This window comes from Monodelphis domestica, chromosome 3, assembly GCF_027887165.1.
Source record: "Monodelphis domestica isolate mMonDom1 chromosome 3, mMonDom1.pri, whole genome shotgun sequence".
NCBI lineage: Eukaryota > Metazoa > Chordata > Mammalia > Didelphimorphia > Didelphidae > Monodelphis > Monodelphis domestica.
This window is the reverse complement of record NC_077229.1, coordinates 451,448,335-451,512,509: the sequence shown is the minus strand read 5'-3', so window position 1 is coordinate 451,512,509 and position 64,175 is coordinate 451,448,335. Positions and strand designations below refer to the sequence as shown.

Genomic DNA, 64,175 nt, shown 5'->3' with positions numbered 1-64,175 from the left:
TATTTTCCCTTTTCTAATTACCACCCATTTTTTCTTATGCTACTCTCCTTCCAGGCTAAAGAGAAGCATTAATCCTTCATTTACGTGACATCTTTTCAAATACTCAAATGTAATTCTACTTGCCCCCTAGATTTCCCTTTCTGTTTTTCCTTATTCCCAGAACAATGCTTATCATTGCAGATGTCAGAAAGGACACTGTCCCATGATAGGGCCCTCCCCCCACCACATCCTTGATTATGTAGCCTATCACTGGTCTATATCTGGTTATCTTTTTTCTTTTAATTGCTATAAGAGCTCTCTGGGTCCATGGTCTCCCCTAGGTGCCGATTACCTTAAGGAGTTCTTATTTCACCCCTCCTGAGATAGGGTGAGTAGTCCTACCAAACATCAAATTCCCTGGGCTACACCCTGCAGAAAGGACTTATATCCCCTCATTGACCATTTCTCTTTACTTAAAGGGAGATTTCATTTGTGAAACATTCTTCTACCACTAAACCAAGATCTTTTCACCAATTTTTCAGTCTTTCCCTCTTCCTCATTCACTCCCCTGTGGCCTCCTTTGTTTCTTAGGCTGCAGAGGTCCTTTCCCTCTTTTTATAGCTTTTGATTTGACCCCAGCACATCACACACTCCTGTCTTGTCTCTGTTCCCCATCCCCTTTTCATCATGTACCCATAAAAAAACCTAAAACACTAATTCATTTGTAGGCAGAGTGTCTTAGCTAGGCTCTATCTATAATGCTCCCTATTTGCCTCTTCACTGTGGCCTCCAAATTTCTGCCTTCACGAGTCTCCTTGTGTACATTTGAAAAGTTTCTTCTTATTCTCTGCTTGCTGTTGGTGTCTTTGGCTGCTTCATTTATTCTTTCCACTTTAGTTTCTGTTCTTTAGGGTGGTCAAGAAGCAAACAACTTCTTTAGTTCTGGTTTTCTTTCTCAAAATGTTTTAAATTTTCATTATTAAATGTCCATCTTTTTTTTTCATCTATCTTTAAGCTCAGATTTGCAGGGTACATCACCCTGTACATCCTGACCTCCCTTGCTCTTCAGGACACATTATTTCATTCCCGTTACATTTTCTACTGGATACAGAATATTGCATTATTTGAATGACCTTTCCTTTGTATTCTAAGATCTTTTCTGATCTCTTGCAGGACTTGTTTCTGGATTGAATTGTTCAATTTAACCACTGTAATTCAAAGCATTGATTTTTGTTTTTTTTTCTCTAAAGGTAATCTGTGAAATCTTTATATTGATTTTTCATTTTCTATATTCAGTAGTTCTGGTCATTTCTGGTTTTTTCACATTATGGCGTTATATTTTTTGGTCCTTTCATGTTGTTCTGTTCTTCTCTTATCCTTAAGATTGTCTATCAATCCTATCTTTGAGATCAATATGTTGTGTTTGCATTGTGAGCATATTTTATTGTTTTTGGTTTTTGCTTCTCTGTGTATTTGCATTTCTAACCTATAATTCTCTCTTGTTTCTTTGTTGAAGTTTGTCATTGTGATTCCAATTTTTTCTTATTCTGCCCATTATTTTTGTTGTGCAGGTCATAAATTTATCTCTCAGAATTCTCATCTTTCCTTTAAATCACTCAGGAATAGTAAGTTCACATTGAGCTATATAATAACAGTGATATTCTGAAATTCCACAGGATCCTCTGCCTCAACAAATCAACATCATTTTACTTTGTTTTCATTCAGTTGCTTGAACTCATTTACTAGATTTAGAAGCCATATTCATTTCTGTAGTTAATGTTCTTCCTGTTGATATATCTGTTTATGTTCAAGATCGTTGAGTTTTCTTCCTGAGATCTTTGGTTATTTCTGCCTTTTCCCCCATATCTTCTCTTTTAGCTCACTTTCTAATTCTCTTCCCCTGATTGTGGTTTCCATGGGGATTGGACCTGTCTCAGCCTCCTCCTGTGTTGGATAATTCACTAGCTTAGTTCCCCATCATCCCAAATGATTTATGGGTGGTCAGAACCAGCCCCAGCGGGATGCTATTCCCTTTGAGTCCCTCTTATAGGCTTATAAAGTCCCTCTTATAGGCTTATAAAGTGCTTCACTATACATATCCTGTCAGTCCACCCCCCTCCCCAACACAATATTGTGCTGTCCTAGAACCCTATCTGGCACCCCCTGTTCTTTGGCTCAGCACTGACAATTCAGAGATTTATTGTACTAATGCTACTAGGTTATAGGGTTTTGCTTTTGAAGGACTGGAACTGTGCATGCCAGCTGGCTGTCACAACCACGGCAAATTTCTACAGCCAGGAAATGCAGTTTTCAGAGTCCTGGAAAGAGGGAGGCTCAGTACATATAGGCTTTATTGTAAACCTGTGTCATATCTTTAGATCTACTAAAGCAGCCTCCTTGCTGGTATGGTAGAGGTGGGAGAGAGGTGCAGCTCGGCATAAATAAGCATTATTTCATGGATTTTGAGTTTTTTTTTTTTAACCTTTTAGATTCTAGATAGCTTAGACCTGTGTTGGTGAAGGTGTAGCATGAATGCTCTGGTATGCCAGAGGGGGCTGCTCCCCTCTCCCTCTCTACCATGCCTGTTGGACATTTCTTTGAATGCCTAACCCCTCTGTCCAGCCACCCAATGCTAGCACTTCTGCTGTTTGGGCTAATGTGGGGTGGGGGGTGGGAAGTGGGAAGTGGGAGGTGGCGGGCTGGTCAGGCAGATTGAAAGTGCAGTTTGGGCATGTGATCTCTATTAAGGTTTGCCAACACTGCCCTAGACCATGGAGATACCTTTATCTTTGCTACATAATTTCTAAGAGATTTGAGAAGTCATAGGGATCAGAGAAAATGTCTAAACTTCTATCTTGTTCGCATGACCAGCATGACCAGGAAATCTATTTTTTTAATGTGTTTCAAAGTCTTTAAGTATTTTGATCCTAACTCCATTTTTCTCTATGAGCTTTGTGATTTTATATTACATGATTTTTCATAGCAGGGTGGTTTTTAGTAGCACATACCAGAACTAACTTTAAATATACCTTTTACTACAATCACTTGTTTTGCATGATTTTGGATTAAGTTTATAATACTTTGACACTTTTTAAAAATTCCTGATCATGAAATCTTATTTCTAAGTATAGGCAGAATTAGATCACACCAGTTTTTCAATTAGGATTTAAATTACATGAATTCCCTACACCGTTTGAAGCATATTTACCTCCATCTTTTAGGTAAACCTTTTGTAATGAGTTGACATGGCCCAAGTTCATTTTGCAGCATTCCAACTTCGTTAAGAAATTTATGTAATTCAGCCACTCAGTATATATCAATATACTTACCAGAGTTCATAATTTCCTCAATGGGAACAAGACTTTCAGAATCACTAGAAGTTTATTCCCAAATATTTGTTGGCTATATATTTTAATTTGAAGATTCCTAGAAATTACAGGCTCACTCAAAACTACTTGTGACGGTGATTTTAATATGACCTTGAATGAAAAAGTAAGTTTGAGTTTCATCAGTAACAATTACTTTTTTCTCTCTACAGAATTCTAGCCTCTGGATCATTTTGGCCATGACAAATTATTTTTTCTTTCTATGAGTGGTCATTTCTACTCCCCCCCCATCTTCTTGCCTCTCCAACTCCAAGAAACCTTTGTCCACTATAGAGGAATCATTAACAACACCTCAAACTGTCAAATCTCTCTGGAGGTCTTTGCTTGTGTTCCAATGGTTAATTAGGCTATTTCACAATTATTTATCCATTTTTGGCATATGATTGCATCCAAATAATGCACTTATATTACACAATGAACTAAAAGCAGGGAAACAAAACCTCAATCCAGTTTTCATCTCATCCAGGTCAGGAATTATAATTCAGCCTAGTGGCAGAAGTATACATGCATTACCATTATAAAATTCAACAAAATTCATCACAAAATTAAAATATTTTACTACCTGTCTCAAGTAATTTGAATGTGACCACAATACTTAATAATTCCTTTAATCATTTAAAAATCCACTTTCTAATTTAGGGCCCAATTTTAACTTTAGAAGGCTTTTCTCTTCACTTACTTGCAAGAACTGCCATTTCTATATTTTAAGCTTTGTTCCAGAATTCTAAAATTTACTTTCAGTCACTGTTTTTTTTAAATACAATTTTCTTTTCAGTAAATTTTTTTTCTCTTCGTCCCTTGCCTTCAAAAAGCAGCAGAAAGTAAAACACCATCTCTATCCTTCATTTTCTTGCACAAGATAGTTATTTGTTTTCCAAGTTTCATGACTTGGTAGTAGTCAGCAGTTTTGAAAATCCTTGGTAAGTTTTCCGTTAAAGCTTAGCTACTTAGACCTGGGAAGAGAAGTTTTCTAATGTTATTTAAAAGAAAAAAAATTTTTTAATGACTCCTTCACTATCTTTCACTAGGGGAATGACCCTTACCACTATTCCCATTCTCTGAAGCTTTTTGAATGATCCATTATTTCATAGCTTCAAAGACCTGCTTCTTTCACAGAGCAGTCAGTTCCCTCTTCTTTAGGAAGAGCTTCAGAAAGAATTTTTTAATTGAAGGGAGCAATGGTTTTCCTTTCCTGTGTGACAGTTTCATGTTTTAATAACCTAACAAAGGTCAAATATTCCTTCTACTTTAGTTTTTTTTTAAATACATATCAAAACTCCACTCCATTTTTTTTAACTTTAAGGGGCACTTTGTTGTCCTTGATAACCGAAAGTCAAATCTCCTGGGCAAGTCATTTTAACCCCTGTTGCCTAGCCTTTACCATTCTTTTGCCTTGCAACTAATACACAGTATTGATTCTAAGACAGAAGATAAGGGTTTAAAAAGAAAAAAACAAAGAAAGCACTGAATAAACTGTCAACACTGCATAAATATTAGTTCTTTTTCTTAATGTTTCCAGAACCCAAAATAATGCCTGGTACCTAAATGTTTGTGAATTTATTCAAATGTTTCTTATATAGATGGATTGAAGAGACCACTAAAAATTTTTGATAACTTACATTTAGAAATTCAAAAAGTGTTTCAATTGTTCTTTGTTTACATCAGAATCAATATCCCCATTTTATAGATTTTTTTACACCATTTTATAGTATTCTGGCTATCCACCTGTTATCACTTATTACAGACCCAACTCACACACATTTTTCCTGTCACACATTTCTTTGATTTTTTTACATGCAATTTTTCATTAACTAGCTTTTTTATACGCACCATATGGCTCTTATTACCTTGTCCTTTGGGTGAAAGTTTTGATTCCTTTGAAATTCTATTCCTTGATTCACTATCACATATCATTGTATAACTATTGATATTCAAAAGACGAGTTTTTTATTTAGAAGAGAATCTGGAGTTTATTCAATTTCTCAATTGCAGTCTGTCACATCATTAATTCAGTGCTGGGTCCAGTTCATCATACATCTGTATCCTCTGTCCCAAAGTTTCCAGTATTACCACAAACAACTTACCTCTGCCCTCTTTATTAGTGAGGCTTTTATGTGTTCCTGTAAATCTAACCCCAGTAGCTGTCCATGCAGCTTGCATATCATTTTCAGGACAATGGTTATCCATCCATTTTAATGTTTCCTGTCTGGATAGACCAATCCTACAGCTCTAAATTTGAAGTCCAGATCTGACCTCAAAATAGAAGTTAAATAAAAACCCAGGTCTACTGTTTTACATTTCAAATGAGCTGTCTTAGGCCTTTTCCACTATATCTTAGCAGCTAATTTAATTTATACAGGTCTTGATAATAGCCAGGTTAGGCGATTTCCTCATTTTCTCAATGTAATCTTAACAAGAAATTGAAGTTTTATAATATTAGCAAAAACTTTTTCTATTAATTTCCTTGCACCTGTCCTACTGATTATTGATTTAATGCATTGTTTAATTTTGGGGAGCTAAATGGCACAGCGGAAAGTGACCTAGGTTGGAGTAAAGGAGTTCAAGTGTGGCTTAAAATACTAGCTGTGTGACTCTGGGCAAATCACTTAACCCTGTTTGCCTCAGTTTCCTCATTCATTAGATGAGCTGGAGAAGGAAATGGCAAACCACTCCAGTATCTTTGCCACGAAAACTCCAAAATGGGGTCACAAAATCAGAAACGACGGAACAAATTATTTTACCTCAAACTTCCTTTGATGCTGTTTCCAGTGAAGAGAAGAAAAAGAGAAGCCTGCATTTTGTATTTAATCAGGAAAAGAAAGTCCAAATAGGGTATAATTAGAACATTACTTACATTAAATAGTTCCTAGAGGAGAAATGCACTATTTTGAAGTGAACTTACTGAATTTATTAAAGTTATAAGGTTTCCTTCCGTGGGATAGCCGTGTACTCCTACGCATGAACACTACAACATTTGTTGTGATCGGCTAGAGCTGCTTGCAGTTAATTATCAGGGGCTCCCAGGTGAAGGTAAAGGAAGGGCCCGGCGCGAGGAAGCTGCATAAAATTGGGTTTAGGGAGAGGAGGACGCCGGGCCCCTAAATGTTCCCGGCGCTCACCTCTCTTCCTGCTCGCCATCAAATGGCCCCTCCCGCGGGATGTTTTCCCACCCCTTGTTCGAGTTAGCCAATGAGCACCTTGTCTCCGAGGGGGAGGCGGGACTTCCTTATTTCAACCCCGGGACCGTTGAATCGTTTTGAAGAAGCTCGGAGTATCTTGTGGGGTCTGGGCTTATCGTTCTCTTCCCCTACGGGTTATATCTTCCTCCGATTTCTGGTACTCTCTGTTTATGCCAGCGTACAAAACGCTTTCGCGGGAGTTTCCTCGATGACCGCGTACGGTAGGCAGGGCAGCCATTGTCTTTTTGCTGGGGAGGAATCCGAGGCTCAGGGTGGTCACGTGGTCACTCCCATCACCTACCTCCTCGACTAACCGAACCCGGATCCTCGGGGGCGGGCTCTGTTGCTGCAGTTATTTCCTCTTTTTGGCAATTACTTGTCTGTATTTCCAAATTTGGAGGAGCTGACGGGAGGGCGAGGCTTCATTTACCTATGTGAAGTAATCTGGTAGCAAAAATTACCACAAAAGTCGAATTCACGGACCCGGGAATACGGGCGCCGACTTGGAGAACACTAGGGGTGTTCCGCGGACCTGAGCGGAAATGACTGTTGGCGGGGAGATGGGAAGTGGAGGAGGCATTTGTAGGGGGCCCGGACCTTGACTGGACTCCGGAAAGAATTGCAAGGAAGAGGGAAGCGGGAGAAGTAACGCGTTGGTTTATTGCTTTAGAGTTATATCCTCTTTCCCACAATAACCTAGCTCCGAAGTTATTATCTAAGGGCTCACGTGGTGCTGAGGCTCCCAGAGTCTCAGGGGTGGTAAGGGTGAGGATAGGGTTTGAACCCAGGATATTTCTAAATTGTGTGTCTTATTTACTGCACTGAGGCACGAGAAAAGGAAACCATGGAAAACTGTAGAAAGGTAAATTAGAGTTTGTGGTGAAGGTCGGTGGATACCAGGATAAGGAGTGACTGTAATTGGAGTAGGACTAATTAGAAAATGATTAAAATCCTTCAGGCAGGAGTTAAAGAGCTTAAACTCTACCTGAGGGAGTAGTGTTGACATTTGTGTAAAAGATGATTCGGTAGAAGTAACCACCAGAACTTGATGCCTGAGAAGAAAGAGGCAAAGATAACTCCCAGGTTTTTACTCCATAAGGCTAGAAACACGGTGATGCAATTGACAAAAATGAGATTATCAGAAGGAAATGCAAGTGGCAGTGGTGGAGGAGTTGGGCATACATTTTGAGTTGTTCAGTAAATATTTGTAAATGGGTCAAACGTGCATAGGTATTAGTTGAAAACAGGTGACTATGTATGGTCATAAAATAAGTGTAGAGAGAAAAAGTGGCTTGAGAAATTCATTTACTTCTCATGAGAACTCCTTGGATGAAATATGGTGTTTTATAATTTACAGATGATGGAAATGCAACCCAGAAAGGTTAACCAATTTTGCCAAATGTAACATAGATATTACTGAACAGACATGACATGATACACTAATTCAGCCTGCTTTTTCCATGTGATCTGTTAATTGATTTTGATGGAAGGTCTTAAGGTTTATCTCAACACTTAATTTTTAATCATATTTTTATTTTGCTTTGCTTTGTCACTTCCATTGCAAAATATACTTCTTCTTCCAAGCCAAGCAAGCCATTCTTTTTGTAACCAAGCTAAACCAACACAAACTGTGTATAGGACTTTTGTACTATTCAAAAGTTAAATCCTTGTACAATGATGACATCAGCTACATAGGAGGGCGAGTAGGTCAGCATTCACTCCTTTCCCCCACTCAGAGGCCTCCCTTTGTACTCTGTGGTTTTATACACTGACTCTAAAAGAATTGTGTTATATAGACCTAATAAATAAAATAAAATAAATCCAAATAAAAAACTATCAAATGTGTTTGAGGGAGCAGTTGGGTAGCTCAGTGAATTGAGAGCCAGGCCTAAAGACAGGAGGTTCGAGGTTCAAATCTGGCCTCAGACACTTCCCAGCTGTGTGACCCTGGGCAAGTTCCTTGACCCCCATTGCCTAGCCCTTACCACTATTCTGCCTTGGAAACAATACACAGCATTGATTCCAAATGGAAGGTAAGGGTTCAAAAAAAAAAAAGACTACTGCCAGGGTAGAGTAAGCAATAACGTTTTTCTCCCAGTGAAAGAGTCTCATTTAAGAGATCTTTGACCCTAATGAAAAAGCAGATGGAACAGTGATACGTTTTAAGTCCCAACAAACACCCAAATTAAATTTTATTTACCTTTTTTATCGTTCTATTCATGCCTTTTACTTTGGCATAATTATTTCAACTTACCCTCTAAATTGAATCTTACCTGTGTCAAAAAAAAAAATCCAGTTGTAACCTTTTCAACAATGTACGACATTCCATTCTAATAGTCCTCTGTCCCCCTATTTAAATGGAGAAAATGTTTCCTTCTCTGTTCCCCATGGCTTTCATTTAAAAAAAAAATTCAATTTGAATTCGCTTGTGATATTTTTTTACATTGCTGTGTATCTTTGATTCTGTCTTTTTTCTACTGTATCATGCCTTCCATGTTTCTTCCAATTCATTATTTTTTATTGGGTAATAAAATTCCATTACAGTTCTTATTCCATGGCTTTTTCTAACCCAAGCATTAGGCCTCCACTTTGTTTCCAGGCTAGTATATATTGAATTTTGTTTCTGACTGATTTCCTTGGAGTAAATACCCAGGAGTGAGATTGTCTTGGGATAACATACTTAGCTGCCTTTGTATGAAATATGTTACATGTCCTATAAGTGTCTTTCTGATCAGTATTTCTCTTGATGGTTGAATTTTCAAAAGATTTTGTTCTAATCTAAACAGACATTCTGTATAATAGTTCAGGGTGTGTTTTTAGACAATTGTTTGTTTTTTTTAAGCCACAAAGGGAAAAGTATATACTTTGTGGAATAAATTCAAGTCAGTTAATTCAAAATGATAGTTACTTTCAAAAAGCTTTTCTTCAGGGTTTCAAGAATAAACCACTTGAGTGCATATGATCATGAGAGAAAATAGCTTATATCATTTAACATAAATGTATCCATCAATTCTGTGAAAAAGTATACAGAATTTCAGAAAACATATTTTTGATAATAGTGTTTGAGGGAGGATAAAAATGATGTTCTGAAAATGTTAATGTGATTTTTTAAAATTGCCTGTCATACTGAGAAATTAATGAGTTTTAAATTTAGAAATAAAACGAGCACAAAAAACCCGATAATAACAATGTAAACATACATGCTAATAAGGATTCACTCCTTTCTTTTTGTCCCTAACACTTAGCACTGGGCAGGAGATATTGTAGGCACAGTTTATTGACCAGCTGACTAGAGACTTCCTCCTCGCTGCATTTCTGTGTTAAAAACTGAGTGATTAAATAATTCCATGGAAAATTTTAATCCCTAATTTGAACATAGCACCTGTAATATAGTAGAACATAGTACTGAATTTGGAGTCGAAATACCTAGTTTCTCTCTGGTTCTGCCAATTTATTACTTTGGTGTCCCACAGGCAAGTCTCTTAACTTCTCCGACTTTGGTTTCCTAATCTGTAAACTGAGGGTGCTGGACTAAATAACCTCAGGTCCCAAACAGCTCTAAATTTGTAAAACTGATCTGTTCTTTTATTTTAACAGGACTAACATGCTTTGAGAAAACTATTCCATGTTATGGCCTATTTAGTATAGGGTTGTCTTTGGAAAACGCTTACATTCATTAGCAATGGAAACTGAAGTTCGCATGGTGCTTTATGAAGATGATTCAGTGGAAGTACATTATATTGATGGCTCCAAATTACAACTTTCTCCATGTGGTTCTGAATACCTATTTGAAAAGGCACCTCCTATTTCAGCACATCCTTTGCAGCAACCAGAAAGAATTCGTCAAAGGACCCAATTTGTTATTAGTAATTACAGAGTACGTGAGTGTGTGATATTCTAATTATTTTTTATAATACTAAAAGTTCATTGAGGGAGGTTAGTGAAGATGAAAAATAATTAGTGCTCTGGATAAGTGTCATTCTCTCTTGATTAAAAAATAATTGAAATTAATGATTTTGCTTTGTTTTTCTTTCTCATAGGAACAATTACTGCGGGCTCTAGATTTTAGAAATTGCTTTTCTAGTCGCCCTTTTTTACCTGAAAGCATCATACCTTCTGAAAGAAAACAGGTAGTTTTTGTTTTGTGTCTAATTTTCTTAAATGTAATCTGAAAAAGTCAACTATGTATCATAACTTTGGATCTGATTGCTTTAGCTTGTTATTATGACACCTGGAAATAGAATCACATATATGGTAATCTACAGATTCCATGTGATAACTTTGAATGTATTTAGAAGGACTAGATAAAATTTTTTTTTAATAAAACCCTTATCTTCCGTCTTGGAATCAATACTGCATATTGGTTCCAAGGCAGAAGAGTGGTAAGAGCTAGGCAATGGGGGGTTAAGTGACTTGCCCAGGGTCACACAGCTAGGAAGTGTCTGAGGCCAGATTTGAACCCAGGACCTCCCACCTCTAGGCCTGGCTCTCAATCCACTGAGCTACCCAGCTGCCCCCAAGGACTAGATAATTTATTGCTTTATTTACAGACCAAATCTTAACTTTTCATAATAGAAGACTTTTTTTAGTTCTTAAAATCTATGCAAATTGTAAAGTCTTGACATTTAACCATTATGTATGTTTTTAAATGCCATTTATAATGTAATAATTTTTGTTCTTTATGTAATACTTTTAGCAGTGATGTTTTCCTAGAAAGTATTAATTTTACAAATTTAATTCAACCACCATAAAGCAATGAATATTTTCAAGGCACTGAGCTCAGTCCTGAGGTCAACAAATGAGATACAATCTGTTTTCTCAAGAAACTTACAGTTTATCAGGGTAAATAATATGCTGATACAAATAAATGTAGTATAAATTAAAATCTGATGAAAGTATGAAAAATTCAAAGTACCATGAGAGTTCAGAGAAATGGTAAGGGAAAGTTTCATCAAGAAGGAGTCATGTAAGCATTAAGTAGATTTCTACAAGTGCTGGTGGGGAAAAGTTTGTTACAAACATCAGAAATGAACTAAAGACATATAGTAGAGTTTATAATTAGCTTAAAAAAGATTGAATGGTTCATCTTATGTCTGAAGCAAAAAATATGGGAAGAGAGTAGTCTGGGATAAATATAGGAACATGATGTCCTAGAATTGAGAGCTAGAAAAAATTCTAAATCTAGATCTAAAAAGACCCTTATAGAAATTTTTGTACTCTAAACCTCTTATTTTACAACTGAGTAAACTGAGCCTCAAAGATATCTATTGACTTGACTAAGGTCCCAGAGGAACAGTACCTAATAGAACCAGGACTGAAACTCAGGTCTTCTGAATCCAAGTCCATGTGAGAACCACTCTGGAAGCCTTGGGATGTTAGGTTAAGGAAAGAAAGGTAACTAACATTTTAATATTAGGTGACTGGGAGTATGAGTAAATAAATAGATCAGGAGAAAAGATAGATTTGGGGGCCAAACTGAGTTCAGTTTGAAGTTTGGGACTTTGAAATCGAATGTGGACCATAGGCAGTGTACTGTGAAATGTAAAAGGGCCTGCCAAAAGAAAAGTGTAGGGTAGGGTTAGGGTGGTTTTTAAAAAATATATTTTCTGGAAGGCCATTGTGACATTTGAACTTAAAAGGCAGCATTTCAGGGATATTATTTCTAGAGTAACTATTGCTATGTATTGTAGTTGGCTTATTAGGTAACAGTGATTGACCAATTAGTACCTGAGAAAGAATAAATTTTATCTTCATTATTTCTTATGTCCCCCATCCATGCAATCTACATTCCAGCTCAAGTGACCAGCTCTGTGTCCTAAACATGCCTTGCATTTTCCTTGTCTTGCTTATGCTGTTATTCCTTATGTTGACAAGAATTGTTGAAAAGCCTCTTTGGACATTTCCTATAGTCATATCTGTAATTAGGTTGGAGAGGCCAAGGTTCTCTCATATTGCAGTTTCCCAAGGGCACAAGCTCCACACCCCAATCCCACTGTCCCCCAGTACTTCTTGACTTTTTAGGATTCTCAAATCCAGAATCCTCACCAAGTCATCCATCTCCTAGAGGATCCTGTTCCTCTCCCATCCCAGTGCTGTACAACCCTTCTGCCCCTTGTAGCAGTTGCCTAGTGTGACTAAGTTGGGCTGTTCTCTGCAGGCTTCTCTTTTTCCTCCTCCTCTTTGCTTTCTCCCCTGTATGGCTTTTTGAAACTGAACCTTGAAGGTCCTGCTCCTCTGCTGGCAAGTCTACCCCACTGTACTGACCCAGTTGTTCTTCCTTTTCTTTTCTACCTCTCTTTCGCCACATTGTTGGCCAGTGTGACTGAACCTAACTCTGGTCTTAAGCAATTATATTAGATTGGTTCGAAGAGGAGAAGGTATAGGGTGTGATAAAAAATGAAGTCAAGAATGATACTGAGATTTCTGGATAAAGTGTCTAGAAGAATGATGGTACCTTTAACAGAAATTTAATTGTAAGGGAATGAGTAGATTTTAAGGGAAAGGTGAGCTCAGTTTCAGTCATTTAGTTTGCAGTGTTGAGATGTAGAGGCAGGTATATCTAAGTATATCAGGCAGTTGGAAATTCAAAACTAGTGCTCAGAGGAAGGGCCGGACAGTAGGAATCAATTTTGGAATGAACTCTTATCAAGTTAATTGAAACCGAGCAGGCAAGATTGGAAAGCAGAGAACAAAAGAGGGGCTAAACAGAGAACCACAGGAAGAGAAAGACTAATCAGATAAAAGACATTGAAAAGGCAATTTGTAGGGGGGAAAAGGAGCTAGAGACAGCAAATTCATGGAATCCAAGGGAGGAGAGAATGAAGAACAGATTTGTCTGTAGTATTCTTTTCTTTAACCCTTACCTTTCATCTCAGAATCAATACTAAGTATCGGTTCCAAGGCAGAAGAGCCTTTTTTATTTTTCTTTCATTTTCTAATTTTTATTTTAATAAATTTCCACAGGGATTTTCCAAAATTATATCATCCAAATGTTTTCCTTCTTTTTTCCCTCTCCCCTCCCAGAGCTGGCAAGCAGCTCAGTCTGGGTTATACGTGTATTGTCACCAAAAAAAAAAAAGTTTCCATATTACTCATATTTGTGAGTGAATAATCTTATAAAACCCAAACCCTAAAACAGATACCCAAATAAACGAGTGATAAATCATATGTTTCCATCTGTATTCTTACTCCAACAGTTCTTTCTCTGGAATAGATAGCATTCTTTCTTTATATGTTCCTCAGAATTGTCCTGGATCATTGTATTGCTGTTAGCAGAGAAGTCTATCACATTTCATTGTTCTACAACATTTCAGTTACTGTGTACAGTGTTTTCCTGGTTCTGCTTATTTCACTCTGCATCAGTTCGTGTAGGTCTTTCCAGCTCTTTCTGAAATCATACTTTTCATCATTTCTTATAGCACAATAGTATTCCATAACCATCACATACCATAATTTGTTCAGCCATTCCCCAATTGAGGGATATCCCTTTAGTTTCCAATTTTTTTGCCACCACAAAAAGAGCAGCTATAAATATTTTTGTGCAAACACATCTTTTCCCTCTATTTTTTAATCTCTTTGGGATACAGACCAGATAATAGCATTACTGGATTAAATACATTCATTTATAGCCTTTTGGACATAATTCCAAATAGCCCTCCAGAATGGTTGGATCATTTCACAGCTCCACCAGCATTGCTTTAGTTCCTAATTTTGCCACATTTCCTCGAACATTTATCATTTTCCTTTACTATCATGTTAGCCAATCTAAGAGGTGTGAGGTGGTACTTCAGAGTTGTTTTAATTTGCATTTATCTAATCAAGAGTGATTTAGAGCTTTTTTCATATGATTATTGATAGCTGAAAACTAGCTATTTGTGTCCTTTGACCATTATCAATTGAAAAATGCCTTGGATTCTTATAAATTTGACTTAGTCCTTTATATATTTGAGAAATGAGACCTTTTAAGAGAAATTTGTTATGAAAATTTTTTCCCCAAGTGATTCCCTTCTAATCTTGGTTGCACTGGTTTTGTTTGTACAAAAAGTTTTAATCAGTAATCAAAATTATTCATTTTATATCTTGTAATGTTCTCTATCTCTGATTTGGTCATATTCTTCCCTTCTCGATAAATCTGACAGGTAAACTATTCTATTTTCCCCTAATTTATTTTTAATATTACTCTTTATGTTTATATCATATCCATTTTTACCATATCTTGGTATAGGCTAGATTTGAACCTAGGACCTTCTGTCTCTAGGTTTGGCTTTCTATTCCCTCAGTTACCTAGGTACCCCTCTAGAATGTTTTCTTAAAAGAATGATGGTTTGTGTGAGCATTTATCAAAGAATGTAGTCATCCCAAAGAGCCAACATACTTTATCAAAAACAGTTCTCACTTGCCTCATTTCCTTTTATGACTAGAGCTACTAGATTGCTAAATTAGAGATAAGATTCGATAAATTTAGTTAGATTACTTATATTTTAGCACAGCATTTGATAAAAATTTCTAGGGCTATTCTTGTGGAAAAGATGAAGAGCTGTGGGCTAGACAGTTAGGTGCATTTGGGATTAATTAATAACAAGACCCACATAGCAGTCATAAATGGTTCAATACCAGCTTGGAGAGAAGCCTCTACTCCAGATTTTTGATTAACATTTTGATTAATGACTTCCATAAAGGCCTAAATAGCATACTTATTAAATCTACAAAAGGTACAAAAGCTAGGTTGGATAGATGAAGTAGATGACTGAGTCAGGAGAAAGCTACAATGCTATAATGTATTTAATGACAGAATTTAATAGGGACAAATGTGAAGCAATACATTTGGGTTCAAAAAACATCTTAAGTACAAGATGAGAAAGACTTGTCTAGATAATTCATCTAGAAAAGATCTGAAAGGTTTTGTTGTTTTTTTTTTAACCTTTCCCTTCCCTCTTAGAATCAAAACTGAATTGGTTCCAAGGCAGAAGAGCAATAAGGATTAGGTGATGGGAGTCAAATGATTTGCTCAGGGTCATCCACCTAGTAGGTGTCTGAAGCCAGATTTCAAACCAGGACCTTCTGTCACCAGGCTTGGCTCTATATCCATTGAGCAAACTAGCTGACTTATAAATAAGTCTTTTAAAAAATTACTGTGGGGAGCAGCTGGGTAGCTCAGTGGATTGAAAGCCAGGCCTAGAGTTGGGAGGTCCTAGGTTCAAATTTGACCTCAGACACCTCCCAGCTGTGTGACCCTGTGCAAGTCACTTAACTCCCATTGCCTAGCCCTTATCACTCTACTGCCTTGGAACCAATACTCAGTATTGATTCCAAAATGGAAGGTAAGGGTTTTAAAAAAAATTTACTGTGAATAGCTCAGGAATCCTACTTACCAATTCTTTCTGTATCTTTGGGTATAGTTCATCTGGACCTGGCAATTTTAACTTGTTTAGGTTAGCTAAGGTCTTCTCTCAATATCTCATTAACTATCTTGAGTTTCAATTTCCCATTAGGAATTTTTGTTGTTTCATTTCTAGTCTGAGAATTATGATCTTTGGAAGAGAAAATAGGGGCAAAATAAAGTTATTCTGCTTCTTTTCAGTGCCTGTTATAACATCCATCACAATTTCTACCATCCCTTCTTTGATCCTTCTTTTTCTTAATGAGGCTTGAAAAAACCCAATACACCTTTTTGTTCTTTGCATTCATCATTAACTTCTCTTTTCATGTTTTAAGATACTAGATGTTCTTATAGAACCATTCTACTCTTTTATATTCCCCTCTCTTTGTCTTTTAAAAATCTATATTATTCAGTGATTTTATGCATTCATATCATACCTTTTTTGTATATCCTCATCTTCTTCCTCACTGAAATTTCCATTTATTCTCAACTTTCATTCCTGAGAACTTTTTACTCTTCCTACGTTGATTTCCCCCTGTTGCATCTTATACCTTGGAGTCTTAACTGTCTTTTTGGTGTACCTTTTGAAGTCCATTCTCCTATAATGTAGGGTACATGTCAGACATGAATTTTGTTTCCTTTTCTATCATGAATTCTAAGATTGTGCGATCATTTTCCCCTTCATCCCCAATTATCCTTATTGTTTCTGTTTCATCAACAAGTTTTTCCTTGTTGATCTGAGAATAGCAGTTCAGGCAGGTCAAGAATAATTCAAATCTAGCCTTAGACATTAACTGTGTGGCCCTGGTCAAGTTATTTAACCTCTGCCTCCTTTTCTTCAACTATAAAATGAGAATAATAATAACACCTTATCCCCAGGGTTTTTTTGAGGATCAAATGACATAGTATATGTAATAATAGATGTATAAAGTAGTGGGTATACAAAGTTATTGAATAATGTAGATATATAGTATGTAAATTCCTTACCACAGGGGCTGGCATATAATAGGTGCTTAATAAATGTTTGTTTCTTTTCCCCATTTCCTCAGTTATTTGAAGGAAATTAGTTAATTGCCTTTTGTTTAGGGAGTATCTTAGCAAATGTTCAGATAAGACATGGAAGCAGACTCTTTTTTTCCTGCAGTGACCAGCCAAGAGGAAGGTGACTGAGGTAGCCATGTTGAGACCACTCATTTGGCTAAAATGGAACAGGCTTTTCTCTCTAACTCTCTGCCTTTACGTATCCAAGTAAATTCTAATGAAATTTATGAAAAATAAGGACCATAGTCCCAACTTTATTTCTTATAAGAGAAAAGAGGAAGGAATGGGATCATACCTCTAGTGGCTAAGCTGCCTGGGAGTGGAAGAAAAGGAATTGGTTATGCAGTAGGAGGCAATACAGAGTTTGAGGAATTTAAGAACGGGGAAGAGCATATTATTGAAATAGCCATTCAGGATTCTGAAGAGAAAGAAGAGAAGCTGAGTAGGTGTGTTGGACTGAGGAGGATAAGAAATAAGAGAAGATGCCTTCATGATTGATGTCAAGTACAGATTCAGAATTGAGGCTGCAAACTAGTTAGACAGAAAATGATGCTCTGAAAGGGCAATTTCATAGTTAAAAGTCTTGGCAGTGTGCAGTTTGAGTGATGATGAATTCTAGGGTATACCTTAAACATGCTGGGTAGCAGAAGTAGAGTGAATAGGGATGATAGCAGTTGGGGAAGTTAAGGCTAGAGTATTAGAAGTGAGAATATTAGTTATTGAAAAAAATAGGATGCAGAAAGACAAGAAGACTGTAAACTAAGTGATTATTGAAAAATGTGGGAGAGAGTAGTCTAGAGAGCAGATGATGACAGGAACAAAGTTTGGGGAAAGGGTTGTAGAATCAGTAGTGTGGATAGCCTGTGTGATGCAGTGATGGTGAAGTTGGAGTCATAATACCCAGGTTAAAATCCCAGATCTACCACTTACTACTTGTTACTACCTTCAACAAGTTACTTTCAGGGGCCCTCAGCTTTCTGTCTGGTTATTTGATGTAAGGAAAAGTTGTTGCATTATGGTGGTAGGATAATGTTCTAGAAGTGAGAGTGAATAATGTGCTAGCACTTACTCTTAGCTCCTTTATCTATCAGCAATGGCAGGAAAGTCTTGAGAGAAATAGAGAAATTTCCTGAAAATCATAATTTTAGTCACTGTAAGAAAATGGGAGGAAGAGGTCAAAGGTGAAAGAATGTGCTGGCATTGAGGCAGGGGATCCAAAAGAAATAAAGTGAGAAGAGGGACAGTAACAGTAAGGTTTGGGAATAATACTGTGATCAATGAATGAAAGTATAGGAAAGGATTTTATAGCCTTAAGCAATGGAGAATACAGAGTTAGAAGAGCTTTATATAAAGCCCTGAGGTTTTAGGTAGCTTCTAGTGGCCTGTATTTAACCAGTGACAGTGATTCGGGCTCCAGACAGGAAGCTGAATTAGTACCGGTGCTTCCTTTATAAGCATCTCTCAGATAATCTGTTGTTGCTGAGGCAAGACCTTTAGTCTCCCAACCTTTGATTCTAATATTATTTAAATGACCACCTCTAAATGAACAAAAAATTTGACTTGTTTTCAGAAAATGTTTAGTATAATCCTTATTTTATTTTTCAAACAGTCTGTCTTCACCGATATCTCAGAAGTCAGATGGCCCAGTCCTGATACTCACAATGCAGTGATATGTCTGGATGATGGCATGGTGAAGATTTCATCTTTAGATGGTTATGCTTCTCTTTGCCTACCAAAAGAGCAGCATGAATTTACTATACGGTTTTTATGCAAGATCAGCCAAAGATCTCACTCACTATCAGAAAAGAAGAGTAATAACTTAAAGAAAGTGGATAAACACTGTGGAAAAGCAAGCAAAAACTGTATGTTTAGAGCATCTTCTGATGGACCAAGTTTGAAGAATAAGGAAAATGATTCATATTGCCATTTCACCAAATCCAAGGAAGTATTAGGGGCAAATAATTTTATAAATGGATCTGAAGGGAAAGAGCTGGCACCTTTGTATCACAAGAAATACACATTTGTGTACATTTGGGTGAAGCAGTGCTGGTCTGTGGACTCCTGTCCAGAAGAATGGAAATACCCTTTATCTCTGGCATTTAACTTTCTTCATAAACTTAATAACACATTGAAAGCTGATCAGACTGCTAGCCAGATTACAGTCCTAGCATCTTGTATTTCAAAGGAGGGTGACAAGGTTTCTGTTCTTCCAAGAGCTCTTCCCCTCAGCTGTCATAATCCACATTTGCACAGGTAATGAAAGATTTATTTTTTAGAAAAGGTGTACTGTCAAAATTAAATATATTTTCAAAAATTCTAAGTTTCAAATCTTAAAATGGGTATAATAGAATTTATTTTTTTATAGAAATTTTGGGATATACCTCTATTTCTTAGTTTATTCATTTTTAGTCAAGCTGGTTGTATAGTTATTTAAATCATAGACCTAGATTCAATCCAGTTAAGTTCAGTTAGTTTTGTGTGCACACACACACAAAACATCCCAAAACCAGCCAGCTATCCCATACCATTCATTCTTAGCCTCAGACCTTAACTCAATTTCATGTCAAATAAAAATAACAATGAAGTTAAAGCATCATACATATCCTATTCAATCCTTATCACAGCTATTTGAAATAGTGTATGCATTAGTACTGTAAAAAGTAAAATTAATCTCAATAGAATGTATTTTAAGGGATTTATTAATGATCATTAGAAGGAATAAAAAGGTAACAATTTAAAAAAAATGTGCCCATGGCTAAACAGTCTGTTCAAAACCCCTGCGCTTACTACCAATCATGCTTTCAACAGGAAGCCCAAGAGGCCGAGACCCTCCACCTCACCGCCTAAAATCCCCTGTCTATGGGAAGTACGTAACAACAGGAAGTCAGTGGGCTCCCGGGAAATGTAGTTTTTAGGGTAACAGATTTTCAATTATATATTCCCCCTGAGATCCATGGAAGACTGTTCTCTCTAATGGATCTTGTAAACATAACCAACTTTTAAAATTACAATAATTTGGAGATAAATGGAAAAGAGAACAAAACCAATGATTGCTAGGTGCATTGACAAAAAGCCAGTTGGGGGTAGTCCCTTTCGGTATAAGAGTATACTTAAAAAACAAATGCATTTCGACCCCACACAGTTCAAATCACCACATCCCAAAGTTCACTCTGGATCTTCTGGTGCAGTGTGTGGTCTGTGGAGGCATCTTTATGGTGTCTTCTCCAAACAGTTCACTTTCTGGATTTGAAGAGTTAGCATGTTTCTTATCCTAAAATTACTCTCAAAAGAATTTAAACTTTGCATTTTAGAATAATACAGTACCCCCATTTTATAGATGAGGCAACTTGAATCTCAGTCTCATTTTTCCAAGGTTATTCTAAATTCAGTTCTTTTTTTTTTTTAAACCCTTACCTTCCGTCTTGGAGTCAATACTGTGTATTGGCTCCAAGGCAGAAGAGTGGTAAGGGCTAGGCAATGGGGGTCAAGTGACTTGCCCAGGGTCACACAGCTGGGAAGTGTCTGAGGCCAGATTTGAACTGAGGACCTCCTGTCTCTAGGCCTAGCTCTCAATCCACTGAGCTACCCAGCTGCTCCCTCAGTTCTTTTTAACAAGGAAAGATGTCTAGATAGTTGAATTGTTTAGCCATCATCAGCATTAAAAGATATGAGTCATAATGATGGTAGATCTGAAGAAATTTCATCATTACAGAAAATATACAGACAAAACTTAATGCCCCTAAATGTTGGTAAGTGTTTATAACAATAATGGACCAAAAATTTTGAGATTCTCAGAATAAAAGAATTAATTTTAAAAAAACCTTATAATAATTTAATAATCTGGACTGTTTTTTTAAGTTATTGATAGTTTTAGTTTTTACATGACCTATATTTCCCAGTATCCCTCTACCCCTGCCCAGAGAGTCAGAATACAAAAGATAGAAGAAAGTTCCATTTTGAACCACTGTTGATCAAGTCTGACACTATATTCCAAATCTGTAGTCCACTCACCTCTACAAAAGAGGGACGGTGGTGCATTCTTAGATCTCTTTTTGGTGCCAACTTTAGTCATTAGAATTCCAAACCAGGCTGAATCAGCTTCTCTGAATAATATTTTTAGGATATATTATGACAGTATTGCAAAAAGCTATCAAAGAAGTCGATCAGTTTAGATAAATGTTTTTCCATTGGAATTGTGAAAATTTAGTTTCATTTTTCATGCTCTAAATTTGGGGCTGGGGGTAAGAATCATTACATGATTATAGTATTTTGTTGCTTTTTTTTTTTCAGGTAAATATCAAAGAACCACTATAAATACCATATTTGCTTTTATTTTGTAAACAGGTGGAATTTCTCTGATTCATCTTTACAGGAACAAGAATACATCTATCCTGAACTAATAAAAGTAGTGTGGTACAAAGGTACTGTATTTAGGTAAGAAACTCATGTAACATAGTTTATTTTTTTAAAGAACATTACCCACATTTGAACATCCTCTTTGAATCAAAATTTCATTCTTACTAATTGAGTAAAAGATGCAATTTTTTTTTTAACCTTTACCTTCCACCTTAGAATCAATACTATATATTGGTTCTAAGGCAGAAGAGTGGTAAGGACTAGGCAGTGAGAGTTAAGTGACTTGCCCAGGGTCATACAGCTAGAAAGTGTCTGAGGCTAGATTTGAACCTAGAACTTACTATCTCTAGGTCTGGCTCTCAATTCATGGCACTATCCAGCTGTCCTCTGCATGGTTTTCTTTAGGCATATTCATATATATAGCAAAAAAAAAAAATATATATATATATATATATATATCTCAATTTGAACTTAACATTGCTCTTTCTAGACTGACTCATGAAACTGTCAACTCAATAGAAATTTTTCCTGGTGATGGATCTATTCTCAAATCAGAAGGAACTTTTTGGGGGAACTATTTCACATTGTCTTCAGTATACAAAGGATCAGAACAAGTAGGTCTATAATAATAATAATTTCCATCCAACAATACTATTGTTTGAATAGATGTTTTTGGTGCTTCTAGTTTTGTTTGGTCTTCCAAATTGCAAGGATATGCTTCATGAAATAAATTGTTTTGAAATACAGTTGTCATAATATATTGCCCAGTCATGACATAGACCGCATTATCATCCAATTTGAAAAGTTTCATTATAATGGATTTGATAATAGTGTATTTTCACCCCACTGTCCTCAATTTGCCTATGCAATCTTGGTTTAAAATATAATTAGATCCTGGGTACATATCTGTCCTCAGAGACTTCCTAGCTGTGTGACCATGAGCAAATCACTTAACCCTCATTGCTTCACCCTTACTGCTCTTTGGCCTTGGAACCACTACAGAGTATTCATTCTAAGATGGAAGCTATTGTTTATTTTTTAATAAAATAAAATATAGATAGTCTATATTTCTTCCAGTATATTACTGATAAAAGTTTTTTGACAAAAAAAGTTGAAGCCAATAGCATTCAAGCACTTTGAGCACATACTATTTCTGTTGTTCACTTGCTCAAAGTGTAAATATCATGTTTTTCTTAATAACTAAATTGGTTATAATTTTTTAGACATCAATAAATGTTACTCTTTTGAGTTTAAATTTTCTGGCCAAATGGATGCATGAAGAATGCTATGAATCATGCTTAGTGCTGATGGAAGATTAAGTGCTTTGGCTTACTAGACATAATTTGATGAAGTATGTTTAAATAATGGGCTTTAAATTTACTTTGGGGGACTGGTACTTGACCTCTGTCCTTTAAGAAACATCATAATAGTATCCCTCTTTTCTTCGCAGGATGGATGGTACTAAACAGATTTTTCCTCCTATCTATAACAGAATGAAAAATGGGATAATTGCTTAATTAAGCCAAGGGGCAAGCAAGATAGTTGAAAATTGTCGGTCTTAACATGTAGTATGTAAGCATGGAAGAAAAAATATTAGGACATATAATAGCAATTAGCTATATTCTTATTCATATACTCTTTTATGTTTGCAAAGCACTTTACATATATTATTTATATTTTATAGATGGGGAAACTGAAGCAAACATAGAGATTAATTGACTTGCCCAGAGTCACACAGCTAGGATGTTTCTGAGGCAGGATTTGAACTTTCTGATTCAAGTTCAGCACTCTATCCACTGTACCACCTACCTGCCACAGATAGAAACACTATTCTTGTCTGTAGTAATGTCTCCCCCTTTATGCAAAACTCAAACTAACAAAGCAGTTTTGCTACCTTGGTCAAATTTTTTCCCTATACATTAAATTCACTTTTGTGTTTAAATAGGATGAGTTGAGGAGAAAACAATACTGTGGCATAATAACTGGGTTTACATATGCAGCGTTTAAAATTATTCAAGAACATAGATGCAAAGTGATTAGATACTAGATAGTTTGGGAGGATACTAGAAATTGGGGGCGATCAAGAAAAGCTTAATGTAATTGACATTTGAACTACTACTTGAAGGAAAAGAGTGACTTAGATAAGATGAGGAGAGTTCATTCCGTGAATGTGGGGATGGCTGATGCAAAGACATGGAGACAGGAAGTAGAGGACATTTTATGTGACAAGCAGAGGGAAGGCTGTTTTGACTCTACTGCATAATGCAGGGTGGGGAATGGTATCTGACAGACCAGAAAGATAGGTTGGACACAGCTTTGAAAGGTTTTCAAAGCCAAATCAAGGAGTTTATATCTCATCCTAAAGACAAAAGGGTGTGACAGAAGTTGGTTTTACTAGGGAAGTAACATGGTCAAACTTACCGAGATCACTTCAGTAATGGTGTCTTAGATGAACTAAAGTGGAGAGCAGCTTGAGACAGGAAGACCAGTTAGGCTATGTGAGAAGTAGCAGAAACAGCTATAATTGGCAACCGATTGGATTTGAAGGAAGAGGAAGAGTTAAGAACCAACTGGAAGAGTGATGGGACTTTCCATAGAAGTAGCGAACTTTGGAAGAGGGATTAGCAGAATTTTTTAGCAGAGAAGATTTTTTTTTTTAGCAGAAAAGATAAGTTACATTTTGGACTTGTTGAATTTGAGATGTCCAGTTGAGTAACTTGGAAGAAATTGAATCTATAGATGTAAGTCATTTGCATAAAGATGATAATTAAACCCAAATTGGAAATAGTGAGGTTGCCAAGAGAAGTGTAGTGAGAGAAGAAGGTCTCAGTAGAATGGTTTGTTAGCTCCGGGAGGAGGGAAGAGGGGAGATAGAGAACACAAATCATGTAACCATGGAAAAATATTTTTAAATAAATTAATATTTTTTAAAACTGAGAGAAAGAAGAGGGTCTAGGTCTAGGACAAAACCTTGGGAGAATATCTATTTTTGATTATTTCAAAATTTTAAACAAAAAAAAGATAAGATAAAAAGTCTTTTTAAAATGTTGACTGAATTTATTTCAGTTGAAATAAAATAAGCCATGATTAGCGATAAATCCAGGGATATGCTGGAACAAGTTCTCACCAGCTTATAAAAGCCAATTTTTAAATTTTCAATGTGAGCATTTACTCCTCTTAAATCAACCAGCACTACAAATCAGGGCTTGATTTTTTGTTTTGTTTACTGTCTAAACTAAAAGTAAAGGAAATGGTAATAATGAAGATTTAATTTACAGTGAATTCTTTGAGAGGCAGTTGTTAAACATTTACCAGCACACACCCACTAGACATAGCTACTATTTTATAGATTAAGTAGCAGCTATTGCCTTTGTCTTTATATAATAAGAAGATAAGTTCTTCATTTCTTCTAAAATACAGTGAGGGCAGTGATGACCTGATAATTTTTTTTTAAGTTATTAGTTTTACCAATTTAGAACTAATTTCTAACTACATTTTCAGAAAGAAGAGAAAATGTATTCGATACAAAATCTTCCTCCAGATCGACCAGGTAGTCCATATTCTGTGTGTTCCCTTATTATACAGGCCAGCAGGTGAGCTATACACTTTCAGCTTTATGAAATACTGTGTGTGTGTAAAAATACTGGAAAATTTCTTTTACTTAGGGAATAAGATGAGCTGGGAGGCACTCTGAAATTGTGTAAACTTAGGTGAGCAACTTTGTCTCTCAATTTTTGCTATAGATAAAGATCTGGAGTCACGATTTCTGCTCTCTTGAGTTCTAACATTCTGTGACTGGGTATATTTTCGAATACATTTGAATACAGAAAATACTTTCTTTTTGGCATGCTAGTAGAAAAATATTCATGTGCTAGGGTTGTAGATGCTTCCAGTATCTTTTTTCTATCTTTGTTGCTGGTGATTACAGCTTTTTGCTGATTTGTGAAATCATAGTGAGAATAAAATTTCACCCTGAATACTTTTTAACTGTCATCTTTACATTTTATTCAACTAGGAAGAGACCCAATACCTAAGGCAGGTTTCAGACACCTATTTCTTTATGTTTCACATTGATATTTTTCTCCTCTTAGTTAATAAACTATAGCATAGGGAAGGCTAGAGGTGCTTTGAGAACACTTTTGCAGCTGTTTCTGGGCATTGTTAAACTTCAGCTGCTACTGCTTTTCTTCCTCTATGTGGCTCTTCCTTAAAGAGATAGATGTCTGATTGTCTAGACCTAGGGATTTGAGAGGTAGCATGGCATAGGACATAGAGAGGCAGCTTTGAACTCGGAAAGACCTGACTCAAAGGTTGTTAAACTATTGGTATCTATAGACAAGCTGCTTAACCTCTCAGTATCCCAGGTAACTGTTCAAGTCTATAACTATAGAGGAGTAGGCCATTCCCCGTTGTTGGAGAGAGTTTCTATGCTGGCAACTTCTCATACTAAAGAAATCACAGGCCCTGATACATTTTTTTTTTAATAAAAGAAATCAAAGAGAAATACCTCCAACAGATATTAGATGAAAGGGTGGGAACAAGGGCTCCCTCACAGGGTCTTAAGTATCAGTCACTGGGAAAAGAAAGATTATGGTAAACCCCAATGCAAGTAAATATTGCTTTTGATTTAAAATGTTTCATGGTCCTGTGATTGAAGCTATTATTAAGAGCTAGAATATGCCTCTTCAATTGCTAGTATTTAACTTAGTTTTTTTCACATTTGCAGAATTCTTCGACATTGTGTCAAAACTAGACTTTCTTTAAGCCATAACTATAATATATGCTGCTGGAAAATGGTATGTACTTAGCTGAGCAGAACAAAATATTGCCTTAGTAGTCTTTCTCAAGCAAAGTGGCTTCTACCACCTCTGACCCTTTCTATTCTTTTAGAATCTCTCAGTACCCTTAAAACTGTTTTGCTCTCTGATTTAGATTCCTTCTATGTGTATTTAGTCAGGTCTAACCACTAGTTTTTTTATCTTCTGAAGTGCTATTATAATTTTCTTATCTAGTACATCAAATACTAAGAGGTAGAGTTTGTACAGAATAGCTTCTAGTCCTCCTGGTGATTATCATTTCCATTACCAAAAAGAAGAGAATACTGTAGAAATGCTTGGTGGAAAAGTTTTATGTTGCATTATTTTTTCTTCTAGTTTCATACACAATCATCTCAGGATAATCTTGATTTAGCTAGATTTTTATATAGTTGTCTTCAGGGTCATTCATTTTCAGGTGCTTTTTTATAAAGGTGATAAAATTTTCAGTCCTTCTCCTCCATAATGTTTTGCAAATAAACTTGGGCTCCAAATGTGTATTGCTTTTGGCGTCTACATCTCTCCACTAGACAGAGCAAATATTAGACAATGCTTGGGATCTTTTACCCTTATTATGAGAACTTGTAGTAATGTCTTTACTTTTGAATATTTTCCGTTTTTCAATGTTTGCAGCTTGTTTGAATAGATTGAATAGGAATTACTGTTATTGAATTTTTTCAAAACTTTTCATTTATTTCCTAATTTAGATGAGATTTTGACCTTAACTCAAACCAGTTGATGATCTTGTCTTCACACAGATAGCTCATTTGGAAATGCTTCCCGAATTAATATCCGATCAGTTTGTTTCTGTCAAGATATAGAACATTTTTGTGATAATGTTTACTGCTTGCCATATTTAGTACCTTCTGACTTTTATACATAATTAACCATATGAAAACATGCTCCAAATTATAAATATGCAAATTAAAGGAATGTTGAGCTTCTACCTTGAACCCATCATATTGGGTGAAGTTGAAGAAAAAGGAAAATGATAAATGTTGGAGGGGCTACAGCAAAAGAGATACATTAATGCCCTTAGTGGAGTTGCCAATTGCTCTAGTCATTCTGGAAAGCAATTTCTCACCATGCCCCAGGCAATACTTCTATGAGGCCCATTCCCTAAAGAGATCAAAGAAAGAAGAAAAGGACCAATATGTACAAAAATATTCAGAGGAATTTGGGGGATTTTTTGATAGTAACAAAGAACCGGAAACTAAGATTCCATCAAATGGAGGATAGCTGAACAAATTATGGTATATGAATGTGATGGAATACTGTTGTACTATAAAAAATGATGAAAGAATGGTTTCAGTGAAGCTTTAGAAAGCTTGCATAACCTACAACTCATGCTCTAAACTACTTTACCATTATATTTACTGATTAGTGCCACAGAAATACAAAGTCAAATTTAACACTAATAAATGCACAGTCATGGCAAACCTTTTGGAGATGGAATGCCATGCCCCTCCCTAACCCTAAGTGCCAGGCATGCACCCTATGGGTGGAGTGGCTCCCCTTCCAGAGGGAAGGGGAGGGGGACACACCTGTGTCCACAGAGAGTGTTCTTTGTACTATCTTTGACACCTGTGCCATAGGTTCACCATCACTGGCCTAAGAAACTAAATGGGAATTTGTGGGGATTTTCACAGAAGCCACAGATGACATGCAAAGGCCAGCAAACATAGAAAAAGTATAGAAACTCAGAAATGCATAAAATATATGTATAGTATAGTATTGTGTAATATCAATATATTTTATCTTTTATGCCACAAAAAAATACACACAGTTTCTTTTTTAAAGTTAAAATAAGTAAAAAGTTGAAGTGTGTGAAAAGAGCTTGAAAGCCAGCAGATGACAACAAAGGCTAGAAATAGATGTCTTTAAAAGTTTAGTAACTCATAAATGCATGTGAGGTTCTGTAACCACCCATTAAAAAAAGGGAAAATTCAGACTTCTGGTACAAATGGAGGGCCTAGTAAAACTAATCCCCACATTTGTTACTTCTAAAAATATATGTTTCATCCTGCATCTTGAACCCCATTGCTTTCATCGGTTCTCTGGAATCACAGTTGTCTATTATGATCAGAGTCCTCAAGTCTTTCTAAGTTATTTATCTTTACAATATTGTAATCGCATAAATTCTCCTGCTTTTGCCATCTTCCTTCTCAGTTCATATAAGACTTCCTAGGTTTCTTTGAAACTATCCCTTTCATATTTCTTATTGCACAATATATATTGTTCTTTTGCATTCATATAGCATAATTTGTTTAGCTGTTCTCCAATTGAAGGGTAGTCTTTTGTGCCTACAAAAAAGATCTACTATAAGCATTTTTGTGCATTTCAGTTAAGCCTCTCTATCTTAAGTGGGATTGGTCTTCAGATAGAATATAGTTTTTCACCCAGTCCATATGGGAAAATTTTCCATCATTAGAATTAGCCAAAGCTTGTGCTTTAGAGGAATAACCTCCAAGAAAGCTAGACTCACAAAAATACTAAAAAGAGTCCAATGAATGCTTTGAGAAAGTTAAAAAGTTCTTCTTTCAAGACTGTGATATAATTTGAACAATAATTAGAGCAGATAAAAAGGCATGAAGAGGTAGCAATCTGCATTAATGAAGAGTACCCACAAATAATGAGATTTATGGATCCATCGAAGTATAAAAAGTTAAGTTCAAGACACTGACAAAAATGCTTTACTGTTGATTATTTAAACCTCGTTAATGAATAACTTCTCCCCCCCCCCCCCCCCCAATGTACTTGGTTTTAGGTTTCTGGATCAAATGAAGGGAACATACCAGTACTTTTGAGTGAAACTCTTATTCCTATGATAGGAAGGTTTTTTGTATACTCTGATGATAAAGTATATGCTATCTTTTTGGATGGCATTTCCCTAACCCTAATTTGGAACTTCGGAAAGAGACAGGTAAATATATTTCAGAGCAGTCTGCCTTTTTTATTCTGGATTTTCAATATTGTGTGTATACAAATATAGAGCATCTTTCCCCAGCATTATCTCAATGGAAACCTCTAATTGAAACTGAATAGAAACTTATCAAAAACCTCTAACCTCTGCCTTTGTAGTCAGCCTCAGGAAATACCATTGAAATCAGTTTTCTCATTCTCTTGTTATTACCACATTGGAAAGGAGGGGAAAGCCCCTTAAAAAAAGAAGGGAGAGAGGAGTAGCTAAGTGACTCAGTGGATATAGAGTGAGGCCTGAAGATGGGAAGTCGTGGGTTCAAATATGGCTTTAGACATGTTTTAGCTATGTGACTGTGGACAACTCACTTAATTCCAATTGCCCAGCCCTGACTACTCTTTAAGACATAAGTTAAGGATTAAAAAAAGAAGAAGAAGAAGAATCAATTCTGCCTTCTAAATGGGGTGAAAGGGAAAAGAGAATTTTGGTGTTCTATTTTGTTTTTTTGTTTTTTTTAATTGAGACAGTAGAAGAGAAAATGTTCATGACATTCCAAGTTCTAAGTAATAACTGGGGATTATTTTTCCCATATGAGAAAGTATAGTAACCCTAAATTCATCAGGTTAAATAATCTTCTGTAAATCTATTGAAAACCTAAACATTTTTTATAACTTATTTCTATGACAAATTGTTTTCAGTATTTAATTCCCACATGTTTCAAACATCCTTTTATTAGACCTGGATTCAGATATGATTTCAGACACTTATTAGCAGTCTAATCCTAAGCAAGTCATTTAATTGCTACCTGCCTCTGTTTCCTCATCTGTAAAATGGGGATACTAACAGCACCTACTGTTGAGGGCTCTTGTAAGAATCAAGAGAGATATTTGTTTCAAAGTGCTCTCTATGTAAGTCCCAACCTTGTTGTTATAAATTGGGATTATGTATATTCTTGTTTGAAATGTGCATTGGTAGTGTTCATTCTTCTACAGAATACAAAAAAATGAAGAAAATTGTGGTATTGACTCAACTTCCTTTATAAAGTATAGAGGCCATGGAAGGGATTATGCTTTTTTGATTTTGAAAGAAATAACATTGAATGATACATATTAACTTCATTGTAAGTTCCTTTGTTAATTTATCTCAATGCAAGTATAATTTGTCAAAATGCTATCTACATTCTGAGGTAGAAACATTAATTGCATTTAAATTATCTGCTAATTCTTTGCTGATTCAATTATTGAATATTTCTGTATTACAGGAAGTAGAAGAATATTTTTTTCACCTTTAGATTTATAAGGCTTTTTTATCATTCTCCTCTCCTTTTCCTAAGGCAAATCAGGGAGTCACCTTAGGTTGGTGTAAATTAACGCTTCCAGATGGACAAGATCAGTTAATTCAAATTGAACATCCTGGACAATTTGAAAGGTACTAGAGCAAAACTGATCTTTTCCCCCATATGTTGGTGTCAGGAAATGAAATATAAGTAATTATTTTACTTTTCTGTCAAAAGCAAAAGTTTATCATTCAGTTGTTAACATAACAGCTTTCCAAACTAGATATTGGTAAAAGGAAGCATTTCATTAAGTAGCAAAGCTTTTTCTCATGTTAGCAAAGAAAATAACTGATCAGTCTTGCCAAAAGCAAATCTATGAATCTAACTAGATTGCCCATAACAGAAAGAAATGGCCTGCATCAACCTATTAGGTATAAATAATCCATGCTTTGATATCAGTTGAACATTTTGAAATAATGAGCTTATTAGAATTTCTAAAAAAATAAAACTTTACATAATTCAGCTTGCCTATTTTTGTAGAAAAAAATGGGAAAAGTAGATATTGGAAGGAATGGACTAAAGTTTCTTCCAGCTAAATTGACCAGTGAGGTGTTATTTTTCTATTAGTCACAATGGACAAAGATTCTTAAAGTCTTCTTTCTAAAATTGTGCCTTGTCTCATTTTATTCTACATAATACCATTGGACACGACAACATTTTTCTATTTCAAAAAAATATACATTTTAAGTAATCACAAAATAATGTTCATCTATTTTTTCTACTGACTTTAATTTTAGCATTTGTTGATGTTCAAGGTTGTTGCTTTCAGATACCATTACTTTTTTTTTTTAATTGAAACCTTGTCCAAACAGTATCTCAGGACATATCTCCGCATTTATTCAATAAATTCAATGTGTCTTGTGTTACTGATATTTATGTGCACTGGTTAAAAATTAGTTTATTTTCAAATTTCACAAAATAAGCCTTTATTTAGTTTTTTATATTAAACTCTCACAAAAATAAAAAGTAAATTGAAATTCATTTTGTTTGGGAGAGATGACCTTATAAATGAAATTGGATTTTCTGTTTCAAAGAATACAGGTACCAACGTTGTTTTCCTAAACTAAATTTGTTAGACATTTTGAGTTAATTTTTTTTACTGATGAAAGAGGATCTTCTTTTATTATTTAGGCATAAAAATAAGACTTTAAATTTAGATTTATGTACAGTTAAAAATTTTAGAACTTTAACCACTTCACACTTTATCTGCTTTTTCATTACCAGTCTTTTCCCAAATGGTCTGCAAGAATAGTTTTCCCTTCTCTGAAATAGATGATTTCATGATTTCCTTTCCTAATCATCTGTATTTCACTTAGGTATGTGGCTGCAGTAGTAGATTGGTGTAGGAGTCTGACTCGGGCTAATCCACAGAAGATGTTAACATATCCTTCATCATCATCCATTACTGAAGAAAAATGGTATTCATGTTAATTTTCTATTTTATTTGTCAGAGTATGTGGGCACTAATGAAAGCTTGAAAATCTGAATTCGTGAACTCTAGAGGGTTTTTTTTTCCTTTTCCTGAGTAAATTATCTTTTCATCTTAATTTAAGTCTGGTTGTCTTAATCATTTTTCACTGGTCATTGAGCCTTAAAAAATGTAACTAGTTTTAAACAATACTAATACTATCATTTAATATAACTTTGCAATGGAATCCTCACACTAAAATGTTGGGTAGCATAAAGCTATGTGACACACTATGTTGTGATTTTTTTATATCAAAAGTTAAGAGATTATGAAAACACAATCTGTAAACTAAGAGCTGTAGACCAGAAGTATACAGTTCCTTTCAGATCTACATCCTATGATCATGACTACACACATTTAATTTTTTTTCTTATGAGAATCATTCAGATCATTAACTATGACTTCTGTATCATTATACTTGTGCCAATATTTTTACTGTTACTATAGTTTGTGCTCATGTGTGGGGTTGGGTGTGAATGGCTTATGCCACTGCCTGAAAATGCGACCCCTAAACAGCTGAGCACAAACTATGTTGACAGTAAAGAGATTCCCTTTTCATGTTCCACCTTCAGCTTTAATGCAAGTGAGATAGAATATTAGATACCACCTGACAAAAAGGTTCCTCTGGTGCAAGAGTAGTGATACGGGAATCATTTATATCACATAGCTTTCTGGAAGGTGAGCAAAATCATTTGGGAGAAGTCTGCATAAACCCATATAATATATCAGTTAAGCAGAAAGGCAACTATAATATTATATATACCTTGTTAGAGCATATACACTATTCATTTTTACGAGGAAGCAGCATATAACTTGAATAGTAAGTTGAAATTAAGATTTTTGTTAAGAAAGCAAATTCCAGTAGATACTGGTGCCAGTATGCATTCAGTCAGTATCTCCCACTTTGCAACAATATTGCATCACAGTAGTTGGTCCTTTATAACCCTGAGAAGCTCAAGAAAAAAAAATCTTTCATAGATTCTGTTTAATAAAAAAAGAAAGATTTCCATCAAAAAAGGTTCTTAAAGTTAAATTTAACTGTTCAAAGCAGTGCATTTCCTGAGGGTCCCGGATATTAAGCATTTTATTGTTCATACAAACCCTTCCATGAGTCATTCCTAAAGATACAAGGGCACATAAAACATGACCTTACAGAACTCATAGGCCACTTGGGAAGATGAAAAATAAACTTAGAAAAGTTTAATAATAATGTGCTTGAAACTTCATATAAATAAAATTGGGAGAAAACGCATTATTGATCGAACTATATCACCTTTCAGTTGCAAACTTGAAGGGGAAGGGAAAAAGATTTATTTATTACTCTGTTAAGAACTTATACAAATATTATTCCTCCTGATCTTAATTTATTCTTTTTTCTCCTTTATTGCAGGTCCATTATTTCTGAACTTGAAAAAATACAGAAATTTAACTGTATCCTTTCGAAATATATTCTTATTGTCCATCTCTACTACCTTTTAAAACTAGACTGAATTAACTCTTTATGAATCTGACTCTAAAATTAATGCTTTCTTGTTAATATATTATTGGATTTTTTCCCATTTGATGAAGAATGTACCTTTTCATCAGTTAAAAAACAGCTCACTAATCTGAAATTTTGGTGTTTTGTTTTGTTTTGTTTTTTTACAGAAAAAAGAGCATCTATACAAATTGTGGACAGAATCCAAAGCTTTCTTTTCAGCCTCTTTCAGTTACCTGAAATTTCTATATCATATAACATTGAACAAAGCCTTAAGTTTCCATTGCCCTCAGAATTTCATTATCAGTTTGATTTATCTTATGTAAGGTGCCACCTTCAAACTCACTATATACATATAAGAATTCCTGAGGACTTCATTTTGACTTAGAAAATCACATATTAACATTATGTGTGCTCTATTGTATTTTTATTTATTTTGTTAAATATTTCCCAATTTTACTTTAATCTGCTTCTGGCTAGAAGTGTGTGTGTGTGGGGATTTGATACGTTGCTCTAACATCTCCTATAAGGCCTTCACTCCCTATTTCAGAGGCAGTTTGCTAGTGAGAAAACGTAAAAATTAAACTTTTACTGAAGAAAAAGTTCCTTAATTAAATAACTAAGTTTTATTGGAGAATGACAGCATCCTAAATCAGATTTCTACTAAGAAAACTGAGCAATCATCTTCTGATGTTTCCAGATCAAGATCTTCAGAACCCTATAGCTGTTTTGAAGAAGTTAATAAAAAGAGTGTATCCATAGCATTGAAAAAAACCTCTGAAATTCTTCAGGATATTGAATCTCTATTAGCCTGTTCCAAAAAATAAAAAAAAATATATATGTTTTCAAAGTAAAGGTTTTTGAACTGTGTCAGACTCTTAAGGTTTATATTTTAACTCTTAAGGTTATTTATTTTTATAGGTTTATATTTATACAATTGACTATCCACAAGAGAATTATCTGTATACGTTATTATCATTAAAATCAAATGAGAAAATTTGTTCCTCTTGAGCTGGCTGCTCAGACATAGTGTGAAAATTTTTTCTAGTTTGTCAATTTATTTCATACTACTTGTACAAATTTTTGTATGATAGTACTACTTAACATAAGTTAAAATTTGGAAATGTATTTTTTAAAGTAATCATGAATATCATATTGCTTCAAGAAATAAAAAAAAACTCTGAGAAATCTGAATAATTTAATTTCTTTTAATTTGCCAGCCAGTATTCATTCATATAATAGGTGTTTGTTAAGAATATCCTGTGTGTAACTTAGTTTACTAAATGCTGAAGGATGAAGATGAATTTTATAGTTCCTGTTTGTTCAGAAGTGGAATTTAACATAATAAAGAACCAGGGGCGATTAGGTGGCTCAATGGAAAGAGCATCAAGCCCTGCGACTGAAGGTCAATCCTGGGTTCAAATATAGCCTCAGATACTTCTTAGATGGGCGACTGTGGCAAGTCACTTAACCCCAGTTGCCTAACCATTACTGCTTTTCAGTCTTAGAAGCAACTTAGTATCAATTCTAAATAGAATGTATATGGCTTTTTTTTTTTTCAATGTATTCTAGCCAAAACTAGATACCTGGATTTGATACTTGATGGCTAGTCGTTTTCGGTCATGTCTGACTCTGAGAACCCATTTGGGGTTTTTCTTGACAGAGATATTGGAGTGGTTTACCATTCATTTCCTTCTCCAGCCCATTTTACAAATGAAGAAACTGAAGCAAGCAGGATTAAGTGACTTGTGTAGGATCAGACACAACTAGTGTGTAAAACCAGATTTGAACTCAGGAAAACATCTTCCTTATTTCAGTCGTGGCACTGCACCACCTGGCTGCCTATATTTTCTTTCTGTTGTTTATACATAAATTCATTGTTGCTTCTTCTCCAAATTCTTGTTTACCTTGAAGACTAAGCCAAGGCAGGTATGCCCCTTCCTGAAGCTTCCACTCCCACCAGTTTTAAGTACTCTTTCCATCCTCGAATTACCTTATATAACACTTAACTTGGGTACGTGTTGCATTCTCCAATGAAATGTCAGCACCTCTAGGTTTTTTGACTTTGTGTCTCTAGTGTCTTGCACGTACTAATTGCTGCTTAGTATTTGTTGATGCATTATACCATACTCAGGCAAAGATGATTTCATTTGTGTTATTTCTAATGCCTTTCAATAAGATGTTTCCAAAAAGACTTTTTTTTGGTCACAGTAACAGAGTCTTTTAACTATTAGATTGTCATTTTTGGCAAAATTAGATTTTTGGCACATACATCCCATTTTACTAAATCGGGTTGTTTTTATCCATATCTAAAACTTTAGAAATAACAACCCTAACAAAATACATGGGGAAATTCTTATTTAATAAACAGATTGTTGACTTCTGGATTTAGGAAAGCAATTTCAAGGTGAATTTGGAGAAATCAAAGCCACAAAACAATAACAATAATGAAACAGATCAGAAATTGGCCTTATGCAAAGTAGACTCAAGAAATACCTCTGGATTGAGTATACATAGACACAAAACAGATTTCTAGGGAGCCTTGTAAAGGTCAATTTTGCAGAAACATTTTAGGGAGCCTTGTAAAAAGTCAATTTCACAGTTTTTCTTGCGAAAACAGTATTCATAAATTAGGCTTGATTTTTTTATTTTTTAATAGCATCAGCACACCTAGTAAAGTAATCTGAATTTTAGGCCTAGTAGGTCCAAAATGAGTAACCAGAGATACCAGCTTCTCCGTGCCTACACCCTTGAAAAGGACTCTGTTCTTGCTGCTATTCTGGTGAATTGGGCTTGCTTCCTAATGCTAAAATGTCCTTGTAGTTACTGTCACTGCAGTAGAAATTTCCCAAAGTTATTATCAGGGCAGACTCTTCAGGATGTAAAGAACCCATGAGTGATAACTATAGCTATTATGACGGGAACAGAGGTAACTAGGTGATGAAGGAAGACACCAAAGGGCACACGTGGGCCAGACAAGCTCAACATCTAGGTACATTATATATGTGCCCTGAAGTCCCATAATGGACTGGCTCCATTCTGGACTTGAAGACACCCAAGCTGAATTGGGATTTCCTAGTTTCAGACTCTTTACCCTTACAATTATGACATAGATTTTGCCAAGTTGCTATTAGGCCAATGACAAATTGATTACTGAAATAAAATGTTTTCCAACAAATTAGCTCTTCTATGCTTATCCCTAACATGTCATGGACTTGTACATACTCTGGTTTAATAAATTCCACATTGGCATTTGGTCCAGTATCTTTTTCATCTTTGCTAGTTGAGTTAAACTATACTGGACTTTCTTTCCAAAATAAATTAATCTGTTGATGAAGGACCAAGGATTTGACAGTAAATGAAAATTTCATGGCTGAAAGGGAAACGGCCAAATGAGGAGAGCTTATAAATCAATATCGACTAAATAATAATATAGCTCTCCAATGCCCCTTTCATCTCTTAAAATTCTGATTCTAATGCCAGTCACTCCATCTGCCTCCACTTTCTGAATTTGTTGTTGACATTGAACCTCTGAATCAGTTTATTCACATGCCTGTAGAAATTCTTTGTCCTTTAGAAAGAAAGGACATTAGCACATTCAAGACAAATATGAGTAGAAGTCACCTTTTTTCCAGTTGCCCTTGGGATTTGTTTATTGATCAACTGGTATTTATTGAGTATCTACTATGTGTTAGGTGCTAAGCACTCCGAGATAAAGAGAAGTAAGGCAAAAGCCCCTGACCTTGCAGAGTTCACAATCTAGCTGGGGAGAGGACTAGGGTAATTACCAAACATTACAGTACACTTCCTAGTTCTCGTGATAGGGTCTGCAAACTAAGTGCTACAGGAGTGCTGGTAAGGGAAAATAAAGGAGATCTCCCCCTCCCTATACCCTAGTCAATGCACATAATTCTCTTCCAGACAAATATAAATCTCCTACCTGGTCTTTCTGCCTCTCTCCAATCTAACCTTCAAAGCCTTGCTAAAATAATCTTTCTAAACACAGATCTGATCATGTCATTCTACCACCCAAAAGCAGCCAATGGCTAACCTTTGCATATAACATACTTTTTTAGCCTGGTATTTAAGGCTTTCCATAGACTGGTTCCAACCTAGCTTTTCAGCCTTTTTCAAAATATTACCCTTCTACATTCCAGGAAAACTAGACTATTAACTATTTCTTGATATCGTTCTATATTTTCCCACCACTTTAGATTTATGCAGGCTGTATTCCATATGTAAAACACATTCTCAACCCATCTCTTCTTGAAATAGTTCTCCACTTTAGACCCAGTACAGGTGTCATTCCTGCATGAAAGCCTTCCCTAATCCCACCCCCACCCCCTAGTATAAATCAACTTTCCAGCAAATTTTTCTAAAGCATTTAGTACATTAAAGGATGAACTCATTACCGGCATTACCACTTTTTTAAAATCTAGCATAATTCCTTGAACATAGGAACATGATAAATACTTGGTGAATTGAGTGATGGAATAGAAAGAGAAGGCTTCCTAAAGGAGGTGTGATTTGGGCTGGCCTTAGTAAGTTAGCTGGGATTTGGTTGAGCAGAGGAAAAAGGACATCCTACTTCATCAAGGAACATAATATGAGCAAAGGTTGTGGTTGGCCTATTCATGACAACGAAGAAATTCACCTGGTTGAAGAACATACTGAAAATTAAACTCTCTTTGATCATAAAGTCATAGAGGAGGAGCTGAAAGGGGAGCTTTTTAGCTATCATCCAGTTCAGACCAGAGAGGATGAAAGAACCAAGACTTGAGCCCAGGTCCTCTAACTTCACTGCACCATGTATGATTGGATAATAGGGCAGGACCAAATTAAGGAGAGTCCTCTCTGCAGGCCAAAATAGAGAAATGCAGATTTGTGTAAAGAACATGTTTTAGAAGTCAGTAGTGACCTGATAAAAGTTATATCTATGGAAGACTGGTATGGCAGGGTTCTTTGGGGAGATTGAAAGTAAAGGGAATCACTCTTGGAATGGGGTGGACTGAGAGTGGGGTAGTTTCTAGCTAGCAATAAAATGGCCCATGCACAGGGTAGATACCTAGATGAAAATTCACATATACACCCTAGACACAAGGCCTAGGGGTTTAGGCTGAGGATCTTCTATAAGAAATCACCTTGTCTCTGTACCCAAGATATCCTGAAGCTTCCCTGAATTTCTTAGGGCAAATTTTGGACTGGTCAGTAAAGAAGTTCACCTTAGTCATGAACCAAAATGAATCTAGCCTTGGAGAATAAGAAGCCTTCACTTGTATATGTTATTCTATTGAATTATTTCAAGAAATTCTTTCCTTCCCCAGAGAAGATGTTCATTTCTTTTAGTTGTGTTCAGCACTTTGTGACTTCATTTGGGGGTTTCCTTGTCAAATAACTGGAGTAGTTTGCTATTTTCTTCTCTAGCTCATTTTCCAGATGAGGAAACTGAGTCAGAGTTAAATCACTTGTATGGGGTCACAAAGCAAGTATGTATCTGAGGTCAAATTTGAAGTCTGGTCTTCCTGAATCCAGACCTGGCACCCTTTCTACTTCACTACCTAACTACCCATCACTAGAGAAATAAGCTATATCTAGGTAATTGATGAAAGGTGATTCCTCTTCTTCCTGATAGGAATGAGTTATATACCAGCTTCTATTCTTTTTTAAAGTTAATTAGTTAATTTAGACTATTTTCCCATGGTTACATGATTCACATTCTCTCCCTCCCCCTTCTTTCTCCACTCCTGGAGCTCACAAGCAATCCCCCTGGGTTGTACATGTATTATTGCTCAAAACCCATTTCCATATTATTCATATTTGTAATAGTCTTTTAAAACTAAAATCCCCAATCATATACCCATCAAACCAAGTGATGAATCATGTTTTTCTTCTGTGTTTCTACTCCCACAGTTCTTTCTCTGGATATTGTCCCAGATCATTGCATTGCTACTAGTAGCAAAGTCTATCACATTTGATGGTCCCACAATGTTTCAGTTACTATGTATAATGTTCTCCTGATTCTGCTTATTTCACTCCACATCAGTTCATGTAGATCTTTCCAGTTCATATAGAAATCAAGCAGTTCATCATTCCTTACAGCAACAAGAGTTTTCCATCACCATCAAATACCACAATTTGTTCAGCCATTCCCCAATTGAGGGGCACCCCCTCATTTTCCAATTTTTTGCCAGCACAAAAAGCATGGCTATAAATATTTTTGTACAAACATTTTTCATTATCTCTTTGGGGTACAAACCCAATAATAGTATACCAGCTTCTATTCTTTATTAGAAATCATCCTTCCCCCAATGGGGGCATGAGCTACCTGTAGGCTAAGATATTCACTTTATGTCCCTCCCCCACCTTGAAATTTCAGTTTCTGAGTAAAGTCTGTACAAGGTGGTTATTGGAAAGTATTGTTTCCATTTACTTTATTTACATGATGTATCCCCTCATGAAAATGGATTATGAATAAACCAAGATGGCCTGGCAACTCTTACAGAATGGGGGTGTGGTCCTCTGGAGGTCGTATCAAGTAGGATGTAATTTAAAGATCACCCATACATATCTGGCTGAGATGATTATATGGTCAGGAACTCTACAACCATCTTCTCCCTCCCCAGACACACATAACTCAGTGACAAAACAAGGACAAACCAAAAGAACTTTGAGTGTCATTCTGTAGGAGTGACAAAGAGATTGTGGCCTTGAATAAGTCCCTACTTGACTGCAGAAAGCTTTCAGACAAGAGAACACCAGAACTGTAACACACTGAAGACTGGTATGTAAAGGCTATCAGTGTTCAGCCTATAAATGATCCTTAAAGAAAAAATTATATCCTTATATGTTATGGATTGGGGTTTCCACTAATTGGAATTTTCCCTTTAAACTGCTTTTGGATAGTTTGTAAATTTCTTTAGGGCCAGGACTGTCTTTGTTTTTATTTGCATTTGTATCCCCAGGACTTGGCACAGTGCCTGGCCTGTGTTGTTGCCTTGTGTCCAACTCTTCAAGATCCCATTTGGAGTTTTCTTGGCAGAGATACTGGAATGATATGCCATTTCCTTCTCCAGCTCATTTTATAGATAAGGAAACTGAGGCAAATAGGGTTAAATTACTTACCCAGAGTCACACAGCTAGCATGTGTCTGAGGCCAGATTTGAACTAAAAAAGATGAGGCTTCTTTCTTTCAGCCCTAGCACTCTATCCATTTAAAGACACCTGGCTACCCAGCATATATATGTAGGTGTTAAATGTTTATTGACTGACTATGGCCTGGGTGTTTGATAGAGAGGAGGTAGTGCTAGCCTTCAGGACTGTATGATAAATAGGTTGTTTTCTGGATGAGAGCTCAGACCAAGTGAAATGTGATTTTTAAAATACCTCAAAGGTGTCAGGATACTGACAGTGGCCAGGGTCACTGTTATACAGATCACATGTTAAATAAGATTTATCTATCTGACAAACATTTCAGACTCAACTTCAAGAAAAGATGTGGATTAGGTGACATATACTACAGTGAGATAATTTGGGAATGGCTTGAGTGGATCCAATAAGTAGTCATCACCTTGGCTCTGGACCTTTGATCCATTTTTTTTTTTATCAATGACTTAGATGAAGGCATATGAGATGTATGTCTCATTGTCAGATTTGCAAATGATATGAAGCTAGAAGCAAAATAGATAACATGTTCAAGGACAGAGTCAGGATCCAAAAATATCTCAGCAAGGATTGAGCAATAAAAACAATCTAATATGATGAAATTGAAATAGGAAGAGATAAATAGTTCTACACTCAGGTTCAAAGAAGTTTCACAAACATGGGATGGGGGCGACAGGACCAGACATTTCACATGAAAAGATTTGGAGGAATGTAAACTCACTATCAGGTAAGAGGATGATTGACATAGAAGCTAGAGTAACCTAATCTACATAGTCATTGTTTTCCAGAACAAAAGGGATGATAGTTCTGTTGTCTTCTGCCCCGATATATGGGATGTTAAAATTCTCTGAATCACATTTTGAAACTATCTGGAAAAAGATAACCATCGTGGAAAACATGTAATAAAAGGATTGGTGCAACTGTGGATGACAGCCTGCAGAAGAGGCAGGTGAGAGACACTTGCTCAGACCAGCTTAGAAGTGTGGGAAGGTTCATCATCAGTAGGCTAGATACTAGGCAAAGAGAAAAAAATGTAAAAGCCCTCACTAATATGCAGCCACACTGCAATGATGGTGGCATGTTAGAAATCCTTGTAGGGGGTGCTACTATTTATTAGAGATTTTAGTCAGCTGTTGTCTGTCTTATCGCATAATCAAGAAATCAGCATATACTTCAAGAAGAGAACTATATTAATATTTTCCTGCACATAAAAGTAATAAAAAAGAAAACAAAATGCCCGATTATCTCCAATTTATCCTATTTACAGTCTTGTCTGTTCATAATTGTTTGCACAAAGTTCTCCCTTCTTACACGGTGAACTCCTGGAGGGCAAAAGACTGTTTTTGCTTTCTTTTCTTTAAACCCACAAGGCTTAATGGAGAGTGCCCGGCTCAGAGCAAGACTTAAAAAATGCTTGGTGACCATGGCTCACAAGTTCTCTCCTCAGAGCACCTGCATGCAATAGAGCTGGCAAGAGTTGCTTTCATCTGGGGACACGGGAAACAAGAAACATTTCATGGGACTGCAGTGTTCCTTGCTAAACATAAGACCATCAGGAAGCCCACTGACGCTTTAATTTGTATTTCGTGCGTATTTTTACATCTCTGTGAGCTAGCTGTACCCTTCCCCAGATAAAATCATATTGTTGAGAGCAAGAATTTTCAGTGTTTGCCAATTCCTCGATAAAGACGCCAAGATTCTTCGAACTAAACTTAGAGACTTTAATGCAAAAGCAGGCCTAGAGGAGAATTTATTGGAAAATATGATTTAGGATTTAGAACAAGAGTTTAAAGTTTGTAGCATCTCAGAGTTACAACAGGCCACCTTTTCCTCTCTTTCCCCTCCTCCTTTCTCTTCTCCTAACGCCCCTTCCCTCTTCCCCAGTCTTCCCCCTTCTTCTCTCCTTAATTTCCACTCCTCACCTCTTCCCCTCCTTTTTCCTTCCCCTTCTCCCTCCTTCCATTTCCATTTCTCTCTATTTCACCTCCTTTCTTTCCTTCTCTCCTACTCTACTGCTTTCCCTCCCCACCCCCCCACCCCCGCCTCCTCTTGGCCTCCCGGGAGTGCAGTCAGGTATCCCGTCGGCCCCTGGGCGGTGCAGCGTCAGTCTGCTACTGGAGCTTCTCTAGCCGACTCCTTCCATCTCGCTGGTGCGCAGCTGTAGAGCCGCGGGTTCGGCTCTGCGCGGACTGGGTCGCTTTCGCCCCGGGGGCCGAGGACGGACAGACTGGCAGGCAGGCGGACGGACTACGCCGAAGTCATTCGGTCGGTGGGCACGGTCGGGTGGCGGCTCCTCCTGGACTCCGGCGGTTTCGAGCTGGACGGGTCCACGATGATCGCGGAGGTGGCTGGTGGGGGCAGGGGGAAGGTGGGAGTTGAGGAGAGGCTGGAGTCAGAGGTTCCGGAGCCACCCCCGAGGAGGGGAATGCGGGGAAGCCCCTAAACTGGGGCTGGGGGCGGCCCCTGAGCCCTCCCAACCCCGCCTTCGGCGCCGCCCCTCCCTCGGAAGGAGGTCGCGCTCTGATCCGCTTTTGGTCCGGCTCGGCTCGAGTCCGGGTGCGCTGGCCCCCGGGTGTCCCGCGTCCCTGTCCCCGCCCCGCGGCCCCGGGAGCTGTCCAGCATGGATGGAGCTGAGCCCGAGATCCGCGTCTCCCCCGGCTTCCCTCTCCCCCTCCTACTCCCCACCTCTCGGGGAGCGATTCTAAGACTGTCTGCCCCAGCCTCCATCTCTAGCCTTGTGTCTCTCCCTCAGGCTTCGGGAGAAGCCCGGGAAGTTAATTAGCTGAGTGCGAAGGGTAAGAAGCCCCAGGGTCCTCCTTTCTCCTGGGAGCGGAAATGCTAATTGAATTTCGTTCGCTCCTGGGCCCCCTCCCCCACCTTTAACTTCATTATTCTCGGAAGTTCACTGCTGCTCTGGAGAATTGACAGAGAACAACCCCCTTCACCCTGAAACCTCACAAAGTTTACAAATAACCTTTTCGTCTGGTACTCTCACCGGAACGTACTGAAAGGAGGCTAGGATTAGCAGGAATTTTTGGGAGGGAGTTCCCTCAGGGATTATCCTGGAATGGTGTTTGACTATTGTTCTGTTTATATATGAAGTGTTGTGAAAGCTTTGTGCAGCTTTAGGCTATTCAAGTTTCAGCCAGTACAAAGACTTGGGACACTGATTAATTTTGTAAAGGTACATGGATGGCTTTTTTTTTTTAATCAATTTTAGTTTCAAAAACCTTTCAGGCTTTTCAGGCTCTGATTCCTTTGGAAGCAGTTGATGAAAAGGATATTTATAAACTTTAATTCACTAATTATTAAGCACCTTCTGTGTGGGAAATGCGGTATTGGGCACTGGGGATACAAAGACAAAAACAAACAAACAAACAAAACCAGTTAAGGAAAATAAACTCTCCAGAACTTCAGAAACCATCTAGTTAAAAACCCATTCATTTTGCAAAGGAGTCAGTTGAGGTCTAGTGAGCATAACCCAAAGTCATACAAGTAATGAGTGTCAGAGGCATAGTTTGAAACCTAGGTCTCTACAATGTACTATGCTGCCTCCCTCTTTGCCCTCAAGGGGTTTATATTCTAGTGAGGACTACAATATGTAAATATATACATAAGCACAAGTTAATATTGACACTAGAAACTAGAGAGAACAAGAGAAACATCATTGCCTTATCCACACAAGAGAAAGAACTGTGGGAACAGAAACACAGAAGAAAAACACATGATCAACCACCTAGTTCGATATGGATATGATTAGGGTTTTTATGTTAAAAGATCACTGTACTGCAAATATGAATAACATGGAAATAGGTTTTGAACAATGATACATGTATAACTCAGTGGAATTTCTTATCATCTGGGGGGTGGGGAGGAGAGGGGAAAATCATGAATCATGTAACCATGGGAAAATATTCTAAAGAAAAAAAGAAAATTAAAAAAATCAACAAAATAACGGGGGGGGGGAAGGGAAGAGAGAGAGAGAGAGAGAGAGAGAGAGAGAGAGAGAGAGAGAGAGAGAGAGAGAGAGAGAGAGAGAGAGAGAGAGAGAGAGAGAAACATTACTTAAGTGGTAGGACCAAGCAAAATCTTGAATAAAGTTGAGTAGAGATGAGAAGAAAGTGCATTCCAGGCCTTGAGGGACAGCCCATGTAAAGGCAAAGAGGCCAAAGGAGTGCTTAGTTCAAGGAAAAACACTGAGTAGTTTGAGCAGAATGTAGACTAAGGGAAAAGGAATAATTGAAATAAGTCTGAAAAGGGAGGCTAGTGCCAGATTTTGGAGGGTCTTCAATGCCACAGTAGAGAAATTGTGCTTTATTCTAGAAGCAATAGGAAGCTATTTATGAGTAAGGCTATATGACATGGTTAGACTTCTATATCAGGGGGATTATTTTGGCAGCTATGTGAAGAATGACTTGGAGATGGGGAGAGAATGAAAGCAAGGAAACAACTGGAGACTATTATATCAGTCCAGATGAAAAATAATGAATGTTTGAACTAAGGTGGGTGGTTGCCTCAGGGTAGAAAAAAGAATGGCTGTTGTAAGGGAGGATAGCACTGGACTGGACTTGGGAACTGTTTGAATTAGAGTGTCAGTGAAAAGGAAGAGTTATGGATATCCTTGATGATGTGTGAATGAGTAGAATGAGTAGAAAGATGCTCTTAACAGAATTAGGGAAGGTTGAGAGGCCATTTTATTAGGGAAGTTCCAATTGAGATGCTAATGGGAAATACAAGTGGAAGTAATTCAATAAGCATTTGGTGACTTAAGACTGGAGTTTAGAAGTATTTAGAGCTAGATATAGGGGAAGTTCTAGGATCAGCAAAAGACTGGATATATATAGAAAGAAGAAAGACCAGAATAGAGCCTTGGAGGACATGCATTGTTGGGAGGCAGGACCTAGATGATAATCCATCAAAAGAGAGTTTGAAGAAGCAGTAGAAAATACCAGGTTTGCTCTTTTTTTTTTTTTGCAGTTTATACTTAGATTTTTGCAATTTATACTTTACTAGTGCTAACATGAAAAATCCTAGATTTCAGAACATGGGGGACCTGTTTCTATCACTGCCCATCACAGCCCATCTCCATCATAAGTGTCCTAAGGAATTCTCTAAGACTAAGCTGCTGAAGAGTTGCAAGTGGACATTGGTAATAAAAGTTTCATCACCAGGAATTCCCTACACCAGTGAGATCAGAAGTCTGGACAAAATTAATTATCTTTTTTGACCAAATTCTGCTTAGACGAGTCAGCTACTCCTTTGCCCGAGCTGAATATTACTTCATCAGAATGATCATCAATCACCATCTTTTTTTCCATCATATCTTTGAAATATCTCTTATATCCATCACCTCATTTTTTGTTTTCGCTGTCAACCCACCTAATTCATGCCTTTACCTCTTTAGAGACATCATAAAAAAATGGATCAGAGCACTGGACCTGGAGTCAGGAAGATTCATTCCAAATTTAAATCCCACCTCAACACTTACTAGCAGTGTGACCCTGGGTGAGTCACCCACTCTGTTTCAGTGTCTTCATCAGTGAAATGAAGGAATTGGACTCAAAAGTGTCCTTTTAGAACCCGTCTAGTTCTAAATCTGTGGTCTTTTCTCAATTATTTCAGTTACCTAACTTTTCTCCCCACTGCTCCCCCGTGTTCCCCATCCTACACATAAAAAGGATGCATTTCTCTGGTGTATCTCTGATCAGTGCTTAGCTCAAGCTTCTGACACATAGTAAGTCCTTAATAAATGGTTATTGTTTGACTGATCATATTACTTGATTGCTAAAAAGTCCTAGTATCTTCTAAGTAAAGTCCAAACACCTTAGCTTAAAATTCTTGGACTTCCACAATCTTCATGTTATTTTCTCTTCTGTACTCTGTGCTCCAGTCCAGTTGGACTACTTATCCTTGCCAAAGCACATTTGGTTTTTCTGCTTCTTGTCTCTCTACCCTTCCCCCACCCTATCCCAATCTCAGTCAGTCTCCACTTATGAAATCTTACCATTCTTTAAAGCCCAAGTCAAGTACCACTTATGTGAAGCCTTCTATCATCTCTCTTCTGTGGACTCTCATTCCAATTTGTTAATGTTTTTCCTGAGTATTATACTCCTTTATGGATTATAGTCTCTTATAATTGAAGCTCCTTGAGAGTAGTAACTGTTTTTTTATCTTTGTGTTTTACCTGGTATCTAGCAGCGTGCTTCCTACTTAATAAAGGAACAAATGAATATGAATTTCAAGTCAATTGGGCATCGTTTATAAGTTACTATTCCAGTTCCCTGTTCACAATAACATTACTGAAGTCAGCAGTGTTTTTGTTTTTTAAATTTTGATAGTAATATTCTTACAGTTATTTAGGTTGTGGTTTTTTTGTTTTTTGTTTTTGTCAGCAACATTTTAAAAGTGGCATGACAAGAGTGAGGCCAAAAGTTAATCTTCCCAAAGAGCAGCTCATGAAAATGGTAGGGAGGGGGGCAGCTGGGTAGCTCAGTGGATTGAGAGCCAGGCCTAGAGATGGGAGGTCCTAGGTTCAAATCTGACCTCAGACACTTACTAGCTCTGTGACCCTGGGCAAGTCACTTGACCCCCATTGCCTAGCCCTTTCCACTCTTCTGCCTTGGAGCCAATACACAGTATTGACTCCAAGACAGAAGGTAAGGGTTTAAATAAAAAAAATAAAAAGAAAAGAAAATGGTAGGGAGTCCAATGTGGCATCAGTTAGTGTCTTACACATCAAAGAAAATCAACTTACATGATATTTTATCCTGTTTATTTTGTGTTAATGTAGTAAAAACTAACTAATTATCCTCTCTGATTTCTATTATGCACATTTAAAAAAGAAAATCATAGTTTCTGTTAAGGAACCTTCCCAGTGAAGTAAATATGAGCTTACAAAAGAAACATAAATGCATTTACACCATACACCATTTTATTCCATAGAATTTTGGTATGTAAAGAGGGGTTCCCCCTTTATTTTCAGGGAATTGGAGAGGAAAAGCATGATAAAAATTAGGAAGAAAAAGGGAAGGGCAATTCTTGGTAGAGGAAATGGGTATTCACCTTGTTTTTTGATAAACATAACCCCCCCCCCCCAGACAAATTAAATGCATCTGAAGTCAGAATTCAGATCAGCAATAAGGATTTTTTTTATCTCTAGTGCTATGATCATAATTCTTTTAAAATAAAAGCAAAATTATTTTTTACTATTTTATGGTTAATGATTAGCTATTTAAGGGTAGATATGTGAGGGGTTTTTATAAAAGGTTGGACTGGATTATTTAACAATAGGGTCACCAGGAATTTAATTCCAAAGAGATTTATTTGAATAATTTATTTATAAAATATGAAAAGAGGGAAAATAAGTACAATCAGAGAGAATAGGGTAAGATATCGATCCTATACACTAAGTATTTTGCTCAGGCTGGGCTCAACCCAGGCAGGACTAATTAGCCCTTAGACAGAGGGGCCTCAACCTTGAGCCAAGGACCTGAGGATGCAGGGAGCCTCTCTCAAGAGGATAGGTCTCTTCTAAGGCTAGTCCCTTCAGACAATCCAGGAAAGGAGTCAGCCTTTCACTCACCACGTGTCAGTCCAAAGTTCAAGAGCAGTCAGATCTCAAATCTGAGCTCCTCCAAAATCAAGTTGAAGACCACAGAGCTTCTGCACAGGAAGAGTTTGGCAATTTTAAAGATCATTTCTTTTCGTTACTTCCTGTGACTTCCTTCATTTTATGTGTACCAATTACAGCTGAAGTCTTGCTTAGGATTGCCCAGGGGCAGTCAGTCGATTCTGATTCATCACCCACCATTGCACATGGGTCACAGACCTCCCCCACTCAAGTGAATGGAGTGTATATATGCTTTTGGTGATTAAATCTAAAAATGGGCAGGGGAAGAGTTAATTTAATCTTCCCACTATTTTGTTGTGTAAAATTCATGAGCTATAATTTCTCTTCACATGTAAAATGATCTTTTGGAAAAATCTTCAAGATTCATGGATAAATGGTCTTTCAAAAATGCATAAAATCATCATGCTTGATACTTTGGGGCATGGGTCAGAGATTTGCTCTTGTAAATTTGCTTTTTTCTGGGGTTTTCAGAGCCACAAAAGGCTGTCAAAGCCTCTCAGAGCCATCTTAGAGAGCAAAGATAGGAATGGGATTAAGAAGGTAACTTTTCTCCACATTGAGAACCATAATGTAGATCATCATTATATATTGTTGTAATTATATGTAGTTGTAATATTTAGGGTCTACTTTTAGATTATAAGTCATTTAAAGGCTGGAGTCCTGCCTTTGTTATCTTTGTGTGCTACTAACAGTAAATTGCAGATAGTAGATACTTAATAAGTAATTGTGAAATACATGAATAAACATGTGAACAGTTCACTGGAATTCCACACTTCCTGGCAGCTACAAAGTGCTGTGACCTCTTCCTCAATTTCCCTGTATCCTTCATTTTCCCCATCTATAAATAAAGAGTTAGAGGGGAAAAAAAGATAACTCCTTCCTCTTATTCCACAAGCTCTATGGTGTTACAACTATCCAGTCAGTCTGAATACTAATCTATAATTTCTATTTACCTTAATGGTGGCCACAAAAGTCATTGCAGAAACTCAAGGCAAGCAAGAAAAAGTCATCTCTATTTCCATCCATAAAGCACAGATATTAGACAGCTCTCTTCTACCACTGAGTTCTTCTAAATAAGCATTTTCATGTTTGTTTGTTTTTTAGTTCCCATTAAACGGGATTTCACTTTCCTATGGTAAATGATGTTTTCATTTCCACCTTCATGACATCACGTAGGCTACCAGACCCTTTTGGCATTTGCCACCTGAACGTAGATGTAAGGTTAGTATTATTAGCTTTATGGTTTATTAAATAATTGATAGTAAAAATAAGATGAGATGAAACAGATTTGTAGAATCATATCACAAACTTGTCATTCAGGTTTTTTTTTTAATTGCTTATCTAATACATTACAGATTTAACTAGGACAAGGTGGCTAGGGCTTTGCCTCTGGTTACTGATGTGGAGGAGGAGCACTTCTTCCCTGTGATGGTCTTAACTGTGCTGCCCCCAAACTTCATGGTTCTGGCTTATGCAATCTGGCAAGACCATGTTCTCTTATTTTTCCTCCATCATTTTCAGGGACCCATCACCATAAAATCTCTGCTTTCCTTTTTCCTCTCTCACCCCTTATCCCTTTCCCTTCACAAAGACTCAACTCCCCTTTAGTAAGACTGCCCTCTGACTATTAAGATGCTATTGCTGACACCTTCCCCCATCACTCACACAGTTTTTGTCTCTGGTGGAAAAAAAAATTGTAATTATAGCCCTGACACCAACTTGAAACTATCGAAAGAGTCATTAGATGTGGTTCAAATTAATCTTATATATGCAATTAATTTCTTTGCTTTATATGCATTCCTGTTTCAAATTTAGTTATATTACTAACACATATTACATGATTTAAGCCAATGACATAATTTAAAGAGATTACAAACTCTTGGTTTTTAGGCAAAATTGAATCAGTCTTCAAAATAAGCTGAAGTGTTCACTGGCTCTTTGTCAGTATTTACCCTAAGTTAATGATACCTGAAAATGAGTGTCAACAGCAGGGATATTTATGTAGCACTTTGTTTTGTAAAGTATTTTACATTCACAGGTGTTATAACTATTTATTTTATTAATATTATTACCATTTATAGATAATGAAACTAGAGGCTCCAGTTAAGTAGTTTTTGTCACATAGTATATACCTGTGTCATTTAATCTCATAGGTCAAATAGATAGGTATAAGAAGAGACAGGATTCAAACCCAGATCTCTCTGATTCTAAATCTACTATTCCAGAGGCACAGTGGATAGAGTCATGGGCATCAAGTCAGGAAAACGAGTTCAAATTCAGTCTCAGACACTTGCCAACTGTGTGACCTTGGGCAAGTCACAAACAGAAATTGTTTGCCTCAGTTTCCTTGGCTATAAAATGGAGATAATAATAGCAGCTACCTCTCAAGGTTGTTGGGAGGATCAAATGAGATAATATTTGTGAAAAAAATTTGCTTAGCATTAGTTCTTAGCACATAGTAGACTCAGTATAAATGCTTATCCCTTCCCCCCCCGCCCCCCATCCACTATGCCTGCATTGGTGAAGATGTGGCACATGTGCACAGCCAGCACTCGGGGAGCTGCTCCATTTCCCCTCTTCCTGGCTTCCAAGGACATTTTTTTGCATGCCCCACCCCTCTCTCTAGCAGCCCAAAGCAAACACTTTCTCCCTCAACTCTCTCCAGCAATTTGAGGGCTCACAAATAGCTTGAATTTGTCCTCTGAGCACTTGAACTCTTTAAAGGTTCTCCAGTGCTGCATTATGCTATACTTCTTTTCTGTAATAACATTTTCAGGGTAGATTTCTAAGAGCAGATTTGGAGGCTTGGTGGTTTGAGAGCCATATCTAGAGATGGGAAGTCCTGGGTTCAAATTTGACCCCAGACACTTCCTAGCTGTGTGATCCTGGGCAAGTCACTTAATCTTCATTGCTTAGATCTCACCTTTCTTCTGCCTTAGAACCAATACACAGTATTGATTCTAAGACAAGTTTAAAAAAAAAGAACGTCTCAGAAGTATGTTAGTCTCAGTACGCTTCCTCAACTCTGTATTCTGTACTTGATTGAGAGTTCTCTGATAATTTTTTATATTTATAGTCGTTTGTCCTGTCAATCCACACAGGAGAGACCAAGCAGATGAAGACTGTTGCCTGTGTACAGATGGACAACTTGTAAAACTTGTCCATTATTATACATATCTGGGGCAGACAGTAAAGGTGGATAATAAGGTGGGCCCAGAATTAAACAAAAGGAAGTAAAGTAGGTTGGATTACCTTTGAGCAATTATAAATTTCCTTTATTGACTCTTGACTACTACAGAAAAGTAAAGACATTTTTTTCATGATTATAAACTATTTATTTTGCTGCCTTTACACTCCTAGCATGTTACATTTCTTCCTATTTAGTCCTTAGTCATATTTTTCAGCTTGAATAGTTGAAGACACTGTAGATCTCTGTCTGACTCAAAGTATCCCATCCTCTGTGGCTTGAATGGTGATCCTGAGCCTGGCCAGCTCTTCTTTAATTCAATCGACCAAGAATCCCAGCTGTTTGGGAAGAACAAACCAATAAATACCACTTGACTGAAGATTGTCTTGGAGCCCAAAGTCAAGATCACAGACAGGACCATTATAGGCCAGAACAAAGCTGAGAACCAGTATTGTTATAGGATGGCAAAATAGAGAATACAACAATCTTTGAAGAATTAAAAATGACTGTAGCTCAGAGGGCAGTGGAGAGGCTTGGTAGGTGTAAAATATTCAATACATGTGAATATTTTACTGTACTTGTGATTTAATTGGTAAAGGGAACTTCTAATGAGGATATTCCCTTTCCTAGTACGTACCAACAACTGCCTTACAAATTACAGTCTTAGAGTATTTTCTGGGAGCATTGAGAGATTAAATTGTAAGATTAAATTTATGTTCAGGATCTCGTAGCTAGTACATGTCAGAGGTATGCCTTTGACCTCAAGTCTTCCTGGCTCCCAGACTGGCCCTCTGTCCATTATATACCATGTTGCTTCTCTCATATGTAATTATCATAGTAATATTATCTTGTGTGCAAGCATTGAATATTGGCTCAAATCTTAATATTTTTTTTGTACATTCTGTTACAGGATACATGAGTATGTAAACAACAATAGACTCTCTAAGTTCCCTGATGGCATTTAAAATACACCACTATTTCATTTGTGATGGCTACTGAAACGGAAAAGACCTTTGCACTCCTTCAGACATTTAGCACTCTGTCTATCATTTCTAGCCTTGGTTTAGGTTTATTCTGCTTTATAGCAGATAGACTTTTTCAGTTTCCTTTCATTCAGCAAAATGACTGGCTTAGAGCACTCTCGGATAATGCAGTGCATGGTATAATTGGAATGTGGTCATGGGCAATAGTAATTGGACTCAAGAAGAAGAATGATTTTGGAGAAATAATTTTGGCTGGATTTTTAGCCTCTGTTATTGATGTGGACCACTTTCTTCTAGCTGGATCTCTATCTTTAAAGGTAGGAAACATTATTTCATTTTCCTATTCTCCTTTCCTTTACCTACCCCAGATATTCCCAGCTATGTTTTCTTCACATCAGTTCTCAAAAATTTAACGCTTATTTTGATTGTCTTTTCCTTTTCAATTACTTTATAATAATGACATACAGTTACAAAAACAATAATTATACAACATTTCTAAAAGCCCAAAACACACCAACAACCATTTCTTTAAAAATCCAACCCCATCATTTTCATTTTTATAATCAACTTAACAAATATTTCATTATACAAAGAACAAAGTAAATGATAGTATATAAAATTGCAAGCTTGTTGCAAAAACTATATAACCAGGTAGTAATTAAATAATCCTGTTTATGTCCCTTCTGTACTTCTTATTTTTTTTGTCTTCTGAATTTCTTTTATAGATTCTTCTGTGTATTTTTTATGTTTTATTGATGCTGATTTCTTTTTTTTTTCCATTTCTAGTTCTACCAACTAAATTTTCCCCCTAAGAATCCTTTTTCCATAACAATAAGTATAAAGAAATAAATCAGATCAACATATTGTCTATAATAATGGTATATGTGGGTTAAAGGATATGTGATGTAACTTTTGGATAAAGTTCCAAATTAATTTCCATAATAGTGTGACAAGTTCATTGCTTTGACAAAAGTCTATTAATGTGTTTGCCTTTCCAAAGTTCTTAATAGTTCTTCTTAACAGCTGCCATTTTCTTCTTTTGTTGTCTTTGCCTATTAAGTGTTGTCAGGTAGAACCTCGGGGTTGTTTTAAATTCTTATTTCCCTTAGTGATGAGGAGCCTTTTTACATCTGGTTAGTTTTCATATGGTTATTGATATCTTGCTTTAAAAAAAATGTGAAAATTCCCTATTTATGTCCTGCCACCCTTTATCTATTGAGGAGTGGCTTTTGTTCTTGCATATTGTTATCAAATCTTGAAATTTCTTGGATGGCATACCTCTAGTGGAGAAATTTTGTTGCAAAGATTTTTCCTATGCTTTTTTTCTTCCAATTCTAATTTTGCTGGCGTAGAAGCTTTTCATGTAATTGAAATTGCCCATTTTATCTCCTGTGATCACAGCTGTCCTTCATTAAGGTAGGAATTCTGCCACTAGCAATCACTGTTAAAAGTAGTTCTCTTTTCTCTATTTTTTTCTTATGAAAAGAATATATATTTGGGTCACATATCCATTTGAGTTTCTTGTGGTATATAGAATAATATATTTGTCTAAACTGAATTTCTCCTACATTGCTTTCAAATTTTCCCAACATCTTTTATCAATAAGAAGTTTGAACTCCAATAATTGGTGTCCTTGGACTTAACAAATACAGTACTTCTATATGTGATTATTTCTGGGTATCATATATCTAATCTTTTATACTGATCAATTTTTCTTTTTAAACAGTGCAAAATAGTTTGGACAATTACTGTTTTATGGTATAAATTGAGTTCTGGTATTTCTTGACTCCCATCATTCCTGCTTTTTTCTTTATTTTGGTTTCAAATTCTGATCTTTTGTTTCTCCATGTAAATGTCTTTGATTATCAGTAAGACTGAATATTTTTGAAGTGATGTTTGTCAATTTGTGTTTCCTCTTGAAAACTATCTGTTTATATCCACTGACTGTCACATATTTTGGATATGAGGTTTTCTTTTATTATATTTTATAGAAATGTTTTGTCCAATCTATTTTTCTTTTGATTATTTTGTTTTTATTGTACAGAATTTTTTATTCACATATTTTCAAGAATCTCTTATCTTGTCCTTAATTATTTCTTCTATTTGTTTAATAGAAAAAAAGTAATTTCCAATCCTCAGTTTTTCCCATTCTTTTTGTAGTTTTAAAAAATGGTTGTCCATTGACCAGCTGAAATTCACTATAGGATATAGTATAAACCATGTATTTAAACCCATTTTCTACTAAATTGTTTACCAAATTTTTAAGGACATTTATTAAACAATGAATCATTTCTCCATTTTTTGTTTTTTTGATTTATCAAAGACTATTTTTTATACATTTGGTTATATATTTGGTATCTTTATTCTGTCCCATTGGTTTCTCTATTTTTTTGTCCATTAATTGTTTTGATGATAACTGATTTGTTATAGTTTTAAAGACTGGGGGAGAGGAGGGGATTTTGTTGTTTTTAAAAGGAGTATGATAAATTAACTTCACAAAAATTACATATTTAGAAATTATTTTAAACTGGTAATCCCTATTGTAATACTTTACATGAAATAAATTTTCAGAAGTTAATTTAATAAAAATAATTCAACGTGCTTTGGTTTAAAACCATTATAAAATCATAATCATCTAGCAAGTAATTTTCATCAGGCTAAATATTATACCAGTTCTTTCATTTCTTCAGAGTAGAATATTGAAAATAATTTCCTTCCAATTTACCAGTAGATGGCATAGTTCACTGAGGATTTATTTGGTTCTTTTTGAGTTCTCTCTCTCTTTCTCAAAAAAAAAAAATATATATATATATACACATATATATATATGTAGATAGATAATTTGCACAAACATGTTCATTTGTTATTTGTTACTCATGATTTGTCTGTTAAAAAGTTGCATATTAATATCCTAGTAATAAACCTGGAAATAAGAATTTCCTTATTTCTTTTTATATCTTTTAAAAATAGAATCCACTTCTTCAATGAAGGGTTAATCAGTACCAACAAATTTTAAATAGTCACAGAAAAATTACCTTCTCTGACTATAAAATAGTAGAGAACTAAGTAGTTGATAGAAGTTCAAAGGTACCAGTGTAATGCTAGGATTCTATAAATACATAATAATTGGCCCAGTTTTTTTCTCATATTAAGGGTTATGTTTACCTAATCTCCCTGTTGATTGTATAGTTCCAATTTTATATTTTTTCTCTTAAAAAAAAAGTAAATTCATTATTTTTAACATTAAAAAAATTTTTTTTGAGTTAAAATCTTTTCCTTCCAGCCCTTTTCTTACCTAATCATTGAGAAGGCAAGCAACATAATATCAGTTATTTGTATTTGTTTCAAATTAGAATTTTTAATTATACCTTTCATGCTGTAGATTAATAGTTCTCAAAGTGAGGTCCCAGGACCCCTGGAAATCCCCAAGACCCTTTCAGAAAGTCTACATGATCAAAACAAATTTTAAAAAAATAATAAAATGTTATTTGCCTATTAAAATATTCTTCCCTTTTCCAACTGCATGTCTTCATGTACCTCAACCATGACAACATATTGCAATAGATCAGTGCAGAAGCAGATGCTAGAATCCAGTTGATTTCTATTAAGTCACATAGTAAAGAGATTTGCTTACTTATGTACAACAGTGTTGTTTCTCACTAATTTTTTTTGCTTGGGAGATATTGTTATGTTACTTATGTAAACATGTAATAGGTTTACTATTGTTATTTTAAAATTTTGCACAGTATTTTCATTTCTAATACAGTAAATATTGCTATAACCCACATAAAGAAGAGCTATTTGGGGTCCCCCATAATTTTTAAGGTTATAAAGAGCTTTTGAGATTTAAAAAAGTTTAGAGCTTCTGTACTTCATACATAAAAATATAATGAACTAATTATTAATCATTAATTTAAAAATACTGATATTTTGGAATCATTTTATTCACATGTAGGATCCTGGCCAAGACTGAAATGATTTTCTATTTTATTGTAAAATGCTGCATTTCACTTTATTATGGGATGATCAGAGATAACTTACTTGAAAAATAGTTCCACTGTGTTAATTATCTAGTTAGTCATATTAATAGTTGATATTTATATAGTGCCAACAATGTGTTTGCTACATTGCTACAACTATGCTACATGCTTTACAAATATTATCTTGTTTGAACCTCACAACAACCCTAAGAGGTAGGTTCTGTTATTATCATCATTTTATAATAGAGGAAACTGAGTCAAGCAGAAGTTAAATGACTTGCTCAGGATCACAAAACCAGTAAGTATCTGAGGTCAAATTTGAACTCAGATCTTTCTAAAACCAGGCTTGGCACCTAGCTGCCTCTGTTCTTTCTAATTTTTCAGATTAATCCTAAATCTAGATAAATGGCATGTTTGTTCTAAGTGTAATCACTTTTTATGCCGGTTGAATACAAGTTCTTGAAGGTCCTAGCAGATTGGATCATTGTGAAAGCTTGAGCCCATGAAGATTTATATGTCCCAGGGGTTAGATACCAAGCTTTTTTTTTTTTTTACTACAGCAGACCCATGACACTAATCCCTAAAGTGATAAGATTTTATTCTCTGTCCATGGAAAGAGTACCCACACTATTAAAATGACAAGTATTTTGAAATACTGGAGATGTATCCCTAATATTGCTGCCTGGTTCTGGCACTTAGAGGAGAAATAAAATGATGATGTGACAGTTTATAATACTTTATAGCATTTTATTCACTGCTTTGCATTGACACAAAACAAAGGGGAGATTCTGGAGTCATTTAAAAAGTCAAACTCTTTTAGTGCAAAATGTAATTGTTAACTATTATCCTCAAATCTGATTATTTAAATTAAAAAACAGCTCCCACCATACCAATTACCTACCTTTTTTTGTATATGGCAGTTTTGATTCATGTATTAAAAAGTGGTTGGATTGAGGCCAACATAGCAAATGTTCTACTTGGACTTAAGAAACTGGAAAGTAACTAGTAAATGTCTAAAAAAGTTGCCTTCCCAAATAGAAACAATACTTGATATTTCTTTTTCTTTCCCCCCAGGATGCTTTGAACCTTCCACATAGGCCTTTTTTCCACTGTTCTACTCTGATACCTGTTGTGGTTCTGACACTAAAGTTTATTATGCACCTTTTCCGGCTGAAAGACTCGTGGTGCTTTCTTCCCTGGATGTTATTTATATCTTGGACTTCTCACCATGTTCGGGATGGAATTCGTCATGGCTTATGGATTTGCCCTTTCGGAAAAACATCTCCTCTGCCATATTGGCTCTATGTGACAATCACAGCATCTTTACCTCACTTATGTTCATTCATTATGTATTTAACAGGGACCAGAGAAATGATGTCTATAAAACATGGAATTCATATCGATGTCTGAAGGAAACTAGGTGGCAACTTTGGGAGAACACTGTTGGAAAGTAATCATTGAATGTACTCATCATTGAAGTGAATTTTTAAATACATATCACTTCTGCAGAACTTGTAGTTCTAGTATTTAGTTACTTTGGTTCTAGAATTGTTCTGTGTGGTAAATGAAATGATTTTAATGTGAAGAGTATAATTTTTACTGTTCTAATCAATCTTCTGTTTTATATGTGTGTGTATGTATGTGTACACACACATATATACAAATATTTTTTTATTTCTTCTAACCCAATTTCTTTCCACCCTGTTCTTATTTTACCATCAGTATTTTAGGTTTTAGTTTTATTTATTATTTAGGTCATGACTGTTTCCCATTGAATTTTAAGGGACCATCTCCAAGCAACCTTCCATATTTGTTGAGATGAATCAAATTGAAATTTTGAAGAATTATATTTTTGAGCAGCCTATTTCCTTCTGAAAAGAAGCTCAGGGTCTAGGTTGCCCAAGTTCTAGACAGCTAATATTATGCTGAGCTGCTTAAATCCTGTGAATCTTGAAGTGCTGAAATAACTAAAATTGAATGCTCCTTGTGTGTAAAAATGACTGCTAGTATTTATTCTGAATTTTTATCTTGCCTGAAAATACTACTCGCCAGGTGCTAATTGTTAGTTTAGAACAGAATTAGTTTATCTAAATAGTATGTATTGGTAGGGGGTTGATGATTGATATTAGGAAAGTTGGAATTCATGAATGATATTGTGAAATGTTAGAACTAATTTATTACTTTAGGAAATACATCCCTGCTACAATAAAATATTAGCTATAATATTACTGGTAATAATAATATTTTATCAAAGTGTTGTCTAGATCTTTTGCCCACGAATCCCATAAATTGGGATTTTATCTGCTTTAGAAGAAGTACTATTGCTACTAGATATGAATATGTCTACATTGTTTACAGAATAATAGTTAAATGGATTCTTTGGTTATGTCAGTGGAACTTTAACCTTTGATCTACAAACATAACCACTAATAATGTAATATCAACTATAGGCTCACATATATGCCATTAAAATTATTCCAGTTGCCATCAATTTCTTTATATGCTATGTCAAAGTAATATATCAGTTAAAGAATTTTTTAAATGAAATTGCTTGCAATTTAAAAGGAAAAGTATAACTTTTTCCAAAATAGTCTAGTTTAAGGAAACTTATTTTTTGCCATATTCCTTTAAATCAATGTCTGCTAAATAGTTAATCTTGAAGAAGAAATGAACAACTTTAACTCTTGGATTTACATATGGTTTAATGCTACCTTCCTGAGGGTCAGTGCATGCAGGATCACATGATGCACTTTGCTACTCACAAAATCCATTGTCTTCAAATATTGTTTATATTTTCTTACAGATATGTGAACTATAATGCCAATAATGATGTGTGCCTTAATCCGTGAGAAATTATGAATGATTCATGGAGTCTACTTGAGAAAAGTAGATTTTTTTATATAACACAGAATTAATATTCAGTAAATTGTCATTAAGGTCTACCCAGGTTCTGACTAATTCATTTAAGTCCATAAATTAAAGAGGATACTCTTTTTTTCTCCCCTTGTTTCCAAATAGCAAAAATAATCTATTATCAGAAATTAGCAAATTAAAAGGCAGTTAGGTAGTACATTGGCTAGCGAGCCAGGCCTGGAGTCAGGAGAATCTGGGTTCAAATCTGGCCTCACACGACCCTGGGCAAGTCATTTAACTCTGATTGCCTAGTCGTTGCTACTTAGAATTGCTGCAAAGATAGAAGGTAAAGGTTTAAAAAATAATAACAATAAATCAATGCAGGATTTTTGGGGTTTTTTTCTTTTACTTTCTTTTTAATTGTTTTAAAATATTTCATGCTTTTTCTTTCTGCAAACCAGATTGGAATTAAATCAAAATACAGGATGTCATTAAAAAATGTTACATTGGCATCTGTCTCTTCTTGTTTCTTAAATTAGTTGGGGGAAATTAACTTTAAAGTGGTACTATGTTTAAGTGATTATTTCTACCATCTAAGGGCAGGTAGAGGTTGATTTCTCTGTCTACCATGGTCTCTCTCTTTGATTATTTTATAAAAGCTGTAGTTGTGATCTCCTACTATTTAGACATAGGACAGCTTTTTTTCCCCCTACATCCATACAACCCTCTGTCCTCCCATGCTACTTTGAACTCCATTGATAGCTATTGCTTTATTAGATCCCAGAGATAAATTTTTGTCAATACTAGCATTATACAACATTCCATTAAAAAATTGGAGTTGTGTTTTGTCCAACTGAATGTGTTTACTATTTTTTTTAACTCCTTACCTTCCATCTTAGAATGAACACTGTATTAGTTCTAAGTCAGAATGTTGGTATGGACTTGGCAAGGGGAAGAGCCAAGATGGTGGCTTAGGAGCACCTAAAGCCCAAACCTCTCCAGTTATCCTTCCAAACCAATATTTATATTGTGCTTCAAAGAAAACAGAAATTCAAACCCAACAAGAAGAAGTCATGAGACTCTCCTACTGAAAACAACTTAAAAGCTAGGCACAGTGTATCTATTTTCATAGAAGAAGGGAGAGGCAGGCTAGTTGAACACTCTTTCCTACCTAGCACTGAGACTATGAGCCCCAGGAAGAGATTTCAGTCAAAAGGGATCCTCTCTGACCCACCACATGTGGGCCAGGGCTCTTAAAACAGCTGGAAGGGAGGAACTAGGGGAGGAAAGGGCCACCTAACTGGACACCCTAGGCCTGTTGGCTACTGTGAAAAATTTGCCCTAGGATAGGCCAGCTCAGCAGGTTGATTCAACCAGCAAAGGATTGAGAACAGAAGATTTGGCCTCAGCTCAAATACTCTGGTTCAATAAATCAACAGTGGGGCAAGTTTTTTTTTAATTTTAAACATTATTTTATTTGGTCATTTCCAAACATTATTCACTGGAAACAAAGATCATTTTCTTTTCCTCCCCGCCCCCCCTCCCACCACCTTTCCCTCTCCCATAGCACGATTCAGTGGGGCAAGTTTATAGTTCATAAGGGGAGGGGAGAAAAGTAAATAAAATGAGTAAACAAGAGGGGAAAAAAGCTACAATTAAAAGCTTCTAAGGACCAAAGAACAGAACCAATGGATGAGGCAGGAAACATAAAGCAAAGCCTTAAAATAACCAAGGAATTGTATGTAGGCTATGGAGGAGCTCAAAAAAGAATTTTTAAAAAATCAAATAAGACAGGTTAAAGAAAAATGGAAAAGGAAAACAGTAACCTAAAAAGTAAAATAGGTCATCTGGAAACAGAGGCACAGGCAATGAAAGCCAGAATTGACCTGCTGGGAAAAAAAAAATTAGAAGAAGAGAAGAATGACTTGAAAGGAAGAATGGACCAAAAGGAAAAGGAGAATCAAAAGGTCATGGAAGAAATTCAGTCTTTAAAAATTAGAAACTAACGACTTCATGAGACACCAAGACATATTAAAACAAACTCAAAGGAATGAAAAAATTGAAGATAATATGAGACACTTCAGTAAGAAAACAATAGACCTGGAAAATAGATCCAGTAGATACGATTTAAGAATTATTGGACTATCCTAAAATCATGATCAAGGAAAAAGCCTAGACACCATAGTATAGGAAATTAAGAAAACTGCCCTGAAATTCTCGAACATGAGGGTAAAATAGAGATTGAAAGAATTCACAGATCACCTCCAGCATTAAATCTCCAATTTACAACTCTCAGGAATGTATAGCCAAGCTCAAGAAAGCCCAGGCCAAGGAGAAGATACTACAAGCTGTTAGAAAGAAGCAATTCAGATATTATGGAGTCCAAGTCAGGATTATACAGGATCTGGCAGCATCTACATTGAAAGACCAGAAGGTATGGAATATGATATTCCCGAAATCAAAGGAACTGGGTCTAGAACCAAGAATCAACTATCCAGCAAAATTAACTATATTGTTTCAGGGGAAATTATGGTCATTTAGTAAGGACTAGACAATAGGGAGTGACTTACTGGAGTCATACAGTAGGAAGTGTATGAGGCCACATTTGAACAAAACCTCCCATCTCTGGGCCTGGCTCTCTATTCACCAAACCACCTAGCTGCTCCCATGTTTACTACTTTTAAACATTCTCATGCAGTAACTGCCCATAAAATATTCTTCCTTTTCTATAATATAGACTTCTACCTGCCTTAATCTACCACTTCCCTTATCCATGTTATTCATATCTGCCACTCATAAGGAAAATCCTTCTGTTTTATTTGGGTTCCCTCCTCTTAACAGCTGCTATGCTTTTTTATCACAGATTTTGCCCCTTCTTTTTTCTGTTGTTCCTGCCTTTGGATCCATTCCTATAGGTGACAGAGCATAGAAGTATTGCTCCACAGTAGAAATTTTCCTATGTCCCTGATATGTATATTAACCCCTGCCTTTCCCGTGATCATTTCCCCCCATGAAATCTCCCACCTGGATTTGTGCTCTCTCGCTCTTCTGGATGTCAGTTGTCCCCAGGAGCTCTCAATTCCCCTTCTATTGAGGCATGAAATTGCCCATGCAGGCAAAACAGTCTCTTAGAGGTGTAACCCTGATCTCCAGATCCCCGTAGATTCTCATTGTCGGGTCCCCAACTCCTATTATAAAATGTCTCTCCCATGATGAGAATGTTCTTCATTGGGACTTTCTCTTGCCACTGAACTGAGAGCTCCTCCCTTTTTCTTCCTCCATTTTATTCCCTTCCTTTTAACATTACCTTTTTCCCTGTAAACCTTTTTCCCCCTAAGATACCACAGGAGTTATTTTTCCCTTAAGTGGGGCCACATCACATGTTCTCCTCTATCTTCTTCCCCTCTTTCCTACTATCTTCCTATTTTGAAATTTAGTTCCATAAAGAAGATCATTTCACCTACTGATAGGGTGTTTTGAACTTTAGTCCATGGTGTTTCTGGCCTGTTCCTCCATCACCAATTCTTAAGTCTGTTTTCATTTCTGTCTCTGGATACTCTTAAAAAGAAATCTATTCAAGGTTCTGTTGTTTTTAACTTTATTAGTGTCTTCCTAATTTTTTTCCTCCTTTTTTCTGGGATAATTTTATTACTTATGTCTTTCTTGTGTTTCTCTTGTTTGAAGTGTTTGCAAAGCAAATTATCTGCCCAGATCTTTTCTTTTGGTAGGAATGCTTCAAATACCTCTTACTGAAGTCTTTTTTTTTTAATTTTTATTGATGATTAGGCTCTTATTTGAAGGGTATATCACCTTGGGTTTATCTTGCACTCCTTTGCTCTTCAGAGTACATTATTTCATTCCCATCTGTGGTTTCTGGTGGGTGAATGGTTTGTGGCATTCAAATTTCCTTTCCTTTAATATTTGAAAGTCTTTTTTTCTGGATCTTTGCAGAATTTGTTGTTTTTTGGAACTTAAACTTTACTTCTGAGAATTGGTATTTGTAGCATGGGGTTCTATTCTGGCTATAGTCTGTGGATTTTTTTTTTTTTGCCAAACCTACTATCCATGATGTCACAAAGAATTGGACACAACCGAACAACTGAACAACAATTTGTGGATTTTTTTTTTACAATTGGCACTTTGTTTTCTATTTTCAGAAGTCCCAGGCAGTTTTTCATTTTTCTCATATTATTTCTTGTCCATGGTGTTTGGGTTTTTTGGCTTATATTCTTCTGGGATATATATATACATATATATATATATATATATATATATATATGGATTATGGAATATTTATAATATCCTATAATCCTTAAATTGTCTCTGCATCTTGTCTTTGAGGATCAATATGTTTTGCTTATATGGAAATCATGCATTAATCTTATTATTGCCTTTTGCTTCTCTTCTTCGAGATTGTCCTTTATATCTGTGTATTTGTGTTCCTATTCAGTGATATTTCTTTGGTGAAATTTATTACTTTGTATTCTATTCTATCAATTATTTCTGTTTTGCAGGCTACAAATTCTGCTTTCATGATTCTTATTTCTCTCTGGAAACTAACTGCCACCCACAGGTCAGGTAAACCAGCCTAGTTGAAGGTGCAAGGCAGAAGGTAGGAAATGTCAGGAAAGTCAAAATACCCCCACCATTTTGACCACCATCTCCCCTCAAACCCCCACGGAGATAATCTAAACTCTAAACCCAGTAGCCTTTGGAATAGTAGTCCTTACAGTACAATTCCTATAACCATCATCCTGAGTAGCACTCTGTGAAGATGAAGTCTGGCTTTTACAATGCTACAGCCATAGCTACTGAAGGCTCAGAAAAGAAAGTTATTGCCACCAAAGTCCTTGACTCTGTCAAATGTTTCAAAATCATAAACCAGTATGATTTTATCCATAGAAATAATATTCAAGAACAGATGTCATTATTTGCTTGGCCTCTCTGCCCTAAGGGCCATGGAACTTTTCTCTCTGACTTGCAATTGAAACCTTCCCTTTGGGTTGTCTCTCCCATTATGAATGTGACTTTTTTGAGAACAAGAAT

At 36.1% G+C, this 64,175-nt stretch overlaps 2 protein-coding genes across 13 annotated transcripts; both read left to right on the top strand.

The window, feature by feature from the left end:
- The first annotated feature begins 5,887 nt into the window (after positions 1–5,887).
- On the top strand, positions 5,888–34,523 carry C3H5orf34 (chromosome 3 C5orf34 homolog). 7 transcript variants are annotated; one of them, XM_016431580.2, is made up of 13 exons: positions 5,899–6,760; positions 10,142–10,421; positions 10,585–10,674; positions 18,574–19,217; positions 21,309–21,398; positions 21,811–21,934; positions 24,822–24,913; positions 26,047–26,116; positions 28,902–29,057; positions 30,388–30,482; positions 31,707–31,808; positions 33,249–33,289; positions 33,960–34,523. In XM_016431580.2, the coding sequence occupies exons 2-13, from the start codon at positions 10,227–10,229 to the stop codon at positions 34,160–34,162; spliced, it is 1,902 nt and encodes a 633-aa protein (XP_016287066.2). In that variant the 5' UTR covers positions 5,899–6,760; positions 10,142–10,226; the 3' UTR covers positions 34,163–34,523. The 7 variants fall into 7 exon arrangements, with proteins under 7 accessions (XP_007487457.2, XP_007487456.2, XP_016287066.2 ...); XM_001370634.4 differs by having other exon boundaries at positions 5,899–6,765; XM_016431581.2 differs by lacking the exon at positions 5,899–6,760 and adding an exon at positions 6,803–7,406.
- Positions 34,524–42,596: 8,073 nt separating this feature from the next.
- On the top strand, positions 42,597–59,641 carry TMEM267 (transmembrane protein 267). Of its 6 annotated transcripts, XM_056824585.1 has the most exons (5): positions 42,599–42,761; positions 45,901–46,001; positions 49,231–49,347; positions 52,224–52,613; positions 57,351–59,641. In XM_056824585.1, exons 4-5 carry the CDS (start codon positions 52,302–52,304, stop codon positions 57,684–57,686), a joined length of 648 nt encoding a protein of 215 aa, XP_056680563.1. In that variant the 5' UTR covers positions 42,599–42,761; positions 45,901–46,001; positions 49,231–49,347; positions 52,224–52,301; the 3' UTR covers positions 57,687–59,641. The 6 variants fall into 6 exon arrangements, with proteins under 6 accessions (XP_007487462.1, XP_007487464.1, XP_056680564.1 ...); XM_007487400.2 differs by lacking the exon at positions 45,901–46,001 and having other exon boundaries at positions 42,597–42,840; XM_056824586.1 differs by lacking the exon at positions 49,231–49,347 and having other exon boundaries at positions 42,598–42,761.
- The last annotated feature ends 4,534 nt before the right edge of the window (positions 59,642–64,175 follow it).

What these genes read in the sequence shown, in the direction of transcription:
- TMEM267 (XM_007487402.2), top strand. Translation starts at nt 52,302, where the DNA reads ATGGCTACTGAAACGGAAAAGACCTTTGCACTCCTTCAGACATTTAGC. An exon ending in CTGGATCTCTATCTTTAAAG is followed by an intron (nt 52,614 to 57,350) that starts GTAGGAAACATT and finishes CTTTCCCCCCAG; the next exon opens with GATGCTTTGAACCTTCCACA.
- C3H5orf34 (XM_016431580.2), top strand. Translation starts at nt 10,227, where the DNA reads ATGGAAACTGAAGTTCGCATGGTGCTTTATGAAGATGATTCAGTGGAA. An exon ending in TATACAAAGGATCAGAACAA is followed by an intron (nt 21,935 to 24,821) that starts GTAGGTCTATAA and finishes CTACATTTTCAG; the next exon opens with AAAGAAGAGAAAATGTATTC. An exon ending in ATATATGCTGCTGGAAAATG is followed by an intron (nt 26,117 to 28,901) that starts GTATGTACTTAG and finishes ACTTGGTTTTAG; the next exon opens with GTTTCTGGATCAAATGAAGG.